General features: G+C 40.1%; 4 protein-coding genes and 2 non-coding genes across 12 annotated transcripts in view; 4 read left to right on the top strand and 2 right to left on the bottom strand.

Moving 5' to 3' along the window:
• Window positions 1-12867: 12867 nt before the first annotated feature.
• LOC133545418 (gastrula zinc finger protein XlCGF57.1-like) lies at window positions 12868-23629 on the top strand. The gene is made up of 3 exons (XM_061890997.1): window positions 12868-13379; window positions 15804-16001; window positions 22130-23629. The coding sequence occupies exons 1-3, from the start codon at window positions 13193-13195 to the stop codon at window positions 23311-23313; spliced, it is 1569 nt and encodes a 522-aa protein (XP_061746981.1). The 5' UTR covers window positions 12868-13192; the 3' UTR covers window positions 23314-23629.
• A 5463-nt stretch (window positions 23630-29092) lies between these two features.
• On the top strand, window positions 29093-36829 carry LOC133545447 (zinc finger protein 501-like). The gene is made up of 2 exons (XM_061891057.1): window positions 29093-29530; window positions 33629-36829. The coding sequence occupies exons 1-2, from the start codon at window positions 29404-29406 to the stop codon at window positions 34879-34881; spliced, it is 1380 nt and encodes a 459-aa protein (XP_061747041.1). The 5' UTR covers window positions 29093-29403; the 3' UTR covers window positions 34882-36829.
• Window positions 36830-44967: 8138 nt separating this feature from the next.
• On the bottom strand, window positions 44968-45049 carry trnal-uag (transfer RNA leucine (anticodon UAG)). The gene has a single exon. It is a non-coding gene; the product is annotated as a tRNA-Leu (tRNA).
• A 139-nt stretch (window positions 45050-45188) lies between these two features.
• trnad-guc (transfer RNA aspartic acid (anticodon GUC)) lies at window positions 45189-45260 on the top strand. Its single transcript has one exon. It is a non-coding gene; the product is annotated as a tRNA-Asp (tRNA).
• Window positions 45261-62802: 17542 nt separating this feature from the next.
• The window catches only part of LOC133545398 (gastrula zinc finger protein XlCGF28.1-like), a 43899-nt gene continuing 34612 nt past the window's right edge, over window positions 62803-72089 (bottom strand). For both annotated transcript variants that reach the window (XM_061890943.1, XM_061890945.1), the window contains one exon: window positions 62803-66160. In XM_061890943.1, coding sequence (XP_061746927.1) covers window positions 65052-66160 — 1109 coding nt within the window. In that variant the 3' untranslated portion in view covers window positions 62803-65051. The remainder of the gene's footprint in view (window positions 66161-72089) is intronic.
• Window positions 68250-72089, top strand: part of LOC133545415 (gastrula zinc finger protein XlCGF52.1-like) — a 229945-nt gene continuing 226105 nt past the window's right edge. Inside the window, exons 1-3 of one of the 6 annotated variants that reach the window (XR_009804822.1) lie at window positions 69321-69452; window positions 70671-70893; window positions 71884-71984. Coding sequence is in view for 4 of the 6 variants with exons in the window: in XM_061890992.1 (XP_061746976.1) it covers window positions 68415-68423; window positions 70671-70893 (232 nt within the window). In the remaining 2 variants the exon portion in view is untranslated. Of the gene's footprint in view, window positions 68424-69320; window positions 69453-70670; window positions 70894-71883; window positions 71985-72089 lie in introns of those variants that run through there. The other 5 variants (XM_061890992.1, XR_009804821.1, XM_061890991.1 and 2 more) reach the window with 5 other exon arrangements.

The following is a 72089-nucleotide window of genomic DNA, read 5'->3' as shown; positions in this document are numbered from 1 at the left end:
GCCCTGACTGCGCCTATAAATTCTGTCCATAATAGTTATGAACAGAATCGGTGACAAAGGGCAGCCTTGGTGGAGTCCAACCCTCACTGGAAACAGGTCCGACTTACTGCCGGCGATGCGGACCAAGCTCTGACACTGATCATACAGGGAGCGGACCGTCACAATCAGACAGTCCGATACCCCATACTCTCTGAGCACTCCCCACACTGCATGCCTTCTCCATGTCCACAAAGCACATGTAGACTGGTTGGGCAAACTCCCATGCACCCTCAAGGACCCTGCCGCTTGTACTCATGATCTTATCCTTTCGGTCATGACCCAAAGCTCATGTCCATAGGTGAAGATGGGAACGTAGATTGACCGGTAAATTGAGAGCTCCTTCTTCACCACAACGGATCGGTACAACGTCCGCATTACTGAAGACGCCGCACCGATCCACCTGTCGATCTCACGATCCACTCTTCCCTCACTCGTGAACAAGACTCCTAGGTACTTGAACTCCTCCACTTGAGGCAGGGTCTCCTCCCCAACCCGGAGATGGTATTCCACCCTTTTCCGGGCGAGAACCATGGACTCGGACTTGGAGTTGCTGATTCTCATTCCGGTCACTTCACACGCGGCTGCAAACCGATCCAGTGAGAGCTGAAGATCCCGGTCAGATGAAGCCATCAGGACCACATCATCTGCAAAAAGCAGAGATCTAATCCTGCGGTCACCAAACCGGAACCCCTCAATGCCTTGACTGCGCCTAGAAATTCTGTCCATAAAAGTTATGAACAGAATCGGTGACAAAGGACAGCCTTGGCGGAGTCCAACCCTCACTGGAAATGTGTTCGACTTACTGCCGACAATGCGGACCAAGCTCTGGCACTGATCGTACAGGGAGCGGACCGCCACAGTAAGACAGTCCGATACCCCATACTCTCTGAGCACTCCCCACAGGACTTCCCGAGGGACACGGTCCAATGCCTTCTCACTGGAAATGTGTTCGACTTACTGCCGACAATACGGACCAAGCTCTGGCACTGATCGTACAGGGAGCGGACCGTCACAATAAGACAGTCCGATACCCCATACTCTCTGAGCACTCCCCACAGGATTTCCCGAGGGACACGGTCCAATGCCTTCTCCAAGTCCACAAAGCACATGTAGACTGGATGGGCAGACTCCCATGCACCCTCAAGAACCCTGCCGAGAGTATAGAGCTGGTCCACAGTTACACGACCACACCCCGCAACCAATCATGCACGTCCAGGCCCCCCCGCCCACCACCCACCAGGCACCCCAACCGGCAAAAGGTCCCAGGACCCAGCCCTGCACCTATGCAGGCCCAGTGCTGCGATCAGCAATGCACACCGGTGCAGTGATACATATGTATGTACCTATATACACACACATATTTATATATATATATACATACATACACATACATATATATATATATATATATACATATACATACACATACACATATACACATATACACATATATACATACATACATACATCTATACATACATACACATACATACACACATATACATACATATATATACATACATACATATACCCATATATATACATACACACATACATACATACATACATATACACATACTGCTTACTTGCTCACACATACATATATATATATATATACATACATACATACATATATACATACGTACATACACCTACACACATATACATACATACTTACATATATATACATATACACATACACATATACATGAACACACATATACATACCCATATGCATCCATACACACACATATATACATACATACGCATAGACACATACATATATACTCACATACATATATATACATACATACATATATACACACATACATACATATATATACACATTCACATATACATGAACACACATATACATACACATATGCATCCATACACACACATATATACATACATACGCATAGACACATACATATATACACACATACATATTTATATATACATACATATATACATATATATACATACATATATATATACATATATACACATATACATATACACATACACACATACATATACACACATATACACTTACATACACCTACACATATATACACACACATACACATATAAATAAATACACATACATACACATACACACATACATACATACTAATATATATGTATATACATGCATACATACACACATATATATATACATACACACATACATACACACATACGTGCATAAACACATATACACACATATACATACACATACATACACATTCATATATACATTAACATATACATACATGTATAAACACAAACACATACACATACAAATACACAATGTACAAACATACACACATACATACGCACCCATATATAAAATAAATCATAAAAAAATAAAATAAAATAAAATAAATTTAAAAAAATAGATACAAAATATAATTCATAAATAAATAAGGGCGTAACAAACACAGGAGGGGGCCTAACGCAGGGCAGCCGGGCAGCACCGCCGGGGCCCCCACAAGGGAGGCAAGCATCCCCCCCAACCCAGCACCAGGCGGCCCCGCACAGCCGCAGCACAGGGCGACCCAGGGCAGACCCCGCCCCGCGTCCCAGGGGAAGGAGGAAGCCCGAGGAGACCCGAGATCAGAGGGGCGTGAGCCGACCCCCGCCCGACAGCGGCAAGCCCCCCAGCCCCCCGAGCGCAACCCCCCGACCAACTGCCCACGAGAGGGACGGACCCCCGCCACCCCAAGGCCGGCGCCCGCACCCCCATCCACCCCCAGCCACCAGACCACCCAAGGACCAGCCCGCCAGGCCGGAACCAGGGGACACACCCCAGGTCCACACGACCCCGCGGCACAAGGCACCCCGGGCACCCGGGACCCCCCACCCACGGAGCCAGACCCCATGGGCAGAGCCCCAGCCCAGCCCCCATGGGAGTCAGGTCAGGAAATTAATTAGCGGTGCCCAAAGAGATCGGAATTCTGTAAATTGTTTTAATTCAGCAGACATTCTTTCCATAACTACATAATCTAATAAAATATTTTTGTAAAGTTTTCTACATAAATAATTTTTTGATTTCCAATTCATGAGAATAGTTTTCTTTGCGATGCCTAATGCGTTTATAAGGAGGTATGTTTTCCTTTTATCCAGATCAGTTGCGGAGCGATCACCCAACAGGCAGAGTGCGGGGGTGATGGGTATAGGAATCTCTAACGCTAATGATAGGTTCTCGCACATTCCACGCCAAAAGTTATTCACGGGAGCACAGGACCACATTGATTGTAAGTAGTTATCTACATTATTATCTGAGCAGTGTACACAAATGTTAGAGTCAGCTAAATCCATCTTATACATTCTTTGACCAGTGTAATGTATTCTATAAAGTATTTTAAGCTGAATCAGTCGTAAATTTGGATTCTTGATAAAACGAGAAGTATTGAGACATATTTGTTTCCAAAATTCTGGGTCACAGTTTGTGGATAAGTCTGAATGCCATTTGGAAGTTGGAATTCCTATTGTGTTATCTGTCTTTGATAAGAGAAAATATACTTTGGATAAAACTTTGGGGGCAGATGTATTAAAGAATTTAACGGTTGTTGGATTACCTTCCCATGTAGTATTGTTGAATCTTGCGCTGATTACAGATTTGATTTGTATATATTCTAGGAATTTGTTAGGATTCATTGCATATTGTGTTATCAACCTTTTAAAAGAGATAAAACTGTTTCCATTGATGATATCCCCAAGGCATCTGACTCCGTTATCATAACATGTTGGAAAGTCCAATGGTTTTTTGTTAAGCAGAAAATCAGGATTATTCCAAATAGGCGTAAATTGGCAGGGAGTGAGCGGGGACCCAGTTATTTTCAAAAATTCCCACCAAGCTGTTAAGGTAGAGCGTACATTAATACTTTTAAAGCAGTTGTGTTTCCGGAGAATTTGGCTAATAAAGGCCAAGTTACAAATCGGGATCTCCTGGCTGAGGGATTGTTCAAACTCTAACCATAAATTATCTAATGAAGAGGGATTGATCCATTTCAATATATATTGTAGTTTATTTGCAAGGAAGTAATGGGAAAAGTTTGGAAGTTCTAGACCTCCATATTCTTTGGGTTTTTGTAAAGTTTTAAGGCTGATTCGTGCTGGATTATTTTTCCAAAGAAATTGATTGATGTGTGAGTCTAGTGATTTGAACCAGATTTGAGAATGTTTTGTTGGAATCATTGAAAAGAGATAATTAACCCTAAGCAAGACCCATCATTTTCACGGTAGAGACCCTTCCCATTAGTGAGATAGGCAGTGACTTCCAACGCGCCAGATCATCCTCAGTCGATTTTAAGATTGGGGAGTAATTCAAGCGATTTAGATCTGACAATGTGGAGGAAATATTGATACCCAGGTATTTAATGTTCCCTTTATGCAGTGGCATCGATGAGGTGCTCTGAAAGTCAAAGTTAATTGGTAACAGTAGATTTGGGCCAGTTGATGGAGTAATCTGAAATAGAACTGAATTTATTGATGATTGTGATTGTCTCTTGAAGAGAAGAATTTGGATTTTGTAAGAAAAGTAATACATCATCTGCATAAAGGCTTATTTTATGATGAACGGTTGCGGTATGGATGCCTTTAATATTTGCATGCTGTCGGATTGCGGTTGCCAGAGGTTCAATAAATATAGCAAAAAGTGACGGAGAAAGTGGACACCCTTGCCTAGTGCCCCTCATAAGTTGAAACCTTGGAGAGATTTGGCTGTTCCTTCTAACCAAAGCTGTAGGGAAACTATATAGGACCTTGATCCATGCTATAAATGAGTCTCCAAATCCAAATTTCTGTAGAGTAGCTAGAAGGAAATTCCAATTCACTCTATCAAATGCTTTTTCAGCATCTAATGAAACAACATCTGTTTTTAGATTGTGAATAACAGAATAGTCTATCACATTGAATATACGGCGAACATTGTTGGATGATTGTCTCTCTTTGATGAAACCGGTTTGATCAGGATGTACTATATATGGAGTGACTTTTTCTAATCTGTGAGCTAAAACTTTGCAGATAATTTTAAGATCAGCATTAATCAAGGAGATTGGCCGGTAACTAGATGGAAGTGTTGGGTCTTTATCGGGCTTTAGCAAGAGACTGATCATGGCAGAGTTCATATTTGGAGGAAGGAATGAGTTTTCTTTAACCTCTAAAGCCATTTTTGTAAATATTGGAGCGAGCAGTGACCAAAATGTTTTGTAGAACTCCACAGGGAACCCATCAGGCCCTGGTGCTTTATTGTTTGGCATCAGTTGAAGTGCGTCGTGAAGTTCATCTGCAGAAATAGCAAGATCTAAATTTGATACTTGCCTTGTATTTAATTTAGGTAAGTCTATACCGTTAAGAAATGTCTCAATGTCTGAAGGAGATGGGACAATCTGGGGTGTATACAAGTTCCTGTAAAAGTCTCTAAAGATGGAGTTAATTTCTTCAGGAACGTGCGTAATGTTCCCAGCTGAATCCTTAATGGATGGTATAGAACTTTTTTCTTTGTTTAATTTTAATTGGCTAGCCAAATATTTGCTTGGTTTATTATCATTTTCAAATTTTTCTAAGCGTAACCTCTGGAGCAGGAATTGACTTTTCTTATCAATTATTTCTCTTAAATCTAATTTGAGTTTTCTCAATTTGTTCAGAGTTTGTTCATTTTGTGAGTTAGCATACACTATTTCTAATATTTTTAATTCATTTTCAAGTTCCTGCTCTAATAAACGTTCTTTTTTTTTCTTGTATGATGAATAAGAAATAATTTTTCCTCGCATAACTACTTTCGCCGTCTCCCAGAGAACGCAAGATGTGATTTCTGGTTGATCATTAAAGTCTAAAAAATCTGACCTTTCTTTCTCAAAATAGTTTAGGAAGTCTGGGTCCTCTAGTAATGATATATTAAGTTTCCATTGTTTAATAGGTGGAGTGATAGTTTTGTTAGCTGCCAGCTGCTACGCTGACAATTATTTTAGTAGTTATCATTAAAGACAAGGCTGGTAAGGTAGGGACTATGGACAATTATCCACCTATCGCCCGAACCAGCATGCAATCTAAAGTGCTGGAAAGTGTGATAATATACAGAGTTGGGGATCTTACTTACACCGCAGACAACCAATTTGGCTTTAAGAGCAAGTACAGCACTGACTTGTGTATTTATGCTTCAAAAGAAGCAGTAGAAAAATACAGAGCGCAGGGCCCTACAATGTTGTTAAGGTCTTTTGATGCATCTAAGGCATTTGACAGGGGTCCAACCATCTCAAACTCCAATCTGAAGCATAGGGGTGTTCTGGGTATATTCTGGCATATTGGTACGACAGGCAGACGAAGCAGGTAAAATGGGGGAGTAGTTTATCCTCTCCCTTTAGATTTGGCAATGGGGCATGGTAAGGTGGGCTTCAATCACCAGGCCTATTTAGCCTGTCTATGGATGACCTGTCAAGGCAGTGGGAGAATGCAGAACAGGGTGCATCATGGGGAACACCTTAATCAACCCCTTTATGTACGCTGATGATTTGGCCATTATATCTCCCAGTAGTGCAGGGTTCCACCAGCTTCTTAACATATGCTCAGACTATGGAGTCAAGTTTGACATCAAGTATAATGCCACAATGAGTATGGTAATGATATGTAGGACCAAGGAGGATCAACATTCCCGGGTTTCTATTTGTCTGGTCAAACCCTGTCTGTGTGCAACAACGTCAAATACTTAGGCCACATCATCAATGACAAGATGGAGGATGATGCTGACATGCTTAGACAGAGAAGAAAGCCAATATACTGGTGAGAAAATTTAATGACTGCTTGGATGAAGCGAAGGTGCAATGTTAATATTTGGTTACATGTCCCCTGGCAAGTTTCACTGCAATTAAGGCGCTTTTGGTAGCCATCCACAAGCTTCTGGTGGAGTTTTCGACCACTCCTCTTGACAAAATTGGTGCAGTTCAGCTAAATTTGTTGGTTTTCTAACATAGACTCGTTTTTTCAGCATTGTCCACATGTTTAAGTCAGGACTTTGGGAAGGCCATTCTAAAACCTTCATTCTCACCTGATTTAGCCTTTCCTGTACCACTTTTGACGTGTATTTAGGGTCATTGTCCTGTTGGAACACTCAACTGTGCCCAAGACCCAACCTCCGGGCTGATGATTTTAGGTTGTCTTGGAGAATTTGGAGGTAATCTTCCTTTTTATTTGTCTCATTTAGAGCACCAGTTCCACTGGCAGCAAAACAGACCCGGAGCATACGACTACCACCACCATGCTTGACGGTGGTAATGGTGTTCCTGGGATTAAAGGTCTCACTTTTTCTACTCCAAACACATTGCTGGGTATTGTGGCCAAACAGCTCAATTTTTGTTCCATCTGACCACACAACTTTAACTCCAGAAGGTCTTATTTTTGTCCATTTGATGTCAAATGAAACAAAAATTGAGCTGTTTGGTCACAATACCCAGCAATATGTTTGGAGTAAAAAAGGTGAGGCCTTTAATCCCAGGAACACCATGCCCACCGTCATTGCTGTATGTATTATAGACTGCATATAACATTGCTGTATATATACTAACATTGCCGTATATATACTTTATATAACGTTGCTGTATTTATACTTTTTACCCAGCAGATTTGGGAAAAATCAACCAAACTTCGTATACGCAATATATTTAAAAATAGTGTTACTAATCAACTATAAAGTTAGTAAAGATGTGAGAGTAAGAAGTAAACAAACTTGTTCTGTGTAACGCAACTTGATGATGTTTCTTATAATAAACATCCAGTAGTTGATGTTGTCGCTCGTCCTCCTCTTTTCTTGGCCAAAGTTCCTCCTCGTACTTCTCTGTAGTTCTTTCGCACATTTTCACACAATCACAACACTTTACACTCACATTAGTTCCCTACTTAGCGATGTTTAAATAACTTCCGCGTCTCTTTGTTAGCAGCTAACAAGCTAAGCTAACTAGCCAGCTAAACTAGCTGCAAGCTAACTTAAGTGAAGCTATCAAACAGGAGAAGTGTCAAAGTGCGCTCAGACTAATGTATCCGGCTACAAACAATTATTAACCGTGTGTACTCTATTAAACAACATATATGTAAGAATACAGAAATATAATGCCCGCGTTTAGGACTTCTCCGTCAGACGCCATCTTGCTGTATCACGCGATCGGTCCACGCATGCGCGTACCCGACGTCACTTTTGCCAACTTGTTTTGCCACACTTACTTACTTACCATGGTTCTTTTGTGTCATCTGTATTTCAATAACAATGTCATCATAAACCATTACAAACAAAACGAACGTTGTTAAAAAAATACGGTGAAACCCCACAGATCCGTACACAAACATGAAAGATGTGTTCAGCAGCCTTAGATGGAAAATAAATCGATTGTTTTTATTATCTTAAATTAACTTTATTATTTCAGAATTTAAAAAAATAAAAAAATATATTAGGTTACAGTAAGTGCTTCGTTTAAAAAATATCAACATTTTAAAAATAAATGATGCGATGGGAGTTAGTGGCGCCCCCGTGCGCCATTCATTACAATGACAGAAGCGTAGAAGTGGTTGAAATTGTGGCGATACACCTTGTTCATTTTCATATTCTTGTTCCCTCTTCCTCCGAGGTGAGATATGATTTTTTTGTACATACATTACTAAAACATACAGGTATTTCATTAAGATGGTGCCGCTGTAGTGGCTGCTGGTGACAGGAGCTCTGTGCTCTTGTGTCATCCTTTTGTGTTCCTACTGTTTCCCTCTTGTTTTCATGTGGGGGTTTTTTGCCTTTTGGTTGAGGACCCTTTGGGACTGTGTGACAAGGGTTGCCACTTTCGCGACTTCTGCGGTGCTTTTTTGGGAACTTCTGGATCTGTCTACTGGGAGTCTTTTGGCCATGGAAACCAGCTGCTGGGTCTCCCAGAGTCCATTTGGAGAGACTGGAGGAGATGCGAATGAAGAGACAGGGTATCGGATAAACCTTGTTTTTGGACGCATCCTGGCTCATCCATGCAGACTGTAACTCGCCGAGAGTTGGTGGGTTGCTTTGTTGGGTGTGCTCCTGTGTCTGGCCATGCTCCTCCCACCGAAGTAGGTGATGGCGTGGAACACCGCAGAGGCCCCCCACAGTGAGTGTTGAAATTATGTTTTTGTTTAGTTGCTTGTGTATGCAGGGTGCAATCATGTGTGCGCAATATATATTATTGGTTAATTATTTTTTGTTGTTTTACTTTTGCTTTTGTAGCAGTATGTAGAAATAACATTGCTGGAGTGGCAGCTGGTTGCATCAGCTCTGCTCTTTTAATGTCCTTTGTGTTCTTTGATGTTTCCCTTTTACACATATGTTTATGTGTGCTATGGCTATGAGATTTTTTTCTTTCTTCCCTAGGCCTCAGTCTGGATTACCTCTACAGGGGCCCAGGCTTTGACTGATTTTTTTATTTTATTTCATTCATCCCCCTCCCCAACGTTTGCCTGGTTCTCACCTTTTTTGAAAGGGGCGCCGCAAGTTGGCAGACCCATCTGCGATCCTGTTCTGTCTCCCTGTAATGTTTGTCTGCTCTAGAATGGGATTGTGATGAAAATCTTAATTTGCTATCGGGGATTAACAAAGTACTCCTGATTCAGATTCTGATCACAGAACATCATGGGCAAGCAGGATGCCTCTGCAGGAGAATTTCAGAACATATTTTAAATCTTAAATCCTGGAAACTCAGAATTAAAGTCTGATATTCTATGACTGAGCAATTCAGGGTCTTTTCACAACACGGTACAACATAAAATGAAGCAAAACGCTTATGGCAAAAGTCTGGTTGCATCCTTGACCCCTGTTTTTGAAAATACTGGTAGATTTGATTTTAATAGGTTGCTTTTTTGGCACAGACCAGCTTCCAAGCATTGTTCACAAACCGCCTGTTTGGAGAACCATGCCCAGAATGAGAAGCTCAAAGCAGCTACACACAGATGGATATTCACATTCTCAATTCCCAAAGCAGACATTCAAGTCTGTTTGTTAATTTGTCGCCGGCAGACTGAAGCAGCAGGATCTAGTACAGGGGTAGGGAACCTATGGCTCTCAAGCCAGATGTGGCTCTTTTGATAACTGCATCTGGCTATCAGATAAATCTTAGCTGACATTGCTTAACACAATAAGTAATGAATAATTTCGCTGGTAATCACAGTGTTAAAAATAAAGTTCAAAATATAAGACATTCTCATGCATTTGAATCCATCCCTCCGTTTTCTACCACACCTGTTCAAGAAGTCGCATTAATGGTAAGAAGTATTTTATTTATTATTGGCTAGCTTCAGAATAACAATGTTATTAAAAAGAATAAGAGACTTATTATACTCTAAAAATGTTGGTCTTACTTAAAAATGCACATATTTAGTTGTATTCAGTGTTAAACAAATATTAAATGGCTCTCATGGAAATACATTTTAAAATACTTGGCTTTCATGGCTCTCTCTGTCACGGCCCGAGAGCACCCCAGTGCGCATTCATGTGTGCACTGCGCTGGGCGCACCTCTAAGAGCGCGCCGGACGCGCACCAGTCCGGCTGCAGCAAGCCACTGCAATCAATCGACAGTGGGAACTGACAAAAAAAAGAAGAGATTGATTGCATTTAGATATGGAAAAAACACGGAGAGCAAATCTGTGCTTGTGCAGTTTGTCGAGGAAGGCCTGCCGGAAAGAATCGTTGTAAGGTTTTTAAGCTTCTACGTTAGAAGCTGGAAGAGGAAATTGGATAAGGACTTATAAATAAAGAAAGTATAATTGCAGTATTTTTTGACATAGAGAAAGCTTATATGTTGTGGAAACAGGGGTTGCTGATAACACTAAATAAAATTGGGATTAGAGGGAAAATGTATAGATAAATAAAATACTTCATAGCAAATAGAACCATGTTTGTAAAAATAGAGAATGAATATAGTTGAGAATATGAAGTGGAAAATGGGACCCCGCAAGAGGGTATAATAAGTCCAGTACTATTTTCAATAATGATAAATGAAGTGTTTAGTGAAGTGGAAGTGTTGGTGGAGGTGGCATTGTTTGCTGATGATGGAGTTATGTGGAAGAGAGGTAGAAATACACATCATAGAGAAAGGAAGATTCAAAAAGCGGTAAATAAAGTTCAAGAATCGGGAACTTGGGGTTTAAGATTCTCTGTTGGAAAGACTAATGTTATGAATTTTACGAAGAGGAAAATTCAAAACAAGCTCCAAATTAAACTCGATGGAGAAAATATAAATATTTAAATATTTAGGAATATGGTTTGATAAAAATATGAACTGGTTACCCACATCAGCAAAATAGTGGAGAAAAGTAAAATGGTGTTGAATATAATGAGGGCTTTGAGGGGTAAAGATTGGGCGGCTGATAGGTTGACATTGAAAACAATATATATCACTTTAATTCCATCTGTTATTGGTCATGGATTCATTATTTACTAATCTGCTTCAAAAACATTACTTGGGAAGATAGACAGGATCACAATCACAGGCATTAAGGTTAAATTATGGAGCTACTAAATCAACTCCAGTGGCAGCATTACAAGTAGAAATGAACGAAAAACCTTTGGACATGAGGAGAGATCAACTCTCAGCAGTTCATTGGGCAAACTTAAAACGATCCAAGCAAGGACATCCAACTCACCAAGTGCTACTAAACTGCCAAGAAAAAGAGAAGAAGAAAAATGAACAGTTTTGGGTGGATAATAGGGGACATACGTAAAAAAGCTCAAATTGACAATATTAAAGTGAGCCCTACAGTACCAATTCCTGCAATACCACCGTGGATGTATGACAACCCAAAGGTAAACATGCAATTACTGAAATTTAAAACTAAATTTAAATAGTTACCAGATAGAACAATGGATTGGGGAAATGTTATTAGACAACATCATGACATACACAGATGCATCAAAAACTATAAATAGTAAGGTAGGAGCTGCTGCAGTTATCCCACAAGGAAACATAGTTTTAAATAAAAGAATCAGTGATAAACTATCTGTTTTTACAGGGGAATTGGTAGCAATTTATATAGCAGTTAACTGGATAGAGGAAAATAAAGCAAGGAAAGTAGTCGTGTGTTCGGACTCCAGCAGTGCTTTGATTAGCATAAAAAACATAACAGCATCAGAAACAAGACAAGATATAGTTTATGAAATAGTTCAGGCAATCTACAGAATAAATAAAGTGGGAGGTGTGGTAACATTTCTCTGGGTTCCTGCTCATGTAGGAGTTGTGGGGAATGAGTTAGCTGATAGATACGCAAAACAAGCACGCACTAAAACAGAAGTAAACATGGAGATTAAGCACAGTAAAGAAGAAGAGAAGAATATCATTAAGATAGAACACAATAAAAAGTGGCAGGATAATTGGAATAAGGAAAGAAAAGATAGAGAGTTTTACAAAGTCCAGAAGAGAGTAGGTGTCATGAGAGGAGGGGATAAAAATAGGAAGGAAGAAGACATTATCACTAGAATGAGATTAGGACATACATTTCTAAATAGTTCACTAAAATTGATAGGGAAACGTACAACAGGACTGTGTGATTTTTGCCATCAGATTGAAAGTGTTGACCATGTTTTAATACAATGTAGGAAATACAATAGAGAAAGGGAAATACTGGAAAATAAGTTTGCGAAACAAATAATTAGGTTAGAAGTGGAAGATTTATTATGATTGCATTCAGAACACATATGATATATAGCAGTATACACATATTTAAAAAACAATGGGTTGCATAAAAGAATATAGAGTAGGGATCCACCTCGGTCCACACTCCATTACAGTAGGTGGCGCTAATTTACACCAGAAGGTTGATTGCCAACTGCCATAAAAACAAAAGAAGAAGAAGGAGAACAAGAAGACGGAGAAAGAAGCGAGCAGGACGCTAATAAGTCAGTCTTATTATTTGTTCTCCAGTTTGAAATATTTACGTCGTATAAAATACATATTTGAGTCTTTATTCAAGGATAAAGTCGTCTCGATGCGCTAGAAGCACTGTGCCGCTTCTCCTGCTATCTTTGCTTCTTAGTTAGCTTAGCTCACTAGTTAGCTTAGCTTGTTAGCTTCTAACAGAAGACACAGAAGTTATCAACAGATCGCTAAGTAGAGATCAAGTGTGAGAGTAAAGTGTTGTGATTGTGTGAAAATGTCTACATTACAAATGTTGAGAGCGTTGGTGGATCAGCGACTAACTGCTGCCGTTGAAGAAATATTTGTAGTGTTAGAAAGAACGATAGCAGAATACGAGGCGGAACTTTCGAGAACAAAGGAGGAAAACAATCAACTACTGGACGCTGTTTTCAAGAAACATCAAGTTGTGTTACACAGACAAGGTTTGTTTCCTTCTTACTCTCACCTATTTACTAAGTTAATATTTGATTATTAAAATGTTTCTTCAATAGGAAGATGCTTTGTCTTGTGGGGATGATGCAATGCTTTGATTTAGATTCTTCATGAAAACGAGACAGTTTGAGGTTGATGTTCGTCTCAGTTTGTAACAATGTGTGATTGATTGATTGAAAGATATATGAGAAGTTTGCATAGGAAAGGCTAAAAATTCATCACGGTATACATTAACTGCTACAAGAAAGCCTGAGATGGTTTCAGTTGAAATATTTGTTCACTCACACAGAACACAGTACTATGTAGAAAGTAGCATTTCAGGTTTAAAAAAAAAATACTGCTAGAAAATAAAATTTAAAAAAAGAAAAAAGCTTTTTCATATTCCCAGTTACAACCTGTAATGTATTTTCAAAGTGCCTTTGAAGGAAGTAAGGGATTTACACTCCTTAATGGCTATTGATTGGAAGATCCACATTTTGGTTGTATAGCAGGCAAACAAATTAGAACCTTTTTTACGGTGAAATCTGTACAACTATCTCTGGTGTTATAATGGTCAATATATTTTACATTTTGGAAGTATCTAGTCAGCTGCATGGGTATTTTAGTGGAATGGTGTATGTTAGTGTATGGTATCAGATTGATACCTAAATTTGTGGTCTCATCCAAAACTAATGTACAGTATCAAACAATAGAAAAATCAGTGATTATTACATTTTAACAGACGTGTAGATAGCACATGTTAAAACAGAACATAAGCAGATATTACTAGTAAATTAACTAGTTGATTAATAATACATTTTCTACCAGTTGTCCTTAATAATTTTGACAAAATAATAAAATATAAATGACACAATATGTTACTGCATATGTCAACAGACTAGATTAGGAGCCTTTTTTTAGCTTACTTACTACTAAAAGACAAGTTGTCCAGTATGTTAACTATTTTATTTAATGTACCCTAAGATTTTTTTTTTTTTAAATAAAGCCAATAATGCTGTTTTTTGTGGTCACTTTTATTTAGAAAAGTATCGAAATACATTTTGGTACAGGTCCCGGTACCAAAATATTGGTATCGGGACAATACTAGAACAGAATTTGTCGGTTGATTCTTTGACTACCGTAGTAGTCATTTTTTCACTGGAGAGATTAGTCTCTATGATGCAGCCAAGATAGGTGATCAAATTTTTGTTTGTTATAATATTGTCACCCACTTTGAATGTGAAGTCATTTTCTTTTCTGAGGATAGGAATTGACCCACAGACATAGGTACTTGCAAGTACCAGGGGCGAGTATTAATGTGCCAGTTTGTCATTGAAAGCCTTCCTAGTCTTGGTCTTGAGGATTGTAGCTTTGCTTGTTTTGTGGTCGTCAGCCTCGGTTCTATGTTCTTTTCAGGTACAACAAATGATGGAATGATCACTTAAGCCACATACAGTAGTTCCACTTGTGGTGATCTTAGACTGATCAGAAGTAACAACGAGGTTTATGTAGGTTTAAAACAACTCCCTCACCCTGGTAGATTGCTTAAGGAGCTAAGTGAGGCAATGTTGGTGGCACAGCTTAGTGAAGGTTTTAAAAATGCGTGCAACCTTTCAGGACATATCTGGGTTCCAGTCCCCAAGAAGATGTAAACATGTATCAAGTTGTTTACACAAAACTCACACACTCACCAAATGCATTTTATACTGTAATCAAATGTAATTAGTTATAATTGTACTTCCTGATTCTGGCTTACATGCATCAATAAGTAAAAGGAAACATTTATGTTCAATAACCAAAGTAGTCAACACTTGAATTATTAAAATAACATAAAGGTGACTGACTTTCCTTCAGTGTGTCTTAGATGGTCTCCAATTCCTAAAGAGGAATTGTAGATGGAGATACTCCTTAAAACAACACATAGTAATACATGTTTTTGGTAAAAGTTCCTTTTGGCCCAGCCAACAAAATGACCACCAAAACGTATTTTGCATGATGACAAAAACATACCATGAATGTTTTTTTTAAAGTGATTTAGAAATTCGATTTTTTTTAAATTTCCATGATATTGAAGTTATGGTAATGAAAATGTCACTATAATATTATGGTTAAGTTTAGAGATAAAGAGTAGGTGTAATAGGCCGTATACAGAATAAAATATTTACACACTTTACATCAGTGAAGTTAAGAATGCCTCAATCAATGCTGCCTCGTACTTATAACAACTTTTCAAATTACCCCTAATCAAATTTCCAAGTCTGTCTTTGTACACACTGTACCACTTTTAAATTTATTTACCATGTTTTTATTGGTTGTTTTGCTATACACTTTTATCACAACACAGGAAAGAACACAAGTAATGTAATTGTGTTAACAGTGTCAGTTCAAAACTATTTCTATTCTCTCCTAATCTTATTTACTTATTTACCCAACAGACGTCCAGCAGCCCCCCCATATTAAAGAGGAAGAGGTGGATCCACAGCCCCCCCACATTAAAGAGGAAGAAGAGGAAGAGTGTCTTCTAGGACAGGAGGAGGCTGATCTCAGCAAGTTTCCACTGACTGTTGTCTCTGTGAAGACTGAAGAGCATGAAGACAAACCACCTGAGTCCTCACAGCTTCATCACAGTCCAAGTAAGCACAACATCCACATATCATTTTATTCTCAGGGCATTCAATCCATCACAACTGGACTCTTCACTTTGTCTTAGAAGACCATTGTCCTCTCATCCAAGTAGGCTTCATTTCTTCATGCTCATAGACTTAGTCTTACATTTAATTACTGGAATTTAGAGGGAACCTTCACTTTTTGTGGGAATTTTACTATAATTCACAATCATTACAAAATACATAATGGTGGATATATTAAAAAAAATAAAAATCACATTCTAACTAGGGCTGAACGTTATGGCCTTTTCTTAATATCTCAATATTTGTAGGCCATGTCACGACACACCATATTTATCTGGATAAATATCGTGACAAGATTTTAATCGTCGGGGATTTTAATCTACACATTTGTTGTCCTTCTAAACCCATGGCCAGAGAGTTTTTGGACTTGATTGAAGGTTTTAATTTGGCTCAGCATGTTACTGGCCCAATATGTACACGGACACACTGTAGACCTTGCGCTGTCTTATGGTTTTAATTTTGACAATGTCGTTTCGATGTGTTTTCCGATCACAGTTCGGTTATGTTCAATTTAAGTTTGGACCCTGATGTAAAAATGCCTGCCGTGCGTAATAGGCGTGTTAATATGTCCGACACTGCAGCCGCATTTAATCCTTTGTTCACTGTGTCCATGCAGAGTATATCACACTCTGCAGACACTGAACAATTGATGTGCTCTTTCATCTCCACATGTTCTGAGATTCTATACGTCCAAAGTCGAAACATGAGCCTTTGCTCAATGACACCACGCGCACAGCTCGGCTTGAGTGGCGAAGGGCGGAGCGGAAGTAGAAAGGGGATCACTTGGAGGTCTCTTATCAAATTCTAAAAGAAAGCTGTCGGAATTATCAAAGTGTGGTTAAAGCTGAAAAAACTAAATATTTGTCAGACTTAGTTTCAAATAGTGTCAACACGTCACGTGTTCTTTTTAAATCTATTAGTTCGGTTCTTAATCCGAATCCAGCCACTTCACTGAACATGACAAGTGAAACTTGTGAAAAATGTCTCTCCTTTTTTAACGACAAGGTTGCTACTATTCGGGCAAATCTTTCTCCTTGTCCATTGAATTTCAATGTGGGCAGTCGGTGCTCGGCTGTGTTTTGTCAGTTTGAGCCTGTGTCTGTGCCTGAGCTTAAAGGAATAGTTGACAAACTAAAACCCTCGTCCTGTCCCACAGACCCAGTCCCCCCTCACTTTTTTAAAGAAGTCTGGGACTCTATTGCCTTGTCTTTTAGGGACATCATCAACAAAAGCTTGATTTCAGGCAGTGATCAAAAAAACAGGCCTTGATCCTACAAATTTGTGAAATTATCGTCCCATTTCAAAATAATTTTTTCCGTCAAAAATTTTTGGAGAAATGTGTTTTGGTGCAACTGCAGCCTTTTTTTAGATGAAAACAGCACTTTTGATCCATCTCAGTCTGGATACCAAGCTTTGCACAGTACTGAATCTGCACTTTTAAAGGTTTTTAACGATTTGCTTTTAATGTCGGATTCTGGCAGCTCTGCTATTTTAGTGCTTTTAGATCTTACAGCTGCATTTGACACAGTCGACCACACAATTATTTTAGAGCGCCTGAGAGACAGTGTGGGCATTAGAGTGATTGTATTACAGTGGTTCAAATTAGGGCTGGGCGATATATCGATATAAACGATACATCGCAGGTTTGTCTCTGTGCGATATAGAAAATGACTATATCGTAATATTCGATTATATGTTCTCACACAGTTGCTTTTAGCTGCGTGCATTACATTACTGGTGTTTCTCACTCCTTCTCGTCTCCTTCTCACAGAGACATAAAACAGGCCCGCCTTGTTACATACGTCACATACTCTCGCGAGTGTAGCATCATACGCTCTCGCCGAGAGCTAACGTTAGCATGGCATACGTTAGCATGGCTAACGTTAGCTGAGGCAGGTCGAGTTGTTTTTAGCTGCGTGCATTACATTACTGGCGTTTCTCACGCCTTCTCGTCCCCTTCTCACGGAGACAAAAAACAAGCCCGCCTTCTGACATATGTCACATACTCTCGCGAGTGTAGCGTCATACGCTCTCGCCGATCAGAGGGGTTGCAGCATGGCTAACGTTAGCTGAGGCAGGTCGAGCGGAGTGGAACTTGTGACAATACAAGAGAGAGATGTTATGAAACTGATCACAAATGGAGGAAGAACATTAAATGTCCAAAATAAAGAGCAGGGGGTCCATCATCTGGCGGTGGTTTGGCTTCAAGTGGGAAAATATTCAGCAGACAACAGCAATATGCAAAGTATGCAGCAGAAGTGTTACTACAAAAAGGTAGCAGCACTATTAATTTGTTCTTTCATTTAAAAAGTCACACGCGAGAGAATGAAGAGTATTTTTAATGTCGGATTCTGGCAGCTCTGCTATTTTAGTGCTTTTAGATCTTATAGCTGCATTTGACACAGTCGACCACACAATTATTTTAGAGCGCCTGAGAGACAGTGTGGGCATTAGAGGGATTGTATTACAGTGGTTCAAATTAGGGCTGGGCGATATATCGATATAAACGATACATCGCAGGTTTGTCTCTGTGCGATATAGAAAATGACTATATCGTAATATTCGATTATATGTTCTCACACAGTTGCTTTTAGCTGCGTGCATTACATTACCAGCGTTTCTCACTCCTTCTCGTCTCCTTCTCACAGAGACATAAAACAGGCCCGCCTTGTTACATACGTCACATACTCTCGCGAGTGTAGCATCATACGCTCTCGCCGAGAGCTAACGTTAGCATGGCTAACGTTAGCTGAGGCAGGTCGAGTTGCTTTTAGCTGCGTGCATTACATTACTGGCGTTTCTCACGCCTTCTCGTCCCCTTCTCACGGAGACGAAAAACAAGCCCGCCTTCTGACATATGTCCCATACCCTCGCGAGTGTAGCGTCATACGCTCTCGCCGATCAGAGAGGTAGCAGCATGGCTAACGTTAGCTGAGGCAGGTCGAGCGGAGTGGAACACAAGAGAGAGATGTTGTGAAACTGATATGCCCAAAATAAAGAGCAGGGGGTCCATCATCTGGCGGTGGTTTGGCTTCAAGTGGGAAGATATTCAGCAGACAACAGCAATATGCAAAGTATGCAGCAGAAGTGTTACTACAAAAAGGTAGCAGCACTATTAATTTGTTCTTTCATTTAAAAAGTCACACGCGAGAGAATGAAGAGTATTTGATAAATACAGTTTTGGTCAATTGACTTAGTTGTGATTTCCCTCTCTGCATGAAAGTTTAAAATGAGCATATATTAATGCAGTATGAAGAAGAATGTTTTAATGTTCAAACCCCGTTTCCAAATGAGTTGGGAAATTGTGTTAGATGTAAATATAAACGGAATACAATGGTTTGCAAATCCTTTTCAACCCATATTCAATTGAATGCACTACAAAGACAACATATTTGATGTTCAAACTCATAAACTTTTTTTTTTTTGCAAATAATAATTAACTTAGAATTTCATGGCTGCAGCACGTGCCAAAGTAGTTGGTAAAGGGCATGTTCACCACTGTTACATCACCTTTTTTTTTAACAACACTCAATAAATGTTTGGGAACTGAGGAAACTAATTGTTGAAGCTTTGAAAGTGTAATTCTTTACCATTCTTGCTTGATGTACAGCTTAAGTTGTTCAACAGTCTTTTGTCGTATTTTACGCTTCGTAATGCGCCACACATTTTCAATGGGAGACATGTCTGGACTGCAGGCGGGCCAGGAAAGTACCCACACTCTTTTACTACAAAGCCACGCTGTTGTAACACCTAGCATGGCATTGTTTTGCAGAAATAAGCAGGGGCGTCCATGATAACGTTGCTTGGATGACAACATATGTAGCTCCAAAACCTGTATGGACCATTCAGCATTAATGGTGCCTTCACAGATGTGTAAGTTACCCATGCTTTGGGGACTAATGCACCCCCATACCATCACAGATGCTGGCTTTTGAACTTTGCGCCTATAACAATCCGGATGGTTATTTTCCTCTTTGTTCCGGAGGACACCACGTCCACAGTTTCCAAATATAATTTGAAATGATGTGGACTCGTCAGACCACAGAATACTTTTCCACTTTGCATCAGTCCATCTTAGATGAGCTCGGGCACAACGAAGCCGGCGGCGTTCCTCTGTGTTGTTGATAAATGGCATTCGCTTTGCATAGTAGAGTTTTAACTTGCATTTACAGATGTAGCGACCAACTGTAGTTACTGACAGTGGTTTTCTAAAGTGTTCCTGAGCCCATCTGGTGATATCCTTTACACATTGATGTCGGTTTTTGATGCAGTACCGCCTGAGGGATCAAAGGTCCGTAATATCATTGCTTACGTGCAGTGATTTCTCCAGATTCTCTGAACCGTTTGATAATTTTATGGACCGTATATGAAAAAATCCCTAAATCCCTAAATTCCTTGCAATAGCTCGTTGAGAAATGTTGTTCTAAAACTGTTCGACAATTTGCTTACAAATTGGTGACCATCGCCCCATCCTTGTTTGTGAATTACTTAGCATTTCATGGAAGCTGCTTTTATACACAATCATGGCACCCACCTGTTCCCAATTAGCCTGCACACCTGTGGGATGTTCCAAATAAGTGTTTGATGAGCATTCCTCAACTTTATCAGTATTAATGCCACCTTTCCCAACTTCTTTGTCACGTGTTGCTGGCATCAAATTCTAAGGTTAATGATTATTTGCAACAACAAAAAAAATGTGTATCAGTTTGAACATCAAATATGTTGTCTTTGTAGTGCATTCAATTGAATATGGGTTGAAAAGGATTTGCAAATCATTGTATTCCATTTATATTTACATCTAACACAATTTCCCAACTCATATGGAAACGGGGTTTGTACACACATAGAATCATCATACTGCTGTGATTATATGCATTAAGTGTTCATTCAAGGCCAAGGCAAAATATCGTAATATATATCGTATGTTGCAATATGGCATAAAAATATCGCGATATTAATAAAAGCCAATATCGCCCAGCCCTAGTTCAAATCCTACCTGTCAGAAAGATCCTTCTCTGTCAGGCTGGGGGACGCCACTTCTTCTTCTGCTCCGCTTTACTGTGGTGTCCCCCCCCGGAATCTATTCTAGGCCCCATCCTGTCTGCTCTATATCTCCTCACTCTTGGAGAGATTTTTTGGAGGCATTGAGTGTCTTATCACTTTTATGTGGACGACTGCCACATTTACATATATGCCGATTTCAAAAGGCCAAGGCCCCCTGACACCCCTTCTCAACTGTCTATGCGACATCAAGGCTTGGTTAGCCCGACATTTTCTAACAATGAATGAGGGAAAAACTGAAATTTTAGTTTTTGGTCCGGCCCTCACTGACTTGGGACCATTGCAAAATTATGTGCGTTCCAAAGCCAAGCCACATTCAGCACGTGTTACAACAGCGTGGCTTCGTAAAAAAAGAGTGTGGGTACTTTCTTGGCCCGCCTGCAGTCCGGACTTGTCTCCCATCGAAAATGTGTGGCGCATTATAAAGCGTAAAATACGACAGCGGAGACCCCGGACTGAATGGGAAAGAATTCCACTTTAAAATTTCAACAATTGGTTTCCTCAGTTCCCAAACATTTATTGAGTGTTGTTAAAAGAAAAGGTAATGTAAAACAGTGGTGAACATGCCCTTTCCCAACTACTCTGGCACATGTTGCAGCCATATAATTCAAAGTAAATTATTATTTGCAAAAAAAAAAAAAAGTTTATGAGTTTGAACATCAAATATCTTGTCTTTGTAGTGCATTCAATTGAATATGGGTTGAAAAGGATTTGCAAATCATTGTATTCCGTTTATATTTACATCCAACACAACTTCCCAACTCATATGGAAACGGGGTTTGTAGCTTTGATGTGGCAAGCTACTTTAGCAGTGTAGTGTGTAGAGTAGCTTGCTACAGTTCTCTGAGGATAGCTTAGCTACATTTAATTGAGAGTAACTTGTAATTACATTACTGCATTTTCCAGGTCGCTTGCCCATCACTGTCTTTTTGGCCTGCCTCACATGTGAATAGTTTGAATACTGCAAACGTCAATACAGTAACACCTCATTTGTGTTTTATGTTCTGCAGACGTCCAGCAGGTGTCAGCAGAGAGTCATGAAGAGATTCCCTCCAAGCAGCAGGAGTGGAGTTCCAGTGTGGGACAGAAGGAGCTACAGGCCCCCTCCCACATTAAAGAGGAAGAGGAGGAATTGTGGGAGCAGCTTCAAAGTTTAGAGGAGGCTAATGATGAAGATGAAGCTCAGTCCTTACAGTTTCATCACAGTCAAAGTGAGGAGAACAGAGGGGCGGAGCTTGTAAGTCAACACATCACAGAAGCTGATGGAGAGCATTGTGAAGGTATAAAGTCAGAACCAGACAGCATCTTTGCTCCACTGTCAGACATGGACCACATGATGTCAGACTCTTCTGATCACAGTGACCTCATCCAAAAACCTTTGGAGAGGAAAAATGACTCTAAAGGTGATGCGAGACCTCACACTAACAACAAACACTTTGACTGCTCTGAATGTGGGAGATCATTTAGATGGAAGAGTAATTTTACAGTACACATGAGAACACATACTGGAGAGAAACCTTTTACTTGCTCTGTGTGTAAGAAGAGTTTTTCCACAAAGCCTGACATGACCACACACATGAGAACACACACTGGAGAGAAACCTTTTACTTGCTCTATTTGTAAGAAGAGTTTCTCCAGAAAGCCTGACATGACCACACACATGAGAACACATACTGGAGAGAAACCTTTTACTTGCTCTGTTTGTAAGAAGAATTTCTCCATAAAACAACATTTGACCACACACATGAGAACACACACTGGAGAGAAACCTTTTCCTTGCTCTGTTTGTAAGAAGAGTTTCTCCAGAAAGATTGTCATGACCAGACACATGAGGACGCACACTGGAGAGAAACCTTTTCCTTGCTCTGTTTGTAAGAAGAGTTTCTCCACAAAGCCTGACATGACCACACACTTGAGAACACATACTGGAGAGAAACCTTTTACTTGCTCTGTTTGTATGAAGAGTTTCTCCAGAAAGCTTGACATGTCCACACACATGAGAATACATACTGGAGAGAAACCTTTTACTTGCTCTGTTTGTAAAAAGAGTTTCACCAGAATTAATCACATGACCACACACATGAGAACACACACTGGAGAGAAACCATTTAGTTGCACTGTGTGTGATAAGTTGTTCCGGCATAAGTATCAGGTCAGTAAACACAAGTGTGTCATGGAAGCTGCAGTGATTTAAAAACACTTAAACAGTGATTGTGCTAAATGTACTTTAAAAACATAGCATTTTTGATATGAATGAATATTTGATGTTGTATGTAGTGCTTCTCATCTTCTAGTGTTATATGTTGGCATGGAGTTACTTTTTAAGTTGTGTGTATGTATTGAATATTATATATGTAGTTACTATTATTTTGTCTTCTCATCTTTGAATAGATGACATGTTATTATTTTCATTTGTTTTTGTGTCTTATAAAATCAAAAAAGTTTTCCGTTACATTTTATTGATGCTATTATCCAACTATAGGTATGAATGAATAAAATTGTTAACAAAACGTGGACTCTGGTAGATTAGCAGCATTGTTACATCATGGATGTTAACTACTGCAAAACATCAACAAAGAAGAAAAAGTCGGAGGTTAGCAACACTGAACTTTAGAGCCATCGCGAGTGAAGTTGGTTGTTTGTTTTATTCATCAATAAATACAATTGGAATGTAGAAAAAGTACTTTAGAGTTGCAATGCATACAAAGATGACATATGTGCCATTTTGTATTTTACACTCCAGCATCTATTCAAGCAGCAAGCAGAAGCACATTTACTGCTGAGAGACAGACTCAGCTGCACACATTTCATTTAAAAAAGAGTAAGGATGGAAACTTCTCTTGTTGCCTTATTTTTGTTTAATCTTAGTAATTGTTGGGGAAGAATTTCATTGAACAAAACAGTTTTTTAGTATTTTATTTTGAAAGTAAACCAGATAATTTATTATGTTTGAGCGTGACTTCCTGTCCCACAAAGGGATTGGCAGCAGTTGAAATCGACACGTTGACTTAAGTTGAAATTGAAAAAGTCCTCGCCACCCACAGTGCATATCCGGGGTATCAGTACTCGCATTTGTATTGTTTGCACACACAGTTTAGCTGTGACAAACCCATTCAAGAGCAGACAAAGATTACAGGGAGACAGAACAGGATCGCTGACGGGTCTGAGAACTTCCGGTGCCCCTTACAAAAAAGGTGAGAAACAGGTAAACGCTAGGGAGAGAGGTGAGAAAAATGAATAAAACTCATAGCCATAGCACACATAAACGTGTGTATGAGTGAAACATCAAAGAACACAAAATACATTAAAAGAGCAGGGCTGATGCATCATACTGCTACAAAAGTAAAAGTAAAACAACAAAAAATAATTAACCAATAATATATATTGTGCACATACGATTGTACCCTACGTAAACAAGCAACCAAACAAAAACATAATTTCAACACCCATATACACTGTGGGGGCCTCTGCGGTGTTCTGCGCCATCATCTGCTGGGGTGGGAGGAGCATGGCCAGAGACAGGAGCAGACACAACAAAGCAACCAAGCCAACTGCCCACTAACTCTCGTAAGTGTCCAGTCCGCATGGATGAGCGAGGATGCATCCAAAGAGACCGAGGTGTCCGAAACCTGCTCATTCAGCCAAGACGCCGTGAAGGTTGTCCGTTGCGGTGCTCAACCAACTCCGCAGCCCTGTCTCTTCATCCGCATCTCCTCCAGTCTCTCCAAATGGACTCTGGTGTGGCAGAGACCCAGCAGCTGGTCTCCGGTAGGCAGATCCAGAAGTTCACAAAAAAGCACCGCAGAAGTCACGAAAGTGCCGCCTCATGTCATACAGTCCTGAAGGGTCTGCAACCAAAAGGCAAAAAACAAAACCCCACATGAAAACAAGAGGGAAACAGCAGGAACACAAAAGGATGAAACAAGAGGACAGAGCTTCTGCCACCAGCAGCCACTACAGCGGCACCCTCTTAATGAAATACTTGTATGTTTTAGTAATGTATGTATAAAAAATGATATCTTACCTCGGAGTAAAAGGGAAAAAGAATATGAAAATGAACAAGGTGTATCGCCACAATTTCAACCACTTGTACGCTTCTGTAATTGTAATGAATGACGCACAGGGCCATTTTACTAACTCCCATCACATAATTTATTTTTTAAATGTTTATATTTTTAAACGAATCACTTACTGTAACCTAAAGAATAAATTTTTACAGTTTCTGAATTCTGAAACAAATAACTTATTATAAAGCAATAAAAATAAAACTCGATTTATTTTCCATTTAAGGCTTCTGAACACATCTTTCATGTTTGTGTACAGATCTGTGCGGCTTCATAATAGATACTGTATTTTTTGATAAAGTTTGTTTTGTATGTAATGGTTTATGATGACATTGTTATTGAAATACAGATGACACAAAAGAACCATGGTAAGTAAGTTTTTTTTTTTTTAAAGGTTTATTTATAAATTTCAACAATTACAAACAGTAAGACAAACAACAATATACAACATTATAAAACATTATGAAAACAGTACAAAACAGCGCCAGGGGGTTGTAAGTTCAAAGTAATAAAAATAGAATACAAATATATATATATATATATATATATATATATATATATATATATATATATATATATATATATACTAAACCAAATGCAAAGCCGTAGGCTTATTCAGATTCATCAAACAACTTAAATTTGGAACACAGCATCAGCGTTTTCACAGCTTTTTTGTTGTTAGAGGTAGAGAGCGTTTTAATGTAAAGTTCCAGATCTTTTTTAAAGGCACAAAAGATAGGACGGGTATTAAGAAACTTACATTTATGAATATAAAACTTAGCCAATAAAATAATGAGGTTGCAAAGGTAGAATTCCTTTTCACATTTTTGTTCATACAGTGTAAAACCAAAAATCACATCTTTAAAGTAAAGGACAAATTTGTCATAAATATTGTCCAGGATGAAGCGACAGATGCCCTGCCATAGCGATCGAGTGTTTTCACAAGTCCAAAACAAGTGGTTAAAAGTCTCTGGATGTATGTTACAAAAGGTGCAGGTAACATCAATGTCCTTCTTGTATCTAACCATCACAGTCTTTACAGGGTAATAACCACGAATGATTTTAAAAGATATCTCTTTGAATTTGTTGGTAAGTAAATACCTGTTAGGAAGGGACCACGTTTTGATCCAACAGATGTCATTTACAACATTATTCCATAAGGAAATTACATAGGAGACAGACACACAATCATTTTGGAATAAACTGCGGATTTTTCTGTTATTTTTTTGATCAAAGCAAAGTTTCCCCTGGGAGTGTCAAGTGGATCATTCAGAATTTTTACAGCAGAAAGAGGAGGTGTGTAAGCCCTGTACAACATAATAACACTTGTTGGGATGGCATCAAATACAATAGCAAATTGTTTGGGAGTCACAGGTATCTTAAATTGGTTGAGAAATTCTTGGTAATTAAAAAGTTGACCTTCCTTATTGAAAAGCTGACTCACTAAAATAATGTTATTGTTAAACCAATTGTTGAGGAAAAGAGATTTCCTTTTGTAACATATGTCTTTATTGTTCCAGATGAAATATTTGGTAGGTGAAAACTTGTGCTTGTATACAAGAGACCATGCTAGAAGGGCTTGTTTGTGGAAGTTTGAGAGCGCAACAGGAATCCTATCAATGTTATAATTACACAATATCAAAAATTTTAGGCCTCCAAGGTTAGAGAATACATGATGAGAAATAAAGTTCCAAATTGAGGTAGGGTCTTTCAAGTAGTGTCTTATCCAATTAATTTCAAAGGTGTTGTTTAGTGTAGTGAAGTCAAGAAAGTTTAGACCACCCTGATTGTAATTGCTCATTATAACAGATTTCTTAATATAATGAATTTTGTTTTTCCAAATAAAGTCAATCGGTATTTTGTCAATAGTTTTACATATTTTTTGGTTAACATCTAAAGAAATAGCTGCATACGTAAGCCTGGAGATACCTTCTGCTTTGGAAAGCAAGGTTCTGCCTTTTAAGGATAAATCTCTCTGTAGCCATTGGTTAAATCTTTTCTTAGTTTTTTCTAAAATTGGATTGAAGTTCAATGCCGATCTAGAGTTTGATTTTTAGTGATATGTATTCCTAGGTAATTAATACTATCCTTAACTGGAATTTGAGATACGGACATAATTTCACATCTCTTCACAGCCATTAGTTCACATTTATTCACATTTAGACGGAGACCAGAAGCCAAGGAAAAAACATGAATCACATCCAAGGCTAGGGGAATTTGAGAAGAGTCTTTCAAAAAGAGTGTTGTGTCGTCAGCCAGTTGGCTGATAATTATTTCTCTGTCTAATACAGAAATCCCCTTTAAATGACTAGTTTTTATATGAACCGATAACAGTTGGGTGGCCAACAGAAATAAATATGGAGAAATAGGACAACCTTGCCGTATCCCACGTTTTAACTCGAATCTTGGAGATGTACCAGATTTGAGCTTTATAGAACTATTACCATTGCAGTACAAAGTCTTAATTGTTTTGCGGAAAAAATTGCCAAAGCCAAATTTCTCAAGTGTCCTGAATATAAATTCATGTTCGATCGAGTCAAAAGCTTTGTAAAAGTCCAGGAAAAGAAGGAAGCCTTCATCATTAATGACCTCTGGGTAATCCAGAATGTCAAGTACAAGCCTGATATTATTAGATATGTGTCTTCCTCTCATAAAACCTGACTGTGTCTCATCAGTTATGTCATCCAGAACCAATTTTAAACGTTTAGCAAAAATAATAGCTACAATTTTATAGTCATTGTTTAGAAGGCTAATTGGACGCCAATTATCAATGATTAGTAAATCTTTGTTTGGCTTGGGTATAAGGGTAATAAGGCCCTGTGTTAAAGTTGGAGGAAGGGCACCTGTATCAATACTTTCACAAAATACTTCTAGTAAGAAAGGAGCTAGCTCTTCTGAAAATATTTTATAGAATTCAGATGTAATACCATACACTCCAGGAGATTTGTTATTTTCTTAAACTATTAATTGATTCCACTACTTCCTTGAGACAGATTGGACGATCACAGAATACTTGGTCAGCTGTGCTGATTGATTTAGTTTCAGTTAAGGTATCCATAAACTTAACAGCATCACTTTCAGAGTATTGACTATTGTATAATGTTTTGTAAAATTGAGAACAAAAATTTGCAATCTGTTTTGCGTCATTGCAAACCATATCATTTATTTTCAATTGATCAATGGTGTTATTTTGAGCCTGCGATTTTTCTAAACGAAAGAAATACGCAGAGTTTTGTTCACCTTCCTCCAGCCATTGTTTTCTAGATCTTACAAAGGCTCCTTCTGCTTTTGATTGAAAAATTTTGTCTAATTTATTTGTTTTTCTAAGAGACTTTCTTTTACTTCTGCTGACATATTATCTGGACATATAGAGGATAATGCAGTAATGATGGAAATCACATTTTCTTCCTCAGAACGCTTATTCTTAGCTAGATTGCAGCAATATTTTCTAATAAATCTACCTACCTCATATTTAAGGAGTTCCCAATTAGTACAATAATTATTTTGGGTTTTGGCTTTATTAAGAACATTTTTTATTAGATCTTTAATCCTAATTTTAACTGCTTCATGACATAAAACTGAACTGTTGAGTTTCCAGTATGAGCTTTTTGAAGGATTGTGAGAGGGATGTAAAGAGATGTGAATCTGAATAGCCCTATGATCAGTCAAAGGAGTGGAGAGAATTTGAACAGTAACACAGTTTTGAAGTGATTTAAAAATTAACCACATGTCTATTCTAGACTTTCTTGAGCCTGATTTATTGGACCAGGTAAAGGATGTCTTATTCTGATTTTTATATCTCCAGGCATCAATTAAATCAAACCCTTGCATTAATAACTTCAGATTTCCATGGTAAGTAAGTGTGGCAAAACAAGTTGGCGGAAGTGACGTCGTTAACGCGCATGCGTGGACCGATCGGGTAATAAAGCAAGATGGCGTCTGACGGCGAAGTCCTAAACGCGGGCATTATATTTCTGTATTCTTACATATATGTTGTTTAATAGAGTACACACGGTTAATAATTGTTTGTAGCCGGATACATTAGTCTGAGCGCACTTTGACACTTCTCCTGTTTGCTAGCTTCACTTAAGGTATCTCGCAGCTAGTTTAGCCGGCTAGTTAGCTTAGCTTGTTAGCTGCTAACAAAGAGACGCGGAAGTTATTTAAACATCGCTAAGTAGGGAACTAATGTGAGTGTAAAGTGTTGTGATTGTGTGAAAATGTGCGAAAGAACGATGGCAAAGTACGAGGAGGAACTTTGTCCAACAAAAGAGGAGAAGGAGCGACAACATCAACTACTGGATGTTTATTATAAGAAACATCATCAAGTTGTGTTACACAGAACAGGTTTGTTTACTTCTTACTCTCACATCTTTACTAACTTTATATTTGATTATTAACACCATTCTTAAATATATTGTGTATAAGAAGTTTGGTTGTCTTGTGAGGATGATGTACATACAGTCGTGGTCAAAAGTTTACATACACTTTAAAAGAACATAATGTCATGGCTGGCTTGAGTTTCTAATAATTTCTACAACTTTTATTTTTTGTGATAGAGTGATGGGTGCACATACTTGTTGGTCACAAAAAACACTCTAGAAGTTTGTTTGTTTCTTTTATGAATTTATTATGGGTCTACTGAAATTGTGACCAAATCTGCTGAGTCAGAAGTATATATACAATGTTATATTTAGTCTATAATATATACAGCAATGACAGTAGGATGGTGTTCCTGGAATTAAAGGCCTCACCTTTTCTCCTCCAAACATATTGCTGGGTATTGTGACCAAAAAGCTACATTTTTGTTTCATCTGACATCACATGGACAAAGATAAGACCTTCTGGAGCAAAGTTCTGTGGTCAGATGAAACAAAAATTGAGCTGTTTGGCTACAATACCCAGCAATATGTTTGGAGGAGACAAGGCGAGGTATTTAATCCCAGGAACACCATTACCACCGTCAAGCATGGTTGTGGTAGTATTATGCTATAGGTCTGTTTTGCTACCAATGGAACTGGTGCTTTTAATGTGACAATGAAACAGGAGGATTACCTCCAATTTCTTCAGGACAACCTAAAATCCCAAGCCCAGAGGTTAGGTCTTGGGCGCAGTTGGGTGTTCCAACAAGACAATGAGCCCAAACACACATCAAAAGTTGTAACGGAATGGCTAAATCAGGCTAGAATTAAGGTTTTGGAATGGCCTTCCCAAAGTCCTGACTTAAACATGTGGACAATGCTGAAGAAACAAGTCAATGTCATAAATTTAGCTGACTTGCACCAATTTTGTCAAGAGGAGTGGTCAAAAGTTCAACCAGAATCTTGTGGATGGCTACCAAAAGCGCCTTAATTGCAGGGAAACTTTCCATGGGACATGTAACCAAATATCAACATTGCACCTTCGCTTCATCCAAGCAGTCATGACATGTTCTCACCAGTATATTGGCTTTCTTCTCTGTCTAAGCATGTCAGCATCATCCTCCATCTTGTCATTGATGATGTGGCCTAAGTATTGGACATTGTTGCACACAGACAGGGTTTGACCAGACAAATAGAAACCCGGGAATGTTGATCCTCCTTGGTCCTACATATCATTACCATACTCTTTGTGGCGTTATACTTGATGTCAAACTTGACTCCATAATCTGAGCATATGTTAAGAAGCTGTTGGAACCCTGCACTACTGGGAGATATAATGGCCAAATCATCAGCATACATAAAGTGGATGATCAAGGTGTTCCCCATGATGCATCCTGTTCTGCATTCGTTCCACTGCCTTGACAGTTACAGGCTCAATAGGCCTGGTGATAGAAGCCCACCCTGCCGTACCCCATTGCCAACTCCAAAGGGAGAGGATAAACTACTCCCCCATTTAACCTGCTTCGTCTGCTTGTCGTATCAATATGCCAGAATATACCCAGAACACCCCTATGCTTCAGATTGGTGAAGAGTTTGAGATGGTTGACTCTGTCAAATGCCTTATATGCATCAATAAACCCTACCAACATTATAGGGCCCTGCACTCTGTATTTTTATACCGCTTCTTTTAAAGCATAAATACACAAGTCAGTGCTGTACTTGATCTAAAAGCCAAATTGGTTGTCTGCGTTGCAAATAAGATCCCCAACTCTGTATGTTACCACACTTTCCAGTACTTTAGATAGCATGCTGACTCGGGCGATAGGTTGATAATTGTCCATAGTCCCTACTTCACCAGCCTTGTCTTTAATGACAGGTACTAAAATAACTGTCAGCATAGCAGCTGGCAGGATGCCATGCATTACCAACCTACCAATATATACCTACTGCATGTACATAAAACCTTAATGGAGGTGTTTGGATTTTTTAAAAGTTCTTTGTAGGCAGAATAGTGTGACTCTAATAGCCTCTATTGTAAGCAGACTTTTGATCGCATTCTTCTACTATTTAGATTGCATACAAAAGAAAAAATATGTGTGTTCTTGATAGGCAAAATAAAAAAAGGGTGGTTCCCTTTTAAGTGAGGTGAAGTATATGTATTTAGCACTTTTCTCTAGTGACTCAGAGCGCTTTACATATTGAATCTTATAATCTAAGTTACATTTGAACCAGTGTGGGTGGCACTAGAAGCAGGTGGTTGAAGTACCTTGCCCAAAGAAACAACGGCAGTGACTAGGCTCGAACCCGGAACTGTCTAGTTTCTGGCACGGCCGCTCTTCCAACCGAGCCACGCCAGCCTTAGAATGTTTTATATTCTATCAAAATCCAGTAGAAATCCTAAATACATCCAATAACTGTTTCAATAATTCCATTTCAATTTTTTTATTTAGGAATTTTCTAATATAACGTGTTTCTATCTATACTTCTGTTAAAATGTTAAATCACTTATTCTTCTGTTTTGTTAAAATGTAATAATCACTTGTTTTGTTGTTTTATTCTTTAGTTTTGGCTGATACTACAAGTAGTTATAAGGGCAGTATCGGTCATACCAATGCTGATACCTATATTTAAATTTTTCATGATAATTAAATGAGTCAATTTTTGTTCTAATCATAATCAGACAAACACACAGGATGGTGGTGTTAGAATAGCAATTGAATATTCAAATATGGCTCCGAATTAAATAATTTGGTTTATACCCTTAAAGTCTTCCTTTTTGACTGAATTTATAAACAATAATGTACAGCCCTTACCTTTGGGCTGATACCGAGAGCAGCAATCAATAAAAAAATTAAAATCAATCAAAAACATTTGCATCGTATTGTGAAACAAGACGCCAGATAATATGTCTGCTAATGTGTGCCATGTTGTGGTCCTTATACACACACCATAGTAATACTCTGACTATGGTAGCCAATAGCCATAATAAACCGACAATCCCTCAATTGGTGTGGCTTCAAAGTCGTACTAAAACATTTGGACAGATTTTTGAGTGCCGTGTGTAATGTTCTTTATTTTCAATGGAACATTCAAAGTTTTGGTGTTGTTAACCAGCGTCATATTGCAGTCTTCACGTATCTCTTATATGTGACTGCCATCTACTGGACACCCTTATCAATACACCACGTACTAAATAAAATTGCTTTGACGTCGGCAAGCACAACCTGAATTACTCCGTACATTAGGCGCACTGGGCTAAAAGGCGCACTGTCGAGTTTTGAAAAAATGAAAGGATTTTAAGTGTGCATTAAAATCCGAAAAATACGGTACATGAACAAAGTGAGCTTCTTGTTTGTCATTCACAATCTTTGTTTCGGCTACTTGCAATTCTCCTCCACACATTTTCTTGTATGCAGTAGTGTTGGCGACGCTCACTTTCAAGTTGGAGATGGAACTAGTCATTTTAATACAACGGTCAGATTTAATGTACACATTGCTTTGAAACCGTAAGAGAATAAATGTTATTCAAGTCCTCGTATCGGCTGGTAATTGACACAGGCCCATATATAGCTGCCCGGGATATGCCTGTTTTATGATTCTTTAAGTTTGGGCCTTTTCGAATTAGCAAGTCTTTCTCCATTTGTGTCAAGGAATTGAAATTAGGTCTGAAAACCTTACTTCGGAAGGAAATACACTTTCAACCCACAGCACTTGCAGTGAGCAAACTCGACCACCAGAGACAACAATACAGAGTACAGATTTATACTGTAAACGACCTAATTTTTTCTCCAAGTTTATACATCAGTAACTCATATTAAAATCACAGGGGGCGCTGGAGCCTATCCAAGCTGCACTCAGGCATAACAGAATTTATCGCAATATAGATTTTAGGCCTATTGCCCATCCATCATAAAAAGTGGTCTTATTTTCCTGTGAGTAATAATTTAAAGAGCAGTGTGTTTGTTTTCAGGCCAATTCATATAATAACTTATTTTTTTAAGTACATGTAAATGTACTGAATGCCTCATGTGACTGATCAAATCTGGACATTTCTCAAGCATGTTTGTCATTTTGTGTCCTGCAGATGTCTGTGAAGAACAACTTCTGCCTGAAAAGCAGGAGTGTAGCTTAAGGATGGTGAAGAAGGATCCATCAAAGAGGAAGATGAGGCGCCACGGACCCTCTGGCGTCTTCTTTTCCTCTTTGACACAGACCCTTCCCTGTAAAAAGAAAGAGGAAGACTCACTGACCCACCACATTAAAAAGGAAGAAGAGGAACACAGCATCAGTCAAGAGCATATTGAACGACTGGTGTTCCCAGTGACTGGTGTCCCTGTGAAGAGTGAAGATGATGAGGTCAAAGGTGAAAGTGAGGAGCAGAGAGTGGTGGAGCCTCCGAGCAGCAGCTCAACACAACACATGACAACAGAAGCTGATGGAGACCACTGTGGAGGATCACAAGCAGACAAGCTCTTAGCTCCACTATCAGATAGTGAGGACACAACGTCACACTCTCCTGACACTGATGATGAAGACTCTAAAGATGATAAGACATGTCACACTGACAACACTCGCTTCGAATGTTCTCACTGTGACAAAACTTTTCATTACCATTCATATCTGAAAAGACACATAAGAACACACACTGGCGAAAAACCTTTTTCCTGCTCAGAATGTGGTAAATGTTTTTCACGAAAAAAGGGGTTAAACGAACACATGCTAATACACACTGGAAAAAAACCTTTTTCTTGTTCACTCTGTGGTAAAGGTTTTACACAAAGTCAGAATTTGAAAGTGCATATGAGAACACACACTGGAGAAAAAGCTTTTACCTGTTCAAGTTGTGGTAAAAGTTTTACTAGCAGTCAGAGTTTGAAAGCACACATGAGAACACACACTGGAGAAAAGCCGTTTTTCTGCTCAGAATGTGGTAAATGTTTTACTCACAGTCAGAGTTTGAAAGTACACATGAGAATACACAGTGGAGAAAAACATTTTTCTTTTTCAATTTGTGGTAAAGGTTTTACACAAAAAAAATTGTTAAACAAACACATGCTAACACACACTGGAGAAAAATGTTTTACCTGTTCAATATGTGGTAAAGGTTTTACAGAAAGTCAATATTTGAAAAAGCACATGAGAACACACACTGGTGAAAAATCACATTCCTGTTCAATCTGCAACAGACGCTTTCGTCAGCGATCAAACCTTGTAGTACACATGAAAAGACACACAGGAGAGAAAGTGTTGAGTTGCAGTGTGTGTGGTGAAAGATTCTCTTATAAGTACCAGTGTAAGAAACACAAGTGTGCTGGTGAGAACAGCAGCAGCAAATGAAACTGCAGGATTTGAAATAAACTGTCAAGACTTTAATTTTGACCTTCTAACAACATCAGCACGTATAACATGTGTGACATTGTTGTTTGTGTAACACAATCTTGTTAACATGCTTCTATATTTATACACCATTTGTTTCAGCCCATTGCGTGCATTAATATGCAACATTTTTTACTTTTATATTGACATAAATTATTGCAAGAGGGACACTTTTACTAAAAAGGTCAGTAAATCCAAAACAGTACAAAACATGTGATACATGAAACGTACATTTAGTGTACATATATTTTATCCATCCATTTATTTACTGCTTATTCCCTTTGGGGTCATGGGGGCGCTGGTGCTTATATATATTTTATACAAAATAATTTCCTTTTAAAACGTGTAACATTGTTATTTGTGTAACACTATTTTAATATGCTTCTACATTTATAGATTATATATTTTGTATTAGTGTTTTTTTTTTAGTCAAGTACATGCATTCATATGCAACATTGTGTACTTTAATTAAGAATTGAACAGAACAATTTGACTGAAAAGGTGAGAGTTAACAGTACAAGACATATTTTACATACATTAAAAAAATGTGGGTGTATATATATTCATCATACACAATTAGACTTATTCATAATAGTGTTTTTATAGGTGTTTGGAATATTGAAGTGTGACATATTTTTATTTCTAATTATTTATACATACATAAATACACAATACATATGTACTGGTTCACATCTGAAACATCTTCTGGACCACTTCAGGAAGCATATTATTATTTACTTTATACATCATTTGAACAATTGTCTTTTAAACAATTTTAAAATGTATAACTTAATGAATTATTTGTTGGATTTCTATAATCCATTTAATTAATGATCTTTATTAGTCTCTATTGTAATATGATGATTGTGTTGTGATTGTTTTATGTATGTCCCCAGACCTTTATGCAATATAAAATTGAGAGAAAATGGCTGAAATGTTTGTGGAAGGATGGTTTTGTTTTTACAAACTTACATTTGTGGATAAAACCAACACCCTCAATATTGTGTTTTAAAAATGTTTTATGTTTATCCATCTATCCATCCATTTTCTACCTCTTATTCCCTTTTGGGGTACGGGGGGTGCTGGCGCGTATCTCAGCTACAATCGGGCGGAAGGCGGGGTACACCCTGGACAAGTCGCCACTTGGGCCAATTTAGTGTTGCCAATCAACCTATCCCCAGGTGCATGTTTTTGGAAGTGGGAGGAAGCCGGAGTACCCGGAGGGAACCCACGCATTCACGGGGAGGACATGTAAACTCCACACAGAAAGATCCCGAGCCTGGATTTGAACCCAGGACTGCAGGACCTTCGTATTGTGAGGCAGACGCACTAACCCCTCTGCCACCGTGAAGCCCTCTTACCAGCTAAAGAGGAGAAATATAACCTTAAGGGGAAAATTTAAAACATTTGTATGCACGTACAACACTTAGAACCTTTAGCATATCAGTATGTGAAAATAAATTATGGAATGGATTAAGTAATTAAGTTAAACATTGTACTGATATGATCCAGTTTAAGAGGTTGTTCAAATTAATAGTGCTTAAAAAGTACAAAGAAGAAGAATTATGAGAAACACTTTTAACCTTATTGAAAATAAAATATTTTTCATCTCAGTATGCTAATATTGACTGAATTAATTAATTACATATTACAAAACTGTTGTATTACTCATTCACGGATGTGATTTTACTATTTTACTATAAAAAAAGGTCAGTAAATGAATGTATATATTTGTAAACACTCTGAAGTGGGAAAGGTGTAGGATGAAATAAATGTAGCTTCTTCCTACTCCTTTTCGGACATGATGTAATGTGAAATGGTATTAAATTGTCTGATGTATTATGTTGTAAGTATGTTCATGTTCGAAATAAACTAAAGAAAGAAAGAAAATAAAGAAAGTATTGATCGATTGACTGAGCTTATAATGCAATTTTACCAAGGTTTAAAGTAACAGCACAAAGCACATGTCAGTCATATTAAATGATGCATCAAGGCCATTACCGCAATGACATAAAATTGATATTTTCAATTTTGCCAGAGTACCTGGTTGGTTTCACATCTTGTTCAACCACTTACCAGAGGGACCAAGATACCTCTTTTTTCAAAAATCATCATCAAACAGCTGGAAGAAAGGGTAAAGTGCTATGACCCGGATTCGAACAAGCGTTGCTGCGGCCACAACACAGAGTACTAACCACTGCACAATTACAGCTGTTAACTTTTCCCAAAAATAAAAATTAAAAAAATGCATGTTCCAGTTAGTAGATATTTATTTTAAATGCAGAAAAAAAAACTCCTGAAGAAATGGCACTCAATTTTATTTCAGTTCAACTAACGAAAACCAATGAGCTAGCCAGGAGTTGAACCTAGAATCTTCTGATCCGTAGTCGGACACGTTATCCATTGTGCCCTACGTAAAAAGTCATATACTGTAGTACACCTTGTATATTGTACACATCTTACGCCAAAGGAACACAGTTTACATTAGGCTTACTACCAAAACAGGGCTTTACTGACTGCTTGTGCTGGACTTTAGAATCGAGTGACCTTCTATTTGTTGCAGCCTGGGCCTTTACTAGCTCTACCTGTTGCAGCTAACCTCCACTAAAAATTGAAGCAAAATGCCATCCATCCATCCATTTCCTACCGCGTATTCCCTTTTTTGGGGTCGCGGGGGGCGCTGGCGCCTATCTCAGCTACAATCGGGCGGAAGGTGGGGTACACCCTGGACAAGTCGCCACCTCATTGCAGGGCCAACACAGATAGACAGACAACATTCACACACTAGGGCCAATTTAGCGTTGCCAATCAACCTATCCCCAGGTGCATGTCTTTGGAAGTGGGAGGAAGCCGGAGTACCCGGAGGGAACCCACGCATTCACAGGGAGAACATGCAAACGCCACACAGAAAGATCCCGAGCCTGGATTTGAACCCAGGACTGCAGGACCTTCATATTGTGAGGCAGACGCACTAACCCCTCTGCCACCGTGAAGCCCTGAAGTCAAATGCTTCTGGCAAAATTCTGCGGAGCATCCAAGTTGAATCACTGTCTGGACTGGAACCTGCAATACCTCAGACTGGAAGCCTCTCCAGAGAGTGGTGAGGACGATGGAAAAGATGATCAGGACTCCTCTTCCTCTTATCCAGGAGATCGCAAAAAGCTGCTGCCTGACCAGGGCTCAGAAAATCTGCAAAGACTCCTCCCACCCCCACCAGAGACTGTTTTTTTTACTGCTGGTCTCTAGGAAGAGTTTCCGCATCCTCCGTAGCAGAAACTCCAGGTTCTGTAACAGCTTCTTCACTCAGGCTGTAAGACTCTTGAACGCATCATAATTAAATCATCCCCTCAACTCCCCCAAAATGGATTAACTCGCTGGAATAAAAAAGACAATATAACATACATCCATAAACCTGGATGCATATGAAAAAGTGCAATGTATTTATCTGTACAGTAATCTATTTATTTATATCCGCACCCTTTTGCAGTTTTCTTTTGTCCTGCACTACCAAGAGCTAATGCAACACAATTTCGTACTTATTTGTACTGTAAAGTTCTAATTTGAATGACAATAAAAAGGAAGTCTAAGTCTAATCCAGCTCAGAGTGGCAACTTCGGGAGAGGACCTTCTTTTTCGATCAAAACCTTCTTTGTTGATGACGAAAGAAGGGCTGTCAAAAATTAGCTTTGGATTCAAGCAATTGGTGAGCTTGAGCTTTGACAGTTCCCAGCTTGTCACTGAACATGCTGACTAATTCACTTTCACCTGAGATTGACAATATTGCTGTTCTCTCAGATGTTGGGCAAATCAGCATTGAGAAGGGCCTGGGTTCCTCAGTCGGCAGAGGATCAGACTTTTAACTGAGGGTCCAGGGTTCAAGTCCCTGTTCAAGCAACTGATGCTAACCTCCTTACATTTCTCCAAAGACATCCTTTTGCCCCACTGCAGCAGTCATTGTAACCTTTATTTCAACTGTATTTATAGATTTCAACAGCGATTGATTTTTCTCTATTTCATTTGAAAAACTGAAATCCAAAAACATCCCTCACATCCACTTAAGCTCTGGTGGGAGAGCGTTAAAATGTGATCATCTGAAGGTTTAACCTCAATACCTTAAACATAAATTGTTGGACAGTGTATCCGTATGAAAGTTATGGTTAATCTTTTGCTGTAGGTGTGTTGGATGCACCCTCACATCACACTGAGCTCAGCTTTATTACTCTTAGTTTCAAGTTATACAGTCCAAGAAATACCCCTAAGGCAGATCTTCGGTCTGTCGCTCTCCCAACTGAGCTATTTCAGGTATATGAATGAGTTTTGGGTTCACTTATCCAAATGTAACCAAGGTCTGCCCTATTGGTGACTTTTGAGGGGTGGAAGGAGGCCTTTCCAAGGGGTCTCAAAGCCTAGTCTAAAGAATATCTTACACTCCATGACTGAGCATTTCAGGGTCTCTAAAAATTGTACCAAAATGCTTCTGAAGAATGTTTTACTACTGAGAATTTTATGATTATTGCAAACATTCGGCAGATTTTTCAGAAATTTTCAAAAGTTCTTAGGGGGCTAATAATTAAGTCTTCAGGTGTAAAAGAACTATGCTTAAAAAAAAGGCAGTTTAAAGGGTAAAGTGCCATGACCCGGATTTGAACCGGGGTTGCTGCGGCCACAATACAGAGTACTAACCACTATACAATCACAGCTGTACCTACTCTCCCTGATTGATAATGTGTTTGCTCCCCTAATGTCAAATGTTAAACGATCTATTAAAGCGACATTCTGTTTGAACGACATCATGGAACTGAATCACATTCAGTTTGCTAATACCTAATGTTATGGGAACATTTCTGTCTCATCCAACAAATAAAGTCAATGGACGTCCTCCTTCATCCAGGTCATTGTATTCTCAGGTCATGAAATGGATTTACAACTGGATTGTTCACTTTGTCCTAGATTCGCTCTTTATACAAGCAGGATTCATGCTGGCATGGCTTGTCAGTCATTAAAGTGGCTTACATTTTATTCTAGACCTCTCCCTTCATTCCATATATTCATGTAGCTGTTGTGGTGGTGTTAAAATACAAGTCATTGTCCAAGAGTCTCTTTAAAACCTGAGTTACATGGACTTGGTGAGTGTCACTGTCAGGTGAATAAATCAATACATCGTCAAGGTAGACATTCACAAAATGGTCCAGGAAGTCTCTTAGAACTTCATTGATAATGGCTTGGAACACGGCGGGAGCATTGGTGAGTCCAAAGGACAAGATCCTGTATTCATAGTGGCCGCTCTTTTACTCGTCTCCCTCTCTAATTTGAACCAGATGGAAAGTGTTGCGTAGATCAAGTTTGGTGAATATTTTGACCTGTTGGAGATGGTTGAAGACAGAAGACGTGAGGGGAAGAGGGTAACGGTTCTTGATGGTAATGTCATTCAGTGGGCTGTAATTAATGCAGAGTTTTAACGACCCATCTTTCTTCTTCGCAAAGAAGTACCTTGCTCCTGCTGGCGATGATGACGGGCGAAACAAGCCAGCTTCTTGTGATGCCGATATGTAATCGTTCATGGCAGCCCTTTCTGGACCAGAGACGGAGTACAGACGCCCCTTGGGAATAGTGGCACCGGGAAGCAGGTCGATGGCACAGTCGTAGGATTGGTGGGGCGGAAGCGACAGGGCTTTTGTCTTGCTGAAGACTCGTCGCAGGTGGTGATAACAAGAAGGAACAGACTTCAGGTCCGGAAATTTAGAGTCTGTGGCAGGATTGGCAGAAAAATAATTAATTTCCTTGACACGTTTTCCCTGGACAGTGGAAAAAACACAGTTCTTGGTGCATTCCCTTCCCCATTCACTGATCCTCCGTGTTTTCCAGTTAACCCAAGGATTATGCTGGTACAGCCATGGTTGCCCCAAGATCAGAGAATGGGAGGGTGAAGTAATTAAGTACGGACAAATCTTTTCCTAATGGCAGTCAATGTTCATTTGGACAGGTTAACTGATGTGTGAGATAGTGAAAAGCTTCTTACCATTGAAAGACCTCGCCCTAATGGGTTTAGCTAGCGGTTCTGACTTGAGTCCTCGTCTCTTAGCTAAACCCCAGTCCATCAGACTCTCGTCTTCCCCAGAGTCTATTACACTCTAGATTTGTGGCCGTGAGATGCGTTATCGTGACCTTAGTGAGAGTGCGTGGCATCTGTGGTACCGCCGGAACGTGACTCGCCACCTGGGATCCCTTGGTTGGACACGAAATGACAAGATGGCCGCTCTCTCCACAGTAAAAACATCTCATCTCCATCAGCCGCTTGCGTCGCTCCTCTGGGGTCAGTCGGGCTCTCCCTAGCTGCATGGGCCCCTCGTCCAGGTCAGTGCTGAGGTGAGGACATAGCTCTGGGGGTGAACGCTGAGTGGTCGCCCCGCTAGGTGCGAAAGGATGGGTGGTTCTTCCTGCCGCAGCCGGTCCTCCTCCTCGCTGTCGTTTGAGCTAGGCTAGTCGGTTGTCCATCCGGATGGCGAGTGAGATGAGGGCATCTAGGTTGGCCGGATAGGTTGGGGACAGCGTGGCGAAGTTAGTAGAGTGGCCGTGCCAGCAATCTGAGGGTTACTGTATCAATCCCCACCTTCTACCATCCTAGTCACGTCCGTTGTGTCCTTGGGTAAGACACTTCACCCTTGCTCCTGATGGGTCCTGGTGAGCGCCTTGCATGGCAGCTCCCACCGTCAGTGTGTGAATGTGTGAGTGAATGGGCAAAAGGGAAATACTGTCAAAGCGCTTTGAACTCCTTAAAAAAGGGTAGAAAAGCGCTATACAAGTACAACCCATTTACCATTTAGGTCTAAGGGAACAAGGAGGTCCTGATTGGAAGCTCCGAGTCCCTTCAGAAAGACTACATAGAGGGCCATGTCTTCCCACCCGCTTTCTGCTGCTAGCGTGCGGAAGCGGATGGCGTAGTCGCACACAGAGCCGCTACCCTGCTTTAAATTGCTTAGCTCTTGTGCCTTCTCTGCTGGAGGACACCGGGTCAAAAGTTTTAGCTAAAGCAGCTTGAAAGTCTGTGAATGAGTGGTAGAATGAAGAGTTGCTCCCCCACTCGACAGAAGCCCAAAATCTATACTTGATACACTAGAGCAGGGGTCACCAAACGTTTTGAAACCAAGAGCTACTTCTTGGGTACTGATTGATGCGAAGGGCTACCGGTTTTACGCTTTACATTTACAGGTGTTTGTATATATATATATATATATATATATATATATATATATATATATATATATATATATATATATATATATTTATATATATACATATATATATATCTATATATATATAGATATATATATAGATATATATATAGATATATATATATATATATATATATATATATATATATATACATAGTCATTTGTAAGCCACATGCAAGTGTGATTTAAACAAGAATAGCTAAATATATATATATATATATATATATATATATATATATATATATATATATATATATATATATATATATATATATATATATATATACATATATATATATATATATAGAAAAATTGATATTTCTGTCGGTCATTCTGTCGTACATTTTTTTTCCTTTTACGGAAGGTTTTTTGTAGAGAATAAATGATGAAAAAAACACTTAATTGAACGGTTTAAAAGAGGAGACGACACGAAAAAAATGTAAACTAAATGAACCAAAGTGAACCATTAAATGAACCAAAGTATGACTTATTATATCTTTGTGTAAAATATTGGACACAGTGTGCTATCAAGCTTATGGGATGCGATGCAAGTGTAAGCCACTGTGACACCACTATGACACTATTGTTAATTTTTTGTGTAAATGTTTTTAATGATAATATCAATGAGGGATTTTTAATCACTGCTCTTTTAAAATTGTTACTAATATTGATAATATTCATTTTTATTCCACTACTTTTAGATTCTACCGTGTCATGTTTGTGTGTCCTCAATTGCTCTGTTTATTAATTGCTGTTCTGAATGTTGCTGGGTTGGGTTTGGTTTTGGAATTGAATTGCATTGTTGTGGTATCGTTGTGTATTGTTTTGTTGGAATGATTAATAAATTAATAAAAGAAAGAAATAAAAAAATTAAATAAATAATAATAATAATTAAAAAAAAAAAACGGCCATCTGGTCCTTGCGGGCTACCTGGCGCTGCGTTGGTGACCCCTGCACTAGAGTAACAAAAGATACAGTGGTTGGTTGATTGATTGATTGATTGTTCAACCTTGAGCAGTGACCACAGTATCCCCTCTGAAAATGTTGATGCGTGGACCTGGATATACTGCACAGTCCTACAGATATCATAGTACTTAACTACCGTTTGTTGCATTCCTCGAAATTAGGATGCTAACAAGTTTTCAAAAAGGAAAAAATGTTTATTAGAGTCTGTGACTCAAATTCAGTATTGCGGATTAATTTGAAACCAAGACTATATGTAAAAGATTAGATGGGATTTGAACCTTTTCTTACTGACACATTTGTCAGCATTTAATCTTTTTAAGTCCACAGTGTCGGTACCTCTACTGTTGGAAGTTCAGTTCTGCAAAAGAAACAAACGCCTCTACTTTGGGGTGCATTAGTACTATTTGACAAGGACAAGTTATTTTCGTCTCAGAAAACAGACAAGTTTCTCACCAGGAAAACATCCATCCATCCATTTTCTACTGCTTGTCCCTAAGCGACGGTATTTAACTCTATGTCTCCATAAAGCTAGGGAGCATCTACAGTTAGCAGAGTGGTGCAGCAGAGCGTGCTGCCCACATATTCCAGAGGTTGATAGATCGAATCTATCCTCTATCTTGAGTGTTTAAGGTGAAAGGAATCTGCGAGGTTCGACTTACACTGTTGGTTTTCAAGTCATGATAAGAACACCCATTGTGCAGACTTCACGCCGAAAAACAGTTAAACAATTGTCCTGTTGCCTTTTTGAAAATGTCAATGTTAATGCTTTGCATCCAATGAGCATAAACATGAGATGGGAAATAAATGATAAATTAACTGCTTCCAGACATGGTAGACAGTGATTCCCTGACGGGGAACTGAACCCGGGACGCATCGGTGAAAACGCCGAATCATAGCCACTAGACCACTAGGGAAATGACAACTCACCCAGACACTTGCCTTCTGCCTGGCTTTTTGACGGATGCACGAAGCCCCCACACCATGTCAGTTGTACAAAGTCAGAAATGTGTTATGCAAAAGTCTTTGAGCGGGAACTTTTGTGTCTTAGGAAACTCCTGCAGGAATATGGATTTGGGCTTGGAAAAAGTATACAACTCTAACAAGAGCGAACAGACGAACGTCTGTTCGCTCTTGTTAGAGTCCTCTTTCTTATGTCGCTCTTTTGACTCCTTGGTGTAGTCTGTGTTGAGGGTGAGGTTGTTGTTTCCACACAATGTCACCAGACAGGCCATCTCCCTCCTGCAAGTCGCTCCGTGCCGACCAGCGATACGTCACTGCGGTGTGATCCGAATACAGGAACAAATACAAGTGGCCTGAGTGTCTACGGTAGGGGTGCAGATTTTCAGAAGACAGGTTGACAAAAACATACATATCCACCTTATAACCATACAAAGTCAATGAAACAAAACTGTCCTTTGCTATATTGAATAATTGATGTTGAAGATGAATACATTTTTGCATTTTTGTTTCTGGCACAGATGCCATGAACCTTTCTGAATCCACTTCACTTTTGGAAAGTCTACCTTTTTCACTATCCCGGGGCTTCGTCCTTATAACTGTGTGGGAAAGTCAGACCAAAAGCCTTTGTAATCTGCATACGTACAAAAATGATTTAGGTTGATAAGACAAGGCATATTTACACTTTCACTCATTTTATGTTGTATTTGGACTGCTGCACACATCCTCACCCCGGGTTGTGTTCTTTTTGATCACATTCCCATCGTAAAGAACTCTCAAGCTAATGTTTTGGCCTGATTTCCACAAGTTTTCCAGAGCATTCCAAATGAGGACCAAGCTAGGTCTAATTGCTTAGGTCAGGAAAGAAACAAGTGGGTTACCAGAACAAAAATGGCTGCGGTGGGATTTGAACCCACACCTCCTGAAAGACTGAAGCCTAAATCTAGCGCCTTAGACCACTCGGCCACACAACCGCCTTAAATGTGTTTTAGATGATCAATTTATTGGCATTATAAGACGGAAAACGTATGATATTGCATCACTTTGGTTGTGGCGTGGCAGGGATAGGCTTAGATCGTTTGCTTGTCGTTTAGAAAACACTGTTAAATACAGTCCTCGTTAGTATAGTGGACAGTATCTCCGCCTGTCACGCGGAAGACCAGGGTTCGATTCCCTGACGGGGAGGTAATTTTGGTTCCTCTTATTTTCATTAGTAAAAATCTTCTTTAACCTTGAGCAGTGACCACAGTATCCCTCTCTGAAAATTGTATCAATCAATCATTTAATGTTTATTTATATAGCCCTAAATCACAGGTGTCTCAAAGGGCTGCACACTGTCCTCCTGTGGCTGTTTATGTTCGTCAGTGCAGGTGTATGCTCCCTCCTCCTCCATTTGGAAAAGTCAACCCACGCGCAAGTTAAGTCAAATAGTCACCAATGCATTGGATTTGTCAATATTTGTGTGCACACATTTTAACAATGGCAATTTTTGCATTATTGTTGTTTCCCTATAAACAACTCGCGTTCCAGTGAGGCAGTTTTTGACTTAGTGTAGCGGTAAAGTCCTGAACTATTACTGCTACTGGTTGCCGAATATAAATGAAGCAAGCTCAGACGTTTGCAGCAAACTAATAATCCATGTCCAGAATTGTGTTCATGTTTTACAAAAATATTTATTATCATAAAGTCACGTTATAAAACTCATTTTGTAACAAATACTAGCCTGGCACAGTCAAAAACTGTTGAGCCTCCACTCAGCAACACCTGAGCAGGATCCCAGCTCCTCCCTAAGTAGACTGGCACTTGGCTTTGAGCCAACCCCTTCAGTGACGTCATGAATTTGACAGACAAAAAGAGTGTTTGGCTCTAACAACTGTCATCTAGTGTATTGGACTTGCAACTGTAAATAAACTTTCTTGTAAATGATAATATGATAATTAAACAAGATGTAACAAAAGGACAACAGTTATCATTACAGTACCATTTTAAATGTTGCAATAAAAATTGAGATTTATTATCACAAACAATATTATTACCACACACAAAAGCACCAAAAAGTCGGAACATTGAGAACAGGAATCAATTTCAGGGTACCGTAATCTGTGCCGTATCGGTTGAAAAGTGAACGGTACCCATCCCTACCAGCAAGTGTTGTTGTACTGGAAACTAATTTACAATTAGTTACAATTATTTTTTCATCACACACAATACTCCACTATGGAATTGTTGTTATATCAAAATGAGAAACTAATCCATCTTTGTACAGCAATGGTTTGAAAAAGGCATTTGGTCGCTGATGCACTTATTGAGTGATAAAAGTATTTTATTATTTGAAGACATCATTAAGTACGACCTGCAAATAGAAAAATATACAAAACAATATATATAATGGCTTTCGTTAAAAATACTTTAATTACAGCATTTTATGTTTTTCAATTATTTACTATTTCTTCTTTACTGTATTTTCTGTGGAACAAAAAAAATAACCGTAACTTGAAAGCTTCCATTCTTCCAAACACAAAGGAGTTCATTTAATAAAAAAAGACAGAATTGACTACTAGAATTTATTTTTAGGATGTTTTGCAATTGAAGACAACACGTTTTCGTTCTGTGATAGGGAAACAAAATAAACAGTTTATTTTATGAATGTATGTACAGTAAATCTCTGTGGGATGATGTACAATATTGGCTTTGGCCTGACACTCCGAACTGTGATTGAATACTAATGTACGTACTTGACTGAAAAAAGCAATCATATATTTAGAAACATATTAAACAGATTGTTACACAAACAACAATGTCCCACATGTTATATGTGCTGATGTTGTTACAAAGTTAAAATGAAAGTCTGGACAGTATATTTCAAATCCTGCAGTTTCATTTGCTGCTGCTGTTCCCACCAGCACACTTGTGTTTCTTACACTGGTACTTATAAGAAAATCTTTCACCACACACACTGCAACTCAACACTTTCTTTCTTGTGTCTTCTCATGTGTCTTACAAGGTATGATCGTTCACAAAAGCTTCTGTTGCAGATTGTGCAGGAATTTGATTTTTCACCAGTGTGTGTTCTCATGTGTCTTTTCAAAAAACGACTTTTTGTAAAACATTTACCACAAGTTGAACAAGAAAAAATTTTTTCTCCATTGTGTGTTCTCATATGTCTTTTCAAATGTTGACTGTGTAAAACCTTTACCACAAATTGAACAGGAAAAAGGTCTTTCTCCAGTGTGTGTTTTCATGTGTCTTTTCACATTCTGACTTTCTGTAAAACTTTTACCGCAGGTTGAACAGGAAAAAGGTTTTTCACTAGTGTGTGTTCTCATTTGTACTTTCAAATAGTGACTTTGTGTAAAATCTTTACCACAGATTGAACAGGAAACTTTTTTTCACCAGTGTGTGTTCTCATGTGTACTTTCAAATTGTGACATACACTAAAACGTTTACCACAGATTGAACAGATACAAGGTTTTTCACCAGTGTGTATTCTTATGTGTACTTTCAGCTTACTATAGTATTTGAAGGTTTTGTCACAGTAAGAACATGTGAAGTGAGTGTTGTCAGTGTGACATGTCTTATCATCTTTAGAGTCTTCATCATCAGTGTCAGGAGAGTGTGACGTTGTGTCCTCACTATCTGATAGTGGAGCTAAGAGCTTGTCTGCTTGTGATCCTCCACAGTGGTCTCCATCAGCTTCTGTTGTCATGTGTTGTGTTGAGCTGCTGCTTGGAGGCTCCCCCCCTCCCCTCTCCTCACTTTCACCTTTGACCTCATCATCTTCCTGGGAACTCCTCCAACCATTTAGGCTGACTGATGCCGTGTTCCTCCTCTTCCTCTTTAATGTGCGGCAGCTTTTTGTCCTCCGCTTCCTCTTTAAAGTAGGGGGTCAGTGGGTCCACCTCTTCCTCTTTAATGTGAGGGGTCAGTGGGTTTTCTTGCTCCTTAAAGTGAGGGGTCAGTGGGTCCTCCTGTTCCTTTTTGATGTCTAAGATCAGTGGGTTCTCCGCTTGTCCTTTAATGTGAAGGGTCAGTTTAACATTATGGGTCTTTGGCGTCTCGTATTCCTCTTTAATGTGTGGGGGGGGGCTGTGGCTCCTCTCCTTCCTTTTTGATGTGTTGGGAATGTTGTACCTCTTCTCCATCGTGTATGTGGGGGGACTGTGGTTCCTCCTCCTGCTCACGAGGAAGATGTTCTTCATCAAGGTCTGCGGGACAGGAGAAAACAAACATTCTTTAGAAAAGTCCAGCTTTGTTCAGTCTCATGAGACATTGTCCTGTACCAACATATGATCCCACAATCTCATCAGTTTCCCCTCACAGCAGTCAGGGTACTTCCAGCTGACACATGAAGAAGACCTTCAGAGGAATGCCTTCCCAGGCCAACGTCCAATCCACCTTATTCATATAAAAACATCCTAAAAGTCATTCCTGCAATCCTTAATGGTAGACGCCATACATGAATGTGTGCTGTTCTCCCTCTGAATAAGTCATACACACACAGGAAATAATGTACCACATGCCAGCCTCCATGCAGTAGTACTGGTGATGAGCGCCCCGCGCTGGTGGACAATAATTACTGTGATTTTCACATTCATCTTCATCTGTTGTCTTTAACAGTAAGCGGCTGGGAGCAGAGGGGAAGAGATGTACGGCCGTTGCAGAAAAGTCACGTTCTGGGAGAAGGAAACAGTTGATAAAACATATGAGCATTAAAACTTTGTTCAAACCTGCTAGCTTGGATCCTGTGAAGTGTTTGTCAGTGGGACCGCTAGGAAGCGACTTCCAAAGTCCCCTTTGAAATAAACTTATCTTAATCTTAAAGGCCTACTGAAACCCACTACTACCGAGCACGCAGTCTGATAGTTTATACATCAATGATGAAATCTTAACATTGCAACACATGCCAATACGGCCGGTTTAGTTTACTAAATTGCAATTTTAAATTTCCCGCGAGGTATCCTGTTTGAAACGTTGTGGAATGATGACTTGTGCGCGTGATGTCACCAGTTATAGCGGACATGTTCTCCCAGCACCGATCAAGGCTAAAAGTGTTTGTTTTTATTACATAAATACACAGTATTCTGGACTTCTGTGTTGCTGAATCTTTTGTAATTTGTTCAATTAATAATGGAGACTACAAAGAAGAAAGATGTTGATGGAAAGCGGTATATTGCAGCCGGCTGTAGCAACACAAACACAGCCGGTGTTTCTTTGTTTGTTGTGAAGCTTTAATATGGAACAGAGCGGTCAAGCGAACATGGTTCTCTACCACATGTCAACCGGCAGGTTTCAGTGAGAAAATAGTGGTAATAAGTCGGCTCTTACCGTAAACATGAGCGGAGCTTGTGCAGCTGTCAAAGAGGCAGCTGTGACTTTCTTGGCTTCTCCATGGCTTCTCTGAGAGACACTGGCGGTCACCACACCCCTCCGACTTTCAGGTATTACTATATATTCTCACTAAAACACTCGTAACACAATAAGCAGATAAGGGATTTTCCAGAATTATCCTAGTAAATATGTCTAATAACATCTGTATCGCTCCAACTGCCCTCGTCTTTTTTTCATTTTTATTTTTTAAATTTTTTTTATTCTAGTCCTTCACTTTCACTATCCTCATCCACGAATCTTTCATCTTCACTCAAATTGTCGCTTTCTCGGTCCGAAACACTCTAGCTGCTGGTGGCCATGATCGTAAACAATGTGAATATGTGAGGAGCTTTACAAGCAGTGACGTCACGCGCACATCTTCTGCTACTTTTTATTAGCGACCAAAAGTTGCAAACTTTATCGTCGATGTTCTCTACTAAATCCTTTGAGCAAAAATATGGCAATATCGCGAAATGATCAAGTATGACACATAGAATGGACCTACTATCCCTGTTTAAATAAGAAAATCTCATTTCAGTAGGCCTTTAATCAACTTGGAGAAAAGATGAGGCCGTTTACAGTGTAAATCTGTATTCCGTATTGTTGTCTCTGCTATGACACCATCTAGTGGTCGAGTTTGATCACTGTGAGGGCTGTGAATTGAGAGAATATTTCCTTTTGCTTTGTTCCTTGAACCCCAAGTGTGGTTTCTTTGTTTTATCTCGCCAAACAACGCTTGTAAGTGAAACCTGAGATTTCCACTGGATGTGGAACGGTGGCGCCACGGCTACAGATTCGTTCCGTTTTTTTTTAATGGAATAGAATACAATAGAAAGTACTTTACTAATCCCTGGGGGAAATTCAGCACCACAGTTCGCTCACAATAAACAACAATAATAATAATAAATAATATATAACATATTATATATATATATTATATATAATATATGAATAATATAAATATATTCTACATATATTCTACATTTAAGTGCAGTCAAGAAGGAACATATGTATTATACAGTCTGATTGCTGTCGGTATGAAGGACCTCCTGTGTCGTTCCGTGTTACATTTTGGGAGTCTGAGCCTTCCACTGAACGTGCTCATTCTCTCCGCAAGGTCTGAGTGTAGTGGGTGGGAGGTGTTGTCTCCATAATGGCTAGGAGTTTTGCTAGACTTGTCCTCTCTGACACCACCGCCAGAGAGTCCAGCTCCACTCCCACTACGTTACTGGCCTTTTCTACCAACTTGTCCAGTCTGTTTACGTCCCTCACTCTCAGCCAGCTACCCCAGCAAGCCACGGCATACAAGAAGGCGCCTGCCACCACCGGCTCGTAGAACATCTTCAACATCTTTGTACAGACGTTGAAGGATCCTAGACTCCTGAGGAAGTAGAGGCGGCTCTGTCCCTTCTTGTAGAGGGCCTCAGTGTGTTTTGACCCATTCAGCTTGTTGTCCATGTGTACTCTCTCTCTAGGTTGTCCTCAGACAAGCCTTCCATCGTTGCTTCCAGTCATCCCGATTCTCCATACATTTGGCCAGTTCCTTGGTACTCTGAGCTCCTGCATCCTTCTTGAGTACGTCCACGTATGTTTGTGTGGGACGTCCGCTTGACCGATGCCCATGTGTTGGTTCCCACAGCACCAATTTGCTGGCTGGCAGCTCCTGATGTCTTTGGCAGTGTCCTGCAAGTCTTATTCTCCTCACAGCAATCTTCTCGCTCACCCTTGCTATTCCTTTGTAGAGGATTCTGTTGGTTACGTGCGCACTCTTGTCGATGTTAAGCACTGCACGCAGCATCATGGTGTGGCAACCATCCAGAGACCTCTCCAGGGTTGGCTTCAGGGTCCAGCATTCGCTGCCATAGAGGAGAACGGACTCAACTGTCACGTAAAAGAAGCTGTGCAGTCAAGAAGGTATTTATAATCCTCAACCATGTCCACATCCACCCCCCTGATGGAAACAGGGGTCGCCGGAGTACTCCTCCTCCTTCCCAGGTCCACAACCAGCTCCTTGGTCTTTGTCACATTGAGCTGGAGGTGGTTCTTTCCACACCATGTGACAAAGTCCTCCACCAATGCCCTGTATTCCTTGTCATCGCCATCCTCAATACACCCCACTATCGCAGAGTCATCAGAAAACTTCTGAAGGTGGCAGGACTCTGACTGATAGTGGAAATAGGTGGTGTAAATGGTGAAGAGGAAGGGGGAGAGAATTGTACCCTGCGGGGCCCCGGTGTTGCTGACAGGCCTGTCAGACACACAGTCCTGCAGTCGAACGTACTGTGGTCTGTCAGTCAGGTATTCTACAACCCAGGAAAACAAGGGGGCCTCCATCTGCATCTTCTCCAACTTCACACCCAGTAGCCCAGGCCATATAGTATAGTTTTGGTAGCCACCCACACAATTCTGCTTGAGTTTTTGACCAAAATTGGTGCAGTTCAGTTAAATTTGTTGGTTTTCTGACGTAGACTTGTTTCTTCAGCATTGTCCAAACGACTTTGGGAAGGCCGTTCTAAAACCTTGATTCTACCCTGATTTAGACATTCCTTGACCACTTTTGACATGTGTTTGGGGTGATTGTCCTGTTGAAACACCCAACTGCGCCCAAGACCCAACCTCCGGGCTGATGATTTTAGGTTGTCCTGAAGAATCTGGAGGTAATCCTCCTTTTTCATTGTCCCATTTAAAGTACCAGTTCCATTGGCTGCAAAACAGGCGCAGAGCATAATACTACCACCACCATCCTTGACAGTAGGCATGATGTTACTAGGATTAAAAGCCTCACCTTCCCCCTTCCAAACATATCGCTGTATTGTGGCCAAGAGCTCCATTTTTTTTTTCATCTGACCACAGAACTTTCTTCCAGAAGGTCTTATCTTTGTCCATGTGATGTCAGATACAACAAAAATTGAGCTGTTTGGCCACAATACTGTGTTTGTTAGAAAGTTCCACAACTGTTCATGTTATCCCACCCTTGTGCTACAGCACTCATCTCATTGTGCAACATGTGAATGTTTGAAATGGAACTAAACATGATCTCTGAAAGGGGTACACATTATTTCCAAAGCAGGGCCCCCATCCACATATAAAATACTAGAACATATCTGATGAAAAACAACATTATTTTGTTATTTTAATCATAAGTGGGCCATACCACCTATTAGGGTTGTACGATATACCGGTATTAGTATAGTACAGCCATACTAATGATATACTTTTCCGGAACGATACTGTCTTTGAAACGTACCGGTCTCGCACTGCCCCTCTTCCGCGTAGAAGTCACTTCATTACATTACTGGTTTACGAGCAGACGAGCATGTTCGGCGGCACACAATCACGGATTACTTACAAGCAGACACAGTGTGTAGACAGAAAAAGCAGAACGGATGCATTTTGGCTAATAAACTAACAATAAAGGTGAAGTTATAACACTTGCTTTAAGATATGGCTAGGTATCTAGCGGCTAACATCCACCCGCTGTAGGCAGTGTTTTAGCTACTTCTGAATCACTAATCCTCGCCTCCACGGCGACAAATAAAGTATGTTTCTTACATGTATATAATCACTGGAGGACGAAGAACAGCGTCATTATACACCGTAGCTCACCGGCATCAAAATGTAAACAAACGCCACGTACCTAGTCAATACTACTACGATTACGTTGATATTTTTTGGTATCACAAAATCTTCTTTCTATTTAAAAAATGTATATCATGTTTATAAACTCAGGAAATATGTCCCTGGACACATGAAGACTTTGAATATGACCAATGTATGATCCTGTAACTACTTGGTATCAGATTGATAACCATATTTGTGGTATCATCCAAAAACTAATGTAAAGTATCAAACAACAGAAGGATACTTGACTATTACAATTTACAGAAGTGTAGACAGAACATGTTAAAAGAGAAAATAAGCAGATATTAACAGTACATGAACAAGTAGATTAATAATCAATTTTTACAGTTTGTCCTTAATGATGTTGACAAAATAACAGATAGATAAATGACACAACATGTTACTCCATACGTCAGCAGACTAATTACTGATTGAAACATTGCTGGACAGCAAAGAAGTAACTAAGTCCAAACAAACGTTGAATATATGTTTTAAAAATATCTGGCTTGTATCTTCAGTAGGGATGTTTATCGATATGATACCCTAATTGGTATTCCTTATTGATACCAGTATTTATCGGTACTACGTGTAATTTGTGGAAATAAAAAAGTGGAAAAAAGGCTTTTTAAATAGCATTCCTATTAGCACAAGAGGTTGAACACTTCCAACATGATGTTCTGTAACATCTCAGAGCAGGGAAGTCTTTTATCAACAGCTGTTTATTTGAAGTCTTATAGAAGTCAACTATGTGTGCAGTGCAAGGTGAAATGCAGTTATGTCATCTTCTTGTCAATAACACACACATCAAACTTTTACGTGTTGTTGCTTCCTTATTTGTCATTATTCAAAGCTGATTGTAATGTGTAGCAGCGGCAGCTGGACTAAATGTGACAACGTGTCATAGTTACCTCAGTCAGCTGGAATTAAAAATACAAATAGTTGCGTCGTTAGTCCAGAATCTTCACGGTCCTCATAGACAACATAATTAGGAACCAGGACTAAAAAAATGGTACTTGGTATACTTCTCTTATCTTCACCACTAAACCTTTTAAATATGCTGACATACGTGCTGCTAAAGGTAAATAAACAGTAGCCATATTGAATGTTTGCCTTCATTTGACCACGTGAGATTCGGAGGACGGCCTCCAGGTCACATGGTTACAACCCAGCAATTACACTGTTGATGATTGATTTTTAAATGGTGGTGTTAAAAAGCAAATATATCTTCATCTTTAGTCATAAATGTGGCCCCCGAATGAACATGTGTCACAAACATTGTATTAGATGATATGTGGATGTTGTGCTTACTTGGACTGTGATGAAGCTGTGAGGACTCAGGTGGTTTGTCTTCATGCTCTTCAGTCTTCACAGAGACAACAGTCAGTGGAAACTTGCTGAGATCAGCCTCCTCCTGCCCTTCAGGACACTCTCCCTCCTCTTCCTCTTTAAAACAAGGGGGATGTGGATCCTCCTTGTCCCCTTTGAAATGTGAGGGCTGTGGATACTCTAAAGTCAAACTGTCCCCCTGCAGATGAGGGAGACATTCTTCTTGGTGTTCAATCAGCTGATGGATGTCTACAGGACACAAACAAAACACATTTTAACAACTACAGGACTGTCTCAAAAAATTAAAACATTGCGATAAAGTCGTTTTTTTTCTGTAATGCAACTAGAAATATGAAAATGTCATACAATCTGGATTAATTACTCACCAACTGAAATATTACAAGCCTTTTATTATTTTAATATTGCTAATTATGGCATACGGCTTAAGAAAACTCAAAAATCCTATCTCAAAAAATTTGAATATTTCCTCAGAGCAAGTAAAAAAAAAAAATGATAACAGCAAAACAAAATTAAACATTTAAAAATGTCCTTTAATGGACTCAGTACTTGGTTGGGAATCCTTTTGCACGGATTACTGCATCAATGCGGCGTGGCATGGAAGCAATCAGCCTGTGGCACTGCTGAGGTGTTATGGATGCCAGGGATGCTTCAATAGCGGCCTTTAGCTCATTTGCATTATTGGGTCTGGTGTCTTTCAGCTTCTTCTTCACAATACCCCACAAATTCTCTATGGGGTTCAGGTCAGGGGAGCTGGCAGGCCAATCGAGGACAGTAATGCCATGGTCAGTACACCAGTTACTGGTGGTTTTGGCACTGTGGGCAGGTGCCAGATCATGCTGGAAAATTAAATCATCATCTCCATAGAGCTTTTCAACAGATGGAAGTATGTAGTGCTCTAAAATCTCTTGGTACACAGCTCAATTAACTGTGGACCAACACCAGCAGCTGAGATGGCTCTTCAAACCATTGCCGACTGTGGGAACTTCACACTGGATTTCAAGCAACTTGGATTTTGCTCCTCTCCAGCCTCCCTCCAGACTCTAGCGCCTTGACTTCAAAATGAAATACAAAACTTGCTTTTGTCTGAAAACAGGACTCTGGACCACTCTGCAACTGTCCAGTGCTTCTTTTCCATAGCCCAAGTCAGACGCTTCTTCCAATGTCTTGAGTTCAGGAGTGGCTTGACCATGGGAATGTGGCTATTGTAACTGTATCTGTTGAAAAGCACTATGGAGATGATGAATGAGAAGCAGCGTTGGCCACGCCCGAGAATATTTTTGATGGTGATTTAACCCCCAATTCCAAGTTTTGATGCTGAGTGCCAAGTAGGGAAGTAATGGGTCACATTTTTATAGTCTTTGGTATGACTCAGTCAGGGTTTGAACTCACAACCTACCGATCTCAAGGCGGACACTCTAACCACTAGGCCACTGAGTAGGTCAGTGTAGTAGGTGTTGTAGTAGGTTAATGGCTGCACCAATATGAAGGAAATAGCAGGTCAGTATAGTTTTGACACACATATATAACTTGTCAAACCTGCCAGCTAGCAGGCAAGGTTTACAGTGTCAGTTACCATGGTAACTGACTGTAGCTGTTTCTGAGAGTTTTCAAACTTTAAATATGTTTCATAAATAAATAAATATTAATAAATAAGTTAATGATGCAGAGTTATAAAATATTATTAGAAAATGTGTGATTGTAAAATATCCTGAGTAAAATGTAAATATATTGTGTTAACTGTGTTGCAAAGCGGAACGATTGTTGTGATGTTGCGAACACAAAGTAGAACATGCAAGAGGGGAGGGTGCTTGAGCACGTTGTCTTCAGCTCCTAAAAAGATTTGAGTGTATTCGATAATTTGTGTAAAACTTCAAGCAAGTGATTATTAGAACCTCTTTTCGTTACAAGCAGCCAACGAGGTATTGTATTTTTTGTAATCAAATTTATTTCCAAGTGTTTATTGATGTAAATTCAAAGACTGATGTACTGTATTGTACTGCATTTGTAAGTTCTCACGGCGTTGGTGTTGGCGTTGGCGTTGGTGTTGGCGTTGGTGTGGAGGCGTGTCGGCGTGGATAGTGTATACAGCAAGAAGGAGTCAATAAACGCCCGTTTTACAAAAAAGAACTTCCCTGTGTTGCCGTGTATTGAAAGGAGCTACACTGACTCTGACATTGTCTTACCTATCTTATTTTTGGAGGTAAAACTCTCGAGCTTTACATACTCAGGACTTTGCACTTAAAGGCCTACTGAAACCCACTACTACCGACCACGCAGTCTGATAGTTTATATATCAAAGATGAAATGTTTAGTTTACTAAATTGCAATTTTTAATTTCCCGCGACGTATCTTGTTGAAAACGTTGTGGAATGATGACGAGTATTATGGCGCGTGTGCGTGACATCACTGGTTGTAGCCGACATGTTCTTCCAGCACCGATCACATCTAAAAGTAGTCTCTTTTTATCACATAATCACACAGTATTATGGAAATCTGTGTTGCTGAATCTTTTGCAGTTTGTTCAATTAATAATGTGGACTACAAAGAAGAAAGATGTTGGTGGAAAGCGGTGTATTGTAGCCGGCTGTAGCAACACAAACACAGCCGGTGTTTCTTTGTTTACATTTCCTAAAGATGACGGTGAAGCCTTAATATGGAACAGAGCGGTCAAGCGAACATGGTTCTCTACCACATGTCAACCTGCAGGTTTCGGTGAGAAAGCTGTGGTAATAAGTCGGCTCTTACCGTAGACATGAGCGGAGCTTGTGTCGTTCCTCCTGCAGCTGTCAAAGAGGCAGCTGCGACTCTCTTGGCTCCTCCGTGGCTTCCCTCAGAGACCACACCCCTCCGACTTTCAGGTATGACTATATAATCTCACTAAAACACTAGTAACACAATAAGCAGATAAGGGATTTTCCAGAATTATCCTAGTAAATGTGTCTAATAACATCTGAATCGCTCTCACTGCCCTCGTCTTTTTTTTCTTCTAATCCTTCACTCTCACTATCCTCATCCACAAATCTTTCATTCTTGCTCAAATTAATGGGGAAACTGTCGCTTTCTCGGTCCGGATCGCTCCAGCTGCTGGTGGCCATGATTGTAAACAATCTGCGGATGTGAGGAACTCTACAACCAGTGATGTCACGCGCACATCGTCTGCTACTTCCGGTACAGGCAAGGCTTTTTTATTAGCGACCAATAGTTGCAAACTTTATCGTCGATGTTCTCTACTAAATCCTTTCAGCAAAAATATGGCAATATCACGAAATGATCAAGTATGACACATAGAACGGACCTGCTATCCCCGTTTAAATAAGAAAATCTCATTTCAGTAGGCCTTTAAACTGCTCTCTGGAATATTCCCCTGGTGACTGTGTGAGTTTTGTGTAAAGATGTTGATACACATTGTTACAAACTGAGAGGAACATCATCCTCTCATAAATATTGTGTGTCTGAAACTGTCTCATTTTTATGAACAATGTAAAACAATCAGTGCATCATCCTCACATGACAATTCATCTTTCTATAGACAATCTATTCAAGAATAGTGTTAATATCCATCCATCCATCCATCCATCCATCCATCCATCCATCCATCCATCCATCCATCATCTTCCGCTTATCCGAGGTCGGGTCTCGGGGGCAACAGCCTAAGCAGGGAAACCCAGACTTCCCTCTCCCCAGCCACTTCGTCTAGCTCTTCCCGGGGGATCCCGAGGCGTTCCCAGGCCAGCCGGGAGACATAGTCTTCCCAACGTGTCCTGGGTCTTCCCCGTGGCCTCCTACCGGTTGGACATGCCCTAAACACCTCCCTAGGGAGGCGTTCGGGTGGCATCCTGACCAGATGCCCGAACCACCTCATCTGGCTCCTCTCGATGTGAAGGAGCAGCAGCTTTACTTTGAGTTCCTCCCGGATGGCAGAGCTTCTCACCCTGTCTCTAAGGGAGAGCCCCGCCACACGGCGGAGGAAACTCATTTCGGCCGCTTGTACCCGTGATCTTATCCTTTCGGTCATGACCCAAAGCTCATGACCATAGGTGAGGATGGGAACGTAGATCGACCGGTAAATTGAGAGCTTTGCCTTCCGGCTCAGCTCCTTCTTCACCACAACGGATCGGTACAACGTCCGCATTACTGAAGACGCCGCACCGATCCGCCTGTCGATCTCACGATCCACTCTTCCCTCACTCGTGAACAAGACTCCTAGGTACTTGAACTCCTCCACTTGGGGCAGGGTCTCCTCCCCAACCCGGAGATGGCATTCCACCCTTTTCCGGGCGAGAACCATGGACTCGGACTTGGAGGTGCTGATTCTCATTCCGGTCGCTTCACACTCGGCTGCGAACCGATCCAGTGAGAACTGAAGATCCCGGTCAGATGAAGCCATCAGGACCACATCATCTGCAAAAAGCAGAGACCTAATCCTGCGGCTACCAAACCGGAACCCCTCAACGCCTTGACTGCGCCTAGAAATTCTGTCCATAAAAGTTATGAACAGAATCGGTGACAAAGGACAGCCTTGGCGGAGTCCAACCCTCACTGGAAATGTGTTCGACTTACTGCCGGCAATGCGGACCAAGCTCTGGCACTGATCGTACAGGGAACGGACCGCCACAGTAAGACAGTCCTATACCCCATACTCTCTTAGCACTCCCCACAGGACTTCCCGAGGGACACGGTCGAATGCCTTCTCCAAGTCCACAAAGCACATGTAGACTGGTTGGGCAAACTCCCATGCACCCTCAAGAACCCTGCCGAGAGTATAGAGCTGGTCCACAGTCCCACGACCAGGACGAAAACCACACTGTTCCTCCTGAATCCGAGGTTCGACTATCCGACGTAGCCTCCTCTCCAGTACACCTGAATAAACCTTACTGGGAAGGCTGAGGAGTGTGATCCCACGATAGTTGGAACACACCCTCCGGTCCCCCTTCTTAAAGAGAGGAACCACCACCCCGGTTTGCCAATCCAGAGGTGCCGCCCCCGATGTCCACGCGATACTGCAAAGTCTTGTCAACCAAGACAGCCCCACAGCATCCAGAGCCTTAAGGAACTCTGGGCGGGTCTCGTCCACCCCTGGGGCCTTGCCACCGAGGAGCTTTTTAACTACCTCAGCGACCTCAGCCCCAGAAATAGGAGAGTCCACCACAGACTCCCCAGGTACTGCTTCCTCATAGGAAGACGTGTTGGTGGGATTGAGGAGGTCTTCGAAGTATTCCTTCCACCTATCCACAACATCCGCAGTTGAGGTCAGCAGAACACCATCCACACCATACACGGTGTTGATAATGCACTGCTTCCCCTTCCTGAGGCGGCGGACGGTGGTCCAGAATCGTCCGGAAGTCGTTTTCCATGGCTTCCCCGAACTCCTCCCACGTCCGAGTTTTTGCCTCCGCGACCGCTGAAGCTGCACACCGCTTGGCCTGTCGGTACCTGTCCACTGCCTGTCCTGTCCTATGAGCCAAAAGGACCCGATAGGACTCCTTCTTCAGCTTGACGGCATCCCTCACCGCTGGTGTCCACCAAGGGGTTTTAGGATTACCGCCCCGACAGGCACCAACTACCTTGCGGCCACAGCTCCGATCTGCCGCCTCGACAATAGAGGTGCGGAACATGGTCCACTCGGACCCAATGTCAAGCACCTCCCTCGTGACATGTTCAAAGTTCTTCCGGAGGTGGGAATTGAAACTTTGTCTGACAGGAGACTCTGCCAGACGTTCCCAGCAGACCCTCACAATGCGTTTGGGCCTCCCAGGTCTGTCCGGCATCCTCCCCCACCATCGCAGCCAACTCACCACCAGGTGGTGATCGGTAGAAAGCTCCGCCCCTCTCTTCACCCGAGTGTCCAAAACATGAGGCCGCAAATCCGATGACACAACTACAAAGTCGATCATGGAACTGCGGCCTAGGGTGTCCTGGTGCCAAGTGCACATATGGACACCCTTATGTTTGAACATGGTGTTTGTTATGGACAAACTGTGACGAGCACAAAAGTCCAATAACAAAACACCACTCGGGTTCAGATCCGGGCGGCCATTCTTCCCAATCACGCCTCTCCAGGTTTCACTGTCGTTGCCAACGTGAGCGTTGAAGTCTCCCAGTAGGACAAGGGAATCACCCGGGGGAGCACTTTCCAGTACTCCCTCGAGTGTTCCCAAAAAGGGTGGGTACTCTGAACTGCTGTTTGGTGCATAAGCACAAACAAGAGTCAGGACCCGTCCCCCCACCCGAAGGCGGAGGGATGCTACCCTTTCGTCCACTGGGTTGAACTCCAACGTACAGGCTTTGAGCCGGGGGGAAACAAGAATTGCCACCCCAGCCCGTCGCCTCTCACTGCCGGCAACGCCAGAGTGGAAGAGGGTCCAATCCCTCTCGAGAGAAGTGGTTCCAGAGCCCTTGCTGTGCGTTGAAGTGAGTCCGACTATATCCAGCCGGAATTTCTCGACTTCGCGCACTAGCTCAGGCTCTTTCCCCCCCAGTGACGTGACGTTCCACGTCCCAAGAGCTAGCTTCTGTAGCCGAGGATCGGACCGCCAAGTGCCCTGCCTTCGGCTGTCGCCCAGCTCACATTGCACCCGACCTCTATGGCCCCTGCTATGGGTGGTGAGCCCATTGGAGGGGTGACCCACGTTGCCTCTTCGGACTGTGCCAGGCCGGGCCCCATGGGAACAGGCCCGGCCACCAGGCGCTCGCCATCATGCCCCACCTCCAGAGGGGCTACAGAGGGGGGCCCCGGTGACCCGCGTCCGGGCGAGGGAAATCTGGGTCCATGATCTTTCTTCTTCATAAAGGTCTTCGAGCTGCTCTTTGTCTGATCCCTCTCCTAGAACCTGTTTGCCTTGGGAGACCCTACCAGGGGGCTTATGCCCCCGGACAACATAGCTCCTAGGATCATTGGGACACGCAAACTCCTCTACCACGATAAGGTTGCAGCTCAGAGAGGAGATAGTGTTAATAATAAATATAAAGTTAGTAAAGATGTGAGAGTAAGAAGTAAACAAACCTGTTCTGTGTAACACAACTTGATGTTTTTGTTGTTTTCACTCTTTCTCCTCTTTTGTTGGACAAAGTTCCTCCTCGTACTCTGCTATCGTTCTTTCGCACATTTTCACACAATCACAACACTTTACACTCACACTTGATCTCTACTTAGCGATGTGTTTTGATCACTTCCGCCTCTCTTTGTTAGCAGCTAACAAGCTAAGCTAACTGGCAAGCTAAGCAAGCTCGAGAAGCATCAAAGTGCGCTCAGACTAAAATAACTGGATGCAAACAGTTGTTTACTCTATTTAATAGAGTCTAATAAAGGACACATATGTGTACATGGAGGCACAGATTAGGAACACTGAACACCGTCAGACGCCATCTTGCTTTATCCTGGCCGTGTTTGGTTTGCGCATAGTGTTTGTCAGATCTCGCGAGAGAAACAAGTAACCAGGTCTTTTCCAAATCTCACGAGAGAAAAAAGTAAAACCAGCTTTCCACCCCCAGTAAAACTATTTTACTATGTACTAATTATCCATCCATCCATTTTCTACCACTTATTCCCTTTGGAATGTCTTTTCCACCACCTATTCCCTTTGGAATAAGTGGTGGAAAAGACATAAAACTTATTTCTGTAAAAATATCCAAATATTTAACAATGTATTGAAACAACAGTAGCATAAGGAAAGAAAAAAAGAAACAAAATAAATATCACACCATATTATTTTTGTCTTTGATGTTATTAGTTTTTATAATGTATTTTACAATGTACAATATAAAACACACACACACACACACACACAATGGAACATTCTGGAGAAACATCCTGGATGAATTTGGATAGAAGTGAGTTACAAAGGTAAACTTTTTGAATGATTTCGCTTCATTTGTGATGATTTATCTCTTATGCTCAGTCTTTTTATTCCCAAATTAATTTGAGGGAAGTTGTCACCCCCTGCTACCACCTTGTGGTTTGTATTGTCAGTTTTCCTCTTTTGGTGCAGTTGACCTTGTTCTTACATTTCTCCTTCCTCCTAGAGTCCCTGTTTTGCCCTTGTGGGCGGAGTTATGGGACGTGCACAGCTGCTTCCAATTGACCCTGGTGCTACTTAAGCAGCACCACGACAGCTGGATGGCACTCGGTGATTCCACTCCACGTCAGTTGATTCCATGCTTTGAGTATTTTGCTACCTTGGCCATTCCCAGTGCCATCCATCTTGGTGTTGTTTTGTAGTGTGCACGTCTTGTAACTCCAAACCAAGTTGAGTTTATTTTTGTATATAAGTAGCTTTTGTTTTTTTGCATATTATTTTCTCTCTTTCGCACCATCGCTTTTTGTTACCTCCAGTTTGGATTGTTTTTGTGAGTAGATTTCCGGAATAAAAGAAGCATTTTACTCAACGTCCTGCACATTATTGGGTTCCTCTTTATTGTGTTTAACAGCACTCTGACAGGAGTTTCTCCAAAACGCAACACCCTTTGGCGGACAAGTTTGTGATTAAAGGCTGTACATATAAAATGAAAGGGACAAGTGGTAGAAAAAAATGGATGGACGTACATTATTGACTTTTCCTTAACATTCAAAACGTTCCCAAGTTTTCTGTAATTGATAATGTTTGAGGGATTCTAAAAGAGGGAAACAAACATGAACAACTTCAAAAAACAATTGTCATGTGTAGTTTTTTAATAAAAAATGTATATTATTAAAAACAAAATTATCCTTCATAACCTTCCACATATGTTGCCATTTTCTCTAATCTACATATTGCATAAAGGGCACGTACATATAAAACAAAATTCACATTACAAAAGAGTAATAAAAGTAATTAAAGGAATGGATTATTGAGACCCAGCAAATTATTCATAAAGTCACACATTTTAAAAGTAAATGATCTTGTACAAAATACAACTGCTCAAATGATGTACAAAGTAAAAAATAATATGCTTCCAGAAGTGGTCCAGAAGATGTTTCAGATGTGAACCAGTAAATATGAACTAAGAGGGATTTATGTGTACTCAAAAGCAAAGGTATGAACAAATGTAAAACACATATGTACATCATATAAAGGAGTTCATCCATAACATCATAAATAATTAAAAATGATTTCCGAATATCTCTTTACACATAAAAATAATTTGCAACATGTTTTTTCCTGTTTATTCCCACCTTTACAGTCAATGTGTTGTGTTCACTTTTAAATAAAAGTAGACAATGTCGTATATTAAAACATGTACTTGACTGAAAAAAAGCAATAATCTAAAATATCTCATCTATAAATGTTAGAATCTTTGTGCCGATGTTGTTAGAAAGTCAAAGTTAAAGTTTTGACAGTTTATTTCAAATCCTGCAGTTTCATTTGCTGCTGCTGTTCTCACCAGCACACTTGTGTTTCTTACACTGGTACTTAGAAGAGAATCTTTCACCACACAACTCTACACTTTCTAACCAGTGTGTGTTCTCATGTCTTTTCAAAATATGGACTTTGTATGAAAGTTTTACAACATACTGAACTTGTTTAAAGGGGAACATCATCACCAGACCTTTGTAAGCGTCAATATATACCTTGATGTTGCAGAAAAAAGACCATATATTTTTTTAACCTATTTCCAAACTCTAAATGGGTGAATTTGGCGAATTAAACGCCTTTCCTATTATTCGCTCTCGCAGAGATGACGTCACAACGTGACGTCACATAGGTAATCAATCCGCCATTTTCTCAAACACATTACAAAAACAGAGTGAAATCAGGTGTTATTTTCCATTTTTTCGACTGTTTTCCGTACCTTGGAGACATCATGCCGCGTCGGTGTGTTGTCGGAAGGTGTAACAACACGATCAGGGACGGATTCAAGTTGATTTATGTAGAGTGTGCATCGATTAGCACGGCATGCTAATCGATGCTAACATGATATTTAGGCTAGCTGTATGTACCGCGATGCTACGACAGACATGGCACGGAGAAACATGTGGATATCCTGCGACACTCAAAGCAGATGCATTTCCAACGATAGTCAACGAAATCACAAATGTGAGTTTTGTTGATGTTATTGAATTATGTGCTAATCAGACATATTTGTTCACGGCATGACTGCAAGCTAATCGATGCTAACATGCTATTTAGGCTAGCTGTATGTACATTTGTAGCTATATTTGCATCCGGCCTTTCCCTCCACCCACATTTAATGCCAAACAAACACTTACCAAGCGACGGATTTAAGTTGCTCCAGTGGTCAAAAGATGCAATCGTTGGTTAGAAGGCGATCGCCGAATAGGTTCAATAGCTATTCGCTCAATAGCTTCAGTTTCTTCTTCAATTTTGTTTTCACTATCTGCCTCCACACTCCAACAATCCATTTCAATACATGCGTAATGTGTTGAATCGCTTAAGCTGCTGAAATCCGAGTCTGAATCCGAGCTAATGTCACTATATCTTGCTGTGCTATTCCGCCATGTTGTTTGTATTGGCATCGCTAGATGACTTCACAGGAAAATGGACGGTGGACTTACAGATAGCGAAAATCAGGCACTTTAAAGCCTTTTTTCGGGATATTCCATGATGTGTAAAATGTTTTAAAAAAGTTCAAAAAATAAAATAAGCCACTGGGAACTGATTTTTATTGGTTTTAACCATTCTGAAATTGTGATAATGTTCCCCTTTAAGGTTTTTCTCCAGTGTGTGTTCTCATGTGTACTTTCAAAGTGCTTCTTCGTACAAAAGCTTTACCACATTCTGAGCAAGAAAACGTTTTTACTCCAGTGTGTGTTCTCATGTGTACTTTTAAACACTGACTTCTTACAAAAATTTTACCGCAGATTGAACAAGAAAAATGTTTTTCTCCAGTGTGTGCTCTCATGTGTACTTTCAAAGTGTTTCTTCGTTGAAAAGCTTTACCACATTCTGAGCAGGAGAAAGGTTTTTCTCCAGTGTGTATTCTCATGTGTATTTTCAAATTGTGCCTATGAGTAAAATCTTTACCACAGATTGAACATGAAAAAGGTTTTTCTCCAGTGTGTATTCTCATGTGTATTTTCAAATCGTGCCTATGAGTAAAATTGTTACCGCAGATTGAACATGAAAAAGGTTTTTCTCCAGTGTGTGTTCTCATGTGTCTTTTCAATTTACTAGGATATTTAAAAGTTTTGTCACAGAGAGAACATGTGAAGTGAGTGTTGTCAGTGTGACATGTCTTATCATCTTTAGAGTCTTCATCATCAGTGTCAGGAGAGTGTGACGTTGTGTCCTCACTATCTGATAGTGGAGCTAAGAGCTTGTCTGCGTGTGATCCTCCACAGTGGTCTCCATCAGCTTCTGTTGTCATGTGTTGTGTTGAGCTGCTGCTTGGAGGCTCCCCCCCTCCCCTCTCCTCACTTTCACCTTTGACCTCATCATCTTCACTCTTCACAGGGACACCAGTCACTGGCATCTTGGTGACATCAACCTCCTCCAGTCCTTCAAGATGCTCTCCCTGCTGACTGATGCTGTGTTCCTCCTCTTCCTCTTTAATGTGAGGGCTCAGTGGATCCACCGCTTGCTCTTTAAAATGGGGTGTCAGTGGGTCCTCCTCTTCCTCCTTAATGTGAGGGCTCAGTGGATCCACCGCTTGCTCTTTAAAATGGGGTGTCAGTGGTTCCTCATCTTCCTTTTTGAAATGGGGGATCAGTGGGTATTCCTCTTCCTTCTTAATGTGGGAGGGCTGTGGCTCCTCTGTACGCATCCTGAATCTCCACTTCTGTTGCTCAGGGTGAAGATGTTCTTCACAGACGTCTGAAAGACAAACACACCATCTCTGCTCAGTCACACAATGCTTTCAGTTATTTTACATGCACTTAGGAAAAACAAGTTATCATATTAACTGTCTTTAAATCTCAGTGACGCACAAACACGCTGCTCTTTACAACAATATTTACAGGAAAAGAAAAACAAACAAGGACGACAGGACTTTTTACTATGGATAGACGATATGGTTTAAAATGGATTTTGCGATATATTATTTCATATGGAATTACTAATAGAACCATTTTAAAACAGGCTCCACAGACTCCTAATTTAGTTGCTGTAATATGCAGTAAAATGTTACATCATTTCCAGTACTATTTTCTCAGATAAAGTAACCAGATATTAACAGTAAATAAACAAGTACATTAATAATAATTGTTTCGACAAAATAATACAATTAGAAATGACCCAATATGTTACTGCATATGTCAGCTGCCAAATTCTTCTATCACCATTCATATACCAAATGATATATCGTGACTAATATTTTATTAGGATATATTTTTAGGTCATATCCCCCATACCAAACATTGGTTCGCCGAGTCATTTGGTTTGGCCCACCAAATATATATATATTTTTTTTATATTCTTCTGATGTGTGTGTATGTTTAAAATGTGGTATTACTGTTCTACATCACGTGGAAGTGTCATGTCCTGGATTTGGTATGCTTTCAACTAAGGGTGTGACGATACGGTCAGCTCACCAAAGGATACTGGATATTGGCTTTAGGAGAACGAGACAATATTTTGGTGGTTAACATGATTCTTACACATATGTGTACTTCATGTGTATATGAATGTACTTTCTCTTGTGTGCTTAGTTTTACTGTAACTTCATAGTGGCTAATATCTATAAACAACCTCAATTGTTTTTCATCTTTTATTTAAGGACTGTTTACTTATCTGACAAATTCAAAGGAAACTGCACCTTTTTTAAAAATGTCGCCTGTCATTCACAATCCTTATGTAAGACATATGTTTTCAATGTTTATGAATTCTAATTAGTAAATAAACGTGAGCAAAAATCTGCTAAAATTGGAGTCAATGGGAGCTCCTCCATTAGACCCACAAAGTCATCCAAATAACCATCCAAAAACTGCCAACAATACACCATTTACATTTTGTGACCTAAATATTAACAAAGTTTTGGAAATATTGTTATTTTAAGCGCTAACGTTAAGGACCTACTTTTAGCGGTGATTGATCACAGAAGTAACTAGCTTATGCTGCTATATTGACATACTGAGCTGCTTTCCCGCCTCTAAGATGGTGAAAGCTAATTCTTGATTATAAATCATGCTTCTCACTTATGTAGTAGAAGGTTGTGGACAAAAACCGAGAACTTGGTCAACTTTGACATACAACTTAGACCTGGAGATGGCAAGAAAGACACAAAAATACGCTCTTTTGCACAAACTCTTTTTTCCCCCTTTTCGAGGATGAATTCTTCATCTAAACGGGAAGATATGAACATCCCATCAGTCGGCATCCCAGTGAGAGCAGACATTGTATGCTTAAAGGCCTACTGAAATTAGATTTTCTTATTTAAACGGGGATAGCAGGTCCATTCTATGTGTCATACTTGATCATTTCGAGATATTGCCAAATTTTTGCTGAAAGGATTTAATAGAGAACATCCACGATAAAGTTTGCAACTTTTGGTCGCTAATAAAAAAGCCTTGCCTGTACCGGAAGTAGCAGACGATGTGCGCGTGACATCACAGGTTGAGGAGCTCCTCACATCTGCATATTGTTTATAATCATGGCCACCAGCAACGAGAGCGATTCCGACCGAGAAAGCAACAATTTCCCCATTAATATGAGCGAGGATGAAATATTTGTGGATGAGGAAAGTGAGAGTGGAGGAATAGAAGAAAAAAAAAAACTAGACGGCAGAGTGATTCAGATGTTATTTGACAAATTTACTAAAATAATTCTGGAAAATCCCTTATCTGCTTATTGTGTTACTAGTGTTTTAGTGACATTATATGGTCGTACCTGTACAACCTGAAAGTCGGAGGGGTGTGGCCACGGGTGTGGTGAACGCCAGTGTGTCTGCGGGAAGCCACGTTTCTCGATGAGGCGAAGGCGGCTGGTGGGGCTGGGCTGATATTTTTTTTTTTTTCCCCCTCCTCCACGGTGGAAGCATCCGACGGTCAGGGGCGGCCGGTGGGAGGAGGCAAAAGAGTCCGCAGCTGCCTCTTTGACAGGCGCAGGAGGAAACGACGCAAGCTCTCTGCTAATGTCTACGGTAAGAGTCGACTTATTACCACCATTTTCTCACCGAAACCTGCTGGTCGACATGTGGTAGGGAACCATGTTCGCTTGACCGCTCTGTTCCATAGTAAAGCTTCACCGTCATCTTTCGGGAATGTAAACAATGAAACACCGGCTGTGTTTGTGTTGCTAAAGGCGGCCGCAATACACCGCTTCCCACCTACAGCTTTCTTCTTTGATGTCTACATTTTTCATTGATCAAATTGCAAAAGATTCAGCAACACAGAGTCCATAATACTGTGGAATCATGCGATGAAAAGTGACGACTCATAGCTGTGAACGGTGCTGGAACAAAATGTCCTTTACAATGCGTGACGTCACGCGCACGTGTCATCATACCGCAACGTTTTAGCATGATACTTCTGCGCGAAATTTAAAATTGCAACTTAGTAAACTGTTAGGATTTCATCATTGATATATAAACTATCAGACTGCGTGGTTGGTAGTAGTGGGTTTCAATAGGCCTTTAAAATGAGCAAGATGTGTAAAAATTACATTACATAATTACATATATACTTACAGTGTGTATTTAAAATGTGTATTTAAAACACTTACATTGGATCTCTGCTTTGATGTGTCGATCACTTCCGCCTCTCTTTGTTAGCAGCTAACAAGCTAAGCTAACCAGCAGGCTCGGCTCGCACGTCAAAGTGCACACATACTAATGTATCCACATACAAACAATTATTAACGACGTTTACTCTGTTAAACGACACACATGTGCACATGTACGTTGTAATTAAGACCTAGAAACCATAACAACCAAAACAACGTATTCTCCGTCAGACGCCATCTTGTTTCGTTCGTCCTACTGTGCGACGTCATGGAGGTGTTTTCAACCACGGAACAAATGTTGGCCAAACACGTGTTTCACAGGGACAATAGTGAGTGGTGCACACTTCATTCGCCCGGCCACAGAACAACAAAAGTCCCATTTAAGAGTTGCTGGTGTAACAATAGGAAGAATATATTCCACTCCTCTCTTCTACACGCGGCTTATGAGGTAATACAAATGATATATTTTTATATTATTTATCTTATTTACCTGACATGTTGTTCGAAGCTAACGTGCTAGCGTTAGCCCGCTAGCAGGCCTTTGTAGCAAATGCTAGTTTTTTGTTTTTTTTGAGGAGTGTATTTTATATGTTCTGTATGAGAATTGTATTGACTTATTTAATACTTTAACTCTTTTTTGTTGTATATTACAGTCACGCTTAACATCATTGAATATTTGTTATTAGAAAGGAACAAATGTCTCGTAATTTAAGTCTGGAATTTAAGTCGCATGTTATTATAATAATAATAATAATAATAATACATTTTATTTGGTACAGCACTTTTCAGTGCACTCAAAGATGCTTTACAGGACAAAAAAAATAAATTATTATTACCCCAAAGGGAAAAGGAAGAGGAACATGGATGGATGGATTATTATGACAGTGTAATATAATGTATTACACATACATTGCAGTAGTCTACTTTGTGTTAAATACAAATGATGTTTTTTGCACGCACTTCTATTACCTTGATAAACTCCATCCATCCATTTTCCTACCGCTTATCCCTTTTGGGGGGGCTGGAGCCTATCAGCTGCATTCGGGCAGACATATCATGGAAATTAAATCAACTGATGCATGTTATTACGAATTCACTATCTGCACAATTGTAAGCAATTAATGCTCATTCAGTTAGACAAAAATTAATATTTAATGAAATAAATGTTAAATATTAAAAATGATTTTAATATACTGCACACAAATTGAACTTGCATCAATATTTTGTTTGTAATCGAATCATGAGGTACCCAAATATTCTAAAAAAAATATATATATATATATATATATATATTGGTGTGTATATATATATATATATTCTCACGCCAGCACATTTCTTAAGGTGTGAGTGAGGTTCAACCAACATACTATCGCACGGCCACACTCGCTGGCACTTGTTACACGTGCTTCGCTGCACTTCTGTTTGTATTCTGTTGGGTTAAAAATGTTGCTTTCGTAGAAGGGAGAACAAGGAGAGGATATTGTGCGTAAAAGTAAAGCATTACACAATTCATAATAATCAATAACTGATGATTATTCCATGTGTAGAAGAACATCACCACAAAGTGGTGTCAGTCCACTTGGAAAATATTATATTTGATAGACTAAAAAATATTTGACACGTCTGATCTGAAGTTTGTTTGTGTTGTCTTGTGGACGTCCAACAGGTGAACGCTCGTCAAGAAGAACTTCCTCTTCAGCAGCAGGAGGATCCACAGCCCCCCCACATTAAAGAGGAAAAGGAGGAAGTGTGGATCACTCAGGAGGAAGAGTGTCTTCTAGGGCAGGAGGAGGCTGATATCAGCAAGTTTCCACTGACTGTTGTCTCTGTGAAGACTGAAGAGCATGAAGACAAACCACCTGAGTCCTTACAGCTTCATCACAGTCCAAGTAAGCACAACATCCACATATCATCTAATACAATGTTTGTGACACATGTTCATCCGAGGGCCACATTTATGACTAAAGATGGAGATATACTTGCTTTTTAACACCACCATTCAAAAATGAATGCTTATCAATTGTGTGAATTAGTAAAGTGAATTATATTTATAAAGCGCTTTTTTTTAGTGACTCAAAGCGCTTTTACATAGTGAAACTTGATATATAAGTTACATTTCAACCAATGTGAGTGGCACTGGGAGCAGGTGGGTAAAGTGTCTTGCCCAAGGACACAATGGCAGTGACTAGGATGGTGGAAGCAGGGATCGAACCTGGAACTCTCAAGTCGCTGGCACGGCCCCTCTATCAACCGACAGGGCGCTTGCTCCCGCTGACGTGCCGGTCCTCAAGTGACGGGTTGATAAGAGCAAACTGTCACAATAAACAAAACAAAACACCGGCGGAAAGCAATAATCGATAAAAAAACAAACAAACAAACTGGAGTTTTGACCCGGAGAAGGCAGGTCGGTTAATAAAAACAAAAACTCTGCATCCCAGGGACGCGCGGACTTACGGAAATTCACGTCCTTTTTTATTTCAATGCATAAAAAGACATAAAAAGTGTGTTAACGCCAACACTGGTTATTAATGTGATTATCAGACAGCAGTCATTTCCATTAGACAATATTTAAATATAGGTGGGAGTGTTGTAACCATACCAATATTTTGGTACCGGTAATACAATTATTTTGGTACTTTTCTCAATAAAGTGGACCACAAAAATGGCATTATTGGATTTATTTTAATAAAAAAAAAAACTTAGGGTTCATTAAACATATGTTTGTTATTGCAGTTAAGTCCTTTTCGTGTAATGATCTTATGACGGCGAGGAGTTTTGGGGGGCAGCCGATCTTTGCAAGCAGCTTGAAAAGACCATCTCTGCTGACAAAGTCGAATGCTTTAGTGAGATCGAGATATAAGGGTCTCCTCTGTTCCCAGCATTTCTCCTGCAGCTGCTGAATGGTGAAGATCATGTCCACTGTGGATCTTGCTGCCCTCAAGCCACATTGTGACTCAGGGTAGACACGTTCTGCAAGGAGGTGGAGTCTAGCAAGAGCGACACGAGCGAAGACTTTCCCCATGATGTTAAGCAAGGAGATGCCACGGTAATTATTACAGTCACTACGGTCTCCTTTTTTCTTTTA

The sequence above is a fragment of the Nerophis ophidion genome, linkage group LG28 (assembly GCF_033978795.1).
Source record: "Nerophis ophidion isolate RoL-2023_Sa linkage group LG28, RoL_Noph_v1.0, whole genome shotgun sequence".
In the NCBI taxonomy this organism is placed as follows: Eukaryota; Metazoa; Chordata; class Actinopteri; order Syngnathiformes; family Syngnathidae; genus Nerophis; species Nerophis ophidion.
This window is presented reverse-complemented; position numbering and strand designations above follow the sequence as displayed.

Bases quoted from the DNA above. Each gene is read 5' to 3' on its own strand.
- LOC133545447 (XM_061891057.1), top strand. From the start codon at position 29,404: ATGTGCGAAAGAACGATGGCAAAGTACGAGGAGGAACTTTGTCCAACA. The intron at 29,531-33,628 runs GTTTGTTTACTT...TGTGTCCTGCAG, and splicing joins AGTTGTGTTACACAGAACAG to ATGTCTGTGAAGAACAACTT.
- LOC133545418 (XM_061890997.1), top strand. From the start codon at position 13,193: ATGTCTACATTACAAATGTTGAGAGCGTTGGTGGATCAGCGACTAACT. The intron at 13,380-15,803 runs GTTTGTTTCCTT...TTTACCCAACAG, and splicing joins AGTTGTGTTACACAGACAAG to ACGTCCAGCAGCCCCCCCAT. The intron at 16,002-22,129 runs GTAAGCACAACA...TATGTTCTGCAG, and splicing joins ACAGCTTCATCACAGTCCAA to ACGTCCAGCAGGTGTCAGCA.